Source organism: Aquarana catesbeiana, linkage group LG07, assembly GCF_042186555.1.
Source record: "Aquarana catesbeiana isolate 2022-GZ linkage group LG07, ASM4218655v1, whole genome shotgun sequence".
In the NCBI taxonomy this organism is placed as follows: domain Eukaryota; kingdom Metazoa; phylum Chordata; class Amphibia; order Anura; family Ranidae; genus Aquarana; species Aquarana catesbeiana.
This window is the reverse complement of record NC_133330.1, coordinates 4277359-4349447: the sequence shown is the minus strand read 5'-3', so window position 1 is coordinate 4349447 and position 72089 is coordinate 4277359. Positions and strand designations below refer to the sequence as shown.

Sequence of the window (72089 nt, the reverse complement as noted above, 5' to 3'; positions counted from 1 at the left end):
AAGTGCTAATTTTAAAGGCTAATATGCAAGTTATTGTCATAAAAAGTGTTTGGGGACCTGGGTCCTGCCCCAGGGGACATGGGTCACTGCAAAAAAAAGTTTTAAAAACGGCCGTTTTTTCAGGAGCAGTGATTTTAATAATGCTTAAAGTCAAACAATAAAAGTGTAATATCCCTTTAAATTTCGTACCTGGGGGGGTGTCTATAGTATGCCTGTAAAGGGGCGCATGTTTCCCGTGTTTAGAACAGTCTGACAGCAAAATGACATTTCAAAGGAAAAAGCTCATTTAAAACTACCCGCGGCTATTGCATTGCCGACAATACACATTTCAGTTCATTGATAAAAACGGCATGGGAATTCCCCAAAGGGGGACCCCGAACCAAAATTAAAAAAAAAAAATGACGTAGGAGTCCCCCTAAATTCCATACCAGGCCCTTCAGGTCTGATATGGATATTAAGGGGAACCCCCGGCCAAAATTAAAAAAAAAAAATGACGCGTGGGGTTCCCCCTAAATTCCATACCAGACCCTTTAGGTCTGGTATGGTTTTTAAGGGGAACCCCGCGCCAAAAAAAAAAAAAAAAAAACGGCGTGGGGTCCCCCCAAAAATCCATACCAGACCCTTATCCGAGCACGCAACCTGGCAGGCCGCAGGAAAAGAGGGGGGGACGAGAGTGCGGCCCCCCCTCCTGAACCATACCAGGCCACATGCCCTCAACATTGGGAGGGTGCTTTGGGGTAGCCCCCCAAAACACCTTGTCCTCATGTTGATGAGGACAAGGGCCTCATCCCCACAACCCTGGCCGGTGGTTGTGGGGGTCTGCGGGCGGGGGGCTTATCGGAATCTGGAAGCCCCCTTTAACAAGGGGACCCCCAGATCCCGGCCCCACCCCCTGTGTGAAATGGTAAGGGGGTACTTACACCTACCATTTCACTAAAAAACTGTCAAAAATGTTAAAAATGACAAGAGACAGTTTTTGACAATTCCTTTATTTAAATGCTTCTTCTTTCTTCTATCTTCCTTCATCTTCTGGTTCTTCTGGTTCTTCTGGCTCTTCTGGTTCTTCCTCCGGTGTTCTCGTCCAGCATCTCCTCCGCGGCGTCTTCTATCTTCTTCTCCTCGGGCGCTCCGCACCCATGGCATGGGGGGAGGCTCCCGCTCTTCTCTTCTTCTTTTCTTCTCTTCTTCTCTTCTTCATTTTCTTCTCCGGGCCGCTCCGCATCCATGCTGGCATGGAGGGAGGCTCCCGCTGTGTGACGGCGCTCCTCGTCTGACAGTTCTTAAATAACGGGGGGCAGGGCCACCCGGTGACCCCGCCCCTCTCTGACGCACGGGACATGACGGGACTTCCCTGTGGCATTCCCCGTGATGTCACAGGGAAGTCCCGTCAAGTCACCGTGCGTCAGAGGGGGGCGGGGTCACCAGGTGGCCCCGCCCCCCGTTATTTAAGAACTGTCAGACGAGGAGCGCCGTCACACAGCGGGAGCCTCCCTCCATGCCAGCATGGATGCGGAGCGGCCCGGAGAAGAAAATGAAGAAGAGAAGAAGAGAAGAAAAGAAGAAGAGAAGAGCGGGAGCCTCCCCCCATGCCATGGGTGCGGAGCGGCCCGAGGAGAAGAAGATAGAAGACGCCGCGGAGGAGATGCTGGACGAGAACGCCGGAGGAAGAACCAGAAGAGCCAGAAGAACCAGAAGAACCAGAAGATGAAGGAAGATAGAAGAAAGAAGAAGCATTTAAATAAAGGAATTGTCAAAAACTGTCTCTTGTCATTTTTAACATTTTTGACAGTTTTTTAGTGAAATGGTAGGTGTAAGTACCCCCTTACCATTTCACACAGGGGGGGGGCCGGGATCTGGGGGTCCCCTTGTTAAAGGGGGCTTCCAGATTCCGATAAGCCCCCAGCCCACAGACCCCCACAACCACCGGCCAGGGTTGTGGGGATGAGGCCCTTGTCCTCATCAACATGAGGACAAGGTGTTTTGGGGGGCTACCCCAAAGCACCCTCCCAATGTTGAGGGCATGTGGCCTGGTACGGTTTAGGAGGGGGGGCCGCACTCTCGTCCCCCCCTCTTTTCCTGTGGCCTGCCAGGTTGCGTGCTCGGATAAGGGTCTGGTATGGAATTTAGGGGGAACCCTACGTCATTTTTTTTTTTTTATTTTGGCCGGGGTTCCCCTTAAAATCCATATCAGACCTGAAGGGCCTGGTATGGAATTTAGGGGGACTCCTACGTCATTTTTTTTTTAAATTTTGGTTCGGTGTTCCCCTTTGGGGAATTCCCATGCCGTTTTTATCAATGAACTGAAATGTGTATTGTCGGCAATGCAATAGCCGCGGGTAGTTTTAAATGAGTTTTTTCCTTCAAAATGTCATTTTGCTGTCAGACTGTTCTAAACACGGGAAACATGCGCCCCTTTACAGGCATACTATAGACACCCCCCAGGTACGAAATTTAAAGGGATATTACACTTTTATTGTTTGACTTTAAGCATTATTAAAATCACTGCTCCTGGAAAAACGTCCGTTTTTAAAACTTTTTTTTGCATTGATCCATGTCCCCTGGGGCAGGACCCGGGTCCCCAAACACTTTTTATGACAATAACTTGCATATAAGCCTTTAAAATTAGCACTTTTGATTATTCATGTTCGTGTCCCATAGACTTTAACAGTGTTCGCGTGTTCGAACAAACTTTTTTCCTGTTCACATGTTCTGGTGCGAACCGAACAGGGGGGTGTTCGGCTCATCCCTATTCTATTCTATTATATGCTATTCTATTCTTTTTGAATTTCAGAATACAGTTATAATCTAGTTAATTATTTTCTTTTTTTGTTCTATTCTACTTCTTTCTCTTCCATTCTATTCTCTTCTTTTTTTTCTATCCTATTTTGTTCTGTTTTACTCCATTATATTCTATTCTTTTATTTTCTGTTCTATTCTTTCTATTCAGTTCTATTTTTTTTCTATTCTATTCCTTTATTTTCTGTTCTATTTTATTCTCTTTGGAAATTGGAAAACTACTCAATTCGAAAACTATTCTAAATTGATTTGAAAACCTTTTGAATCAAGTCGAATTTGAAAATTCGAATCGATTTGAATACGAATAAATGATACTAATCCTGAATTAAACGGATTAAACTAATTTATGTAAATGATGAATTGAAAATAAACAAAATGAAACAATTTCTTCGTTCTGCACATGTCTAGTCACCTCTGAGACATTGTACACAAAACTGCAGTGTTAGCAAGATCACTCCTGGTCTCTGTTGCCGGCCAGGAGCTTTCTTTCCCCCCATAGTCACACTAGGTACCTGTAAATTTGGTGCCCAAAATGTCCCCAAAAAAGGTACAGTAGTGAAGAAACCTACAGGATCCTGAGTATGTCAGCTGAGAGTGAAGGAAAAGCCTCGCTGTCAGAATACATGGCAATGGCAAAATACGAACCTGTAAAAAGCAGCGGCACCCTGACAGGTATCTCAGACGATGGAGAAGAGGTCCCTGCTAAGGTCAGGCATACAGTACCTCACCCCCCCAGGTTGGTGAAGTGCTAGAAATGCATAATTATGCTCATATGCAGTTGGGCGCAGGTACTAGCGCTGCTCTACTTTTTGGTGATCTGGCAAGCACTAGTGGCCTAGTACATCCTGGTCTTTTAGACACCAGTGCTGTACTATTTGATGGTGAAGTGGCGAGCACTAGACGTGCAGCACAAGCTGGTGAGGCAGCTAGCACCAGGGCCACCACTAGGCGAACTAGGCAGCTGTCATCTCCAGCCAGCATGGAGCTTGGGGTGGAGATGTCAGTGTGGCCGGTCTGCAGGAGTGTAATGGAGGAGAAGAGAGAATGTCCGCTATGGGGGACCATACACAGGCTGCAAGCTGAGACAAAGGAGTTCTTAGGCGCAGGGTGGAGAGGCAGCTGGAGGACGTGCCGCACCTGGAGGAACCCCTCTCCCATCACGACCTGCAGTGTGAGAACCGGAGCAGGAGCAGGAGCAGGTTGGAGAACTCTGCTGTCAGGTGGAACCGTGGAAACACTGAGCCGGGTGGCGGGACTGAGCGGGGACTGACAGACCAGGTACTCCAACCATGTACTGATCGCTTGTCAAGCAAGGCAGCTCAGGTCAGTTCATTAAGGGGGCAACACACATCACAGGGGGGTATAGTCTATACAGGGCAGCGTGTGCTGGAAGGGGGGCAGTGTGTATAGGAAGGGGGTGTAGGGTTAAAGAGGGCAGTGTATACAGGAAAGGTGGTATAGGGTTAGAGGGGGGCAGTGTGTATAGGAAGGGGGTGTAGGATTAAAGTGGGTGTAAAATTAAAGGAGGCAGTGGGTGCATAAAAGAGGGGCGGTGTGTACAGGAAGGGGAGTATAGAGTTAAAGGGGGGCAGTGTGTATAGGAAGGGGGGGTAGGAATAAAGGGGGTGTAGAATTAAAGGGGGGCAGTGTGGGCAGAAAAGGGGAGTAGCATTAAAGGGGGCAGTGTGTACAGGAAGGGGGGTGTAGAAATAAAGGGGGCAATGTATACAGGAAGGGAAGTCATACAGGAAGGGGGGTGTAGGGTTAAAGGGGAGAGGGCATTATGTGCAGAAAGGGGGGCAATGTGTACAGTTTTTTATTGAGGAGGGGGTGCAAGTAGTTGGTTTTGCCTAGGGCACAATATAGTCTAGCACCGCCCCTGGCTAGCACTGGTAGCGTTATGTAGGGATGAGCCGAACACCCCCCGGTTCGGTTCGCACCAGAACCCGCGAACGGACCGAAAGTTCGCACGAACGTTAGAACCCCATTGACGTCTATGGGACTCGAACGTTCGAAATCAAAAGTGCTCATTTTAAAGGCTAATTTGCATGGTATTGTCCTAAAAAGGGTTTGGGGACCCGGGTCCTACCCCAGGGGACATGTATCAATGCAAAAAAAACTTTTAAAAACGGCCGTTTTTTCGGGAGCAGTGATTTTAATGATGCTTAAAGTAAAAAAAAAAAAGTGAAATATTCCTTTAAATATCGTACCTGGGGGGTGTCTATAGTATGCCTGTAAAGTGACGCGTGTTTCCCATGTTTAGAACAGTCCCTGCACCAAATGTCATTTTTAAAGGAAAAAATCTCATTTAAAACTGCTTGCGGGTTTAATGTCATGTCGGGTCATGGCAATATGGATGAAAATCAGTGAGACAAACGGCATGGGTACCCCCCAGTCCATTACCAGTCCCTTTGGGTCTTGTATGGATATTAAGGGGAACCCCGCACCCAAATTAAAATAAGGAAAGGTGTGGGGCCACCAGGCCCTATATACTCTGAACAGCAGTATACAGGCGGTGCAAACAAGACAGGGACTGTAGGTTTGTTGTTAAGTAGAATCTGTTTGTAATTTTGAACATTTTTAACGTGTTTAGCTCCAGCCAAAAAATCTTTTCTAAGCTTTTTGGAAAACATAGGGAAGGGTTATCACCCCTGTGACATTTGTTTTGCTGTCTTTCCTCCTCTTCAGAAGATTTCACCTCACTTTTTTGTCCCAATGAAAAATGTTTTTTGAAAATTTGGGTTTTTTTGTGGAACAAGGATTGGAAAGCATCAGTGGAAAGGAGAACTTGTTTTCCCATATTAACTCTTACAGGAGAGAATTTCCCTTCCTAGGGGTAGATTTCATCTCACTTCCTGTTGTCTCCTTCCGTTTACAAGTAGGAGTCGTTTGTAAGTTAGATGTTTGAAAGTAGGGTCCTGCCCTATATACTCAGCAGAAATTTGGGCCTTAGGTGTTGCTGTGGCCACAACACTGTAAGCCCTCACAGGGCCCTGCTGTGAAATATTAGATCAAGAATTGTAATTACATGCCCCTGTTGAACAGGAGCTGAAAAATTAGGCCTTAGGCACTGGTGCTGGTGCCACAACACTGCAACCCCTCACAGACACTCTAGTTGGAACGCAGGAACGAGCCCTGCTGCAAATTATTGCTTCAAAAATTGTAATTACACGCCCCTGTTAGACAGGGGCAGAAAAATTGGGCCTTAGGCACTGGTGCTGGTGCCACAACACTGCAACCCCTCACAGACACTCTAGTTGGAACGCAGGAACGAGCCCTGCTGCAAAGTATTGCATCAAAAATTGTAATTACACGCCCCTGTTAGACAGGGGCAGAAAAATTGGGCCCTAGGCACTGGTGCTGGTGCCACAACACTGCAACCCCTCACAGACACTCTAGTTGGAATGCAGGAACGAGCCCTGCTGCAAAGTATTACATCAAAAATTGTAATTACACGCCCCTGTTAAACAGGGGCTGAAAAATTGTGCCTTAGGCACTGGTGGTGGCGCCCAGAACCAAAAATGTTCTTACAAGCTATCAGCGTGATGATTGAGGAGGAAGAGGATAATTACTCAGGGATAGTCACTCAGCATCAGCATAGGCAGTCTTTGAAGGGATCTGAGATTTCAAAAAAAATTATTCGGTTACATCAGCATCAGGTGCTTGGTAGCTGGTGGTGATCCAAGACTCATTCATTTTTATGAAGGTCAGCCGATCGACCGAGTCGGTGGACAGACGCACCCTGTGATCGGTTACCACGCCTCCAGCAGCACTGAATGTGCGTTCCGAAAGAACGCTGGATGCAGGACAGGCCAGTAGCTCAATTGCATACTGTGCAAGCTCTGGCCAGTGATCCATCCTCAAGACCCAGTAACCCAGAGGATTTTCGGTGGGAAAGGTGTCCAAGTCTGATCTTGCCCCTAGGTATTCCTGCACCATGTAAAACAGACGCTGGCGATGGTTGCTGGAACCGATCATACCTTGGGGCTGCGGACCAAAAAATTGTCTGAACGCATCGGTCAGACGGCCACCTTCTCCACCGCTCCTTCTTTGACTGACCGAAGCCTCAGCAACACGTTGTCCAGAAACAGGAGTTTGTAACCTCCCAGTCTCTGGGAACGCGTTGCACAGACCTTTCTGCAAGGCCTCCCGAAGATGTTTCATCCTCTGCTCCCTCTGCGATGGCAAGATAAGGTCCGCAACCTTACCCTTGTAACGTGGATCAAGGAGGGTTGCCAGCCAGTATTGGTCCTTCTCCTTGATACCACGAATACGAGGATCCTTACGCAGGCTTTGCAGGATCAGGGAGGCCATGCAGCGTAGGTTTGCTGAGGCATTCGGTCCGGAGTCCTCTGGGTCACTAAGAACGACATGGTCCGCAGCCACCTCCTCCCAGCCACGTACAAGTCCATGTGTTTCTTGGGACTGATCCCTTAAAGACTGCTGCTGATGCTGAGTGCCAGGCTCCACCTCCATACTGACACAATCTTCCTCCTCCTCCTCTTCCTCCTCCTCCTCTTCCTGTGTGATTGGCGGGCACGCAGGAACACTGTCTGGATAAAGGGGGCCTTGAGAGCTAAGGAAGTCCTCCTCTTCCTGCCTCTGTTCTGCCTCAAGTGCCCTGTCCATTATTCCACGCAGCGTGTGCTCCAACAGGTGGACAAGGGGGACAGTGTCACTGATGCATGCACTGTCACTGCTCACCATCCTCGTGGCCTCCTCGAATGGTGACAGGACAGTGCATGCATCCCTGATCATGGCCCACTGGCGTGGGGAAAAAAAACCAAGCTCCCCTGACCCTGTCCTGGTGCCATAGTCGCACAGGTACTCATTGATGGCCCTCTGCTGCGTGTGCAGCCGCTGCAGCATGGCCAACGTTGAGTTCCACCTGGTGGGCATGTCACAGATTAGGCGGTTCTTGGGCAGGTTAAACTCCTTTTGGAGGTCCGTCAGCCGAGCACTGGCATTATATGACCGGCGGAAATGCACACAGACTTTCCTGGCCTGCCTCAGGACATCCTGTAAGCCCGGGTACCTGCCCAAGAACCGCTGCACCACCAAGTTAAGGACGTGAGCCAAACAGGGCACATGGGTCATTTGTCCCTGTCGGAGGGCAGAGAGGAGGTTGGTGCCATTGTCGCAAACCACCATTCCTGCCTTAAGTTGGCGTGGCGTCAACCACCTCTGAACCTGCCCCTGCAGAGCTGACAGAACCTCTGCCCCAGTGTGGCTCCTGTCCCCCAAGCACACCAGCTCAAGCACCGCATGGCATCTTTTGGCCTGCGTACTTGCGTAGCCCCTTGAACGCCTACGGAGCACCGCTGGTTCCGAGGAAGAGGCCATGGAGGAAGAAGAAGAGGAGGGGGTGGAGGAGAGAGGTGTGTCACAATCAGCATTTTGGAGGCGTGGTGGCGGAACAACCTCCAACACTACTGCACCTTGTCCTGCATCCTTCCCAGCTGCCAGCAGAGTCACCCAATGCGCCGTGAAACTTAGGTAACGTCCCTGTCCATGCCTGCTGGACCATGAGTCAGCGGTAATATGCACCTTACCGCTGACCGCCCTGTCCAGCGAGGCATGGACATTGCCTTCCACATGCCGGTAGAGAGCCGGAATCGCCTTCCGTGAGAAAAAGTGGCGTTTGGGTACCTGCCACTGAGGAACCGCACATTCCACAAACTCACGGAAGGGGGCAGAGTCTACCAACTGAAAAGGCAGCAGTTGAAGTGCTAGCAATTTTGCCAAGCTAGCATTCAACCGCTGGGCATGTGGATGGCTGGGAGCAAACTTCTTTCGGCGGTGCAGCAGCTGGGGCAGGGAAATTTGCCTGGTACAATCTGACGTCGGTGTACCAAAAGCAGATTGCCCACAAGTACTTGGTTGTGACACACCTAATTCTACACCTTCATTCCTCTCACTGCAGGTCTCAGAGAGGACTGAAGGTCTAGTGGGGTTGGAAATCTCAGCTGATGAGGAGCAAGGAGAGATCCTCTTTGTTCTTTGGTGTGGGTCTTTTAGATACGCTTGCCAACGAACTGCATGGCAGGTCAACATATGTCTGGTCAAGCATGTGGTACCCAAGCGGGAGATATTTTGGCCACGCGAGATACGCTTGAGACATATGTTGCAAATAGCAGCGGTGCGATCTGATGCACTCGTCTCAAAAAAGGCCCACACCAAAGAACTTTTTGAATAACGCGCAGAGACTGCAGCGCCCTGCACATGTGGAGCTTTGGGGTGTGATGCAGTCAATGTGCTGCCCTTAGGCTGGCCCCTGGAGGGCATCCTGCCTCGTTGGTGATGTGCTGCCGCCTCCTCCTCCTCCTCCTCCTCCTCCTCCTCTCTCCTATCAGGCACCCACGTTGAGTCAGTGACCTCATCATCCCCTCCCTCCTCATCACTGGAGCAAACCTGGCAGTATGCTGCAGCAGGGGGAGCATGACTGCCAGATTGCTGTCCTTCTTGGGCACCCCCTCTGTCCGCGCTCATGTTACTGCCTTCATCGAGCTCAGTATCGTCATCAGAGCCTTCCAAACGCTGGGCATCCTCCTGGAGCATGTACCCAACACTGTGGTCAAACAGTTCGAGGGAATCCTCATGAGGACATGGTGGAGCTAGGGAAGGAGTCACTGATGACATTGAGCTGAGGGAAGAGGCCGCTGCTTTGCCAGACAAAGCACCCTGGGCATGGGTGAGAGAGGATGAGGAGGATGAGGACGGCTTGGTCATCCACTCGACCAAGTCTTCCGCATGTTGCGGCTCAACATGGCCAGCTGCCGAAAAAAAGGCCAAGCGTGTCCCATGGCCACGTGCTGATGAGGATGCACCGTCTCCACGACCAGCACTAGACACAGAGCCTGCTTGCCCTCTCTTATTGGCTTGTGACTGTCTGCCTCTCCTTCTTGGCCTTCCAGACATACTAATGGCCTGTAGCTGCACTAAGCTGGGATAGAACACCTGTAATTTTCTTCAAGTAGCTTTATATACTGTAACCAGACAAGCCTGCCTGTCAGTAGGAAGATAACAGGAACGGATCTAGCTGAACACTGTGAGCAGGACGCACTGTACTAAATGTAAATAGTCTAGCTGCCTGACCGTGGTACTAATAGGATCAAATAGAACACCTGTAATTTTCTTCAGGTAGCTTTATATACTGTAACCAGACAAGCCTGCCTGTCAGTAGGAAGATAACAGGAACGGATCTAGCTGAACACTGTGAGCAGGACGCACTGCACTAAATGTAAATAGTCTAGAAGATAACAGGAACGGATCTAGCTGAACACTGTGAGCAGGACGCACTGCACTAAATGTAAATAGCAGGAACGGATCTAGCTGAACACTGTGAGCAGGACGCACTGCACTAAATGTAAATAGCAGGAACGGATCTAGCTGAACACTGTGAGCAGGACGCACTGCACTAAATGTAAATAGCAGGAACGGATCTAGCTGAACACTGTGAGCAGGACGCACTGCACTAAATGTAAATAGTCTAGAAGATAACAGGAACGGATCTAGCTGAACACTGTGAGCAGGACGCACTGCACTAAATGTAAATAGCAGGAACGGATCTAGCTGAACACTGTGAGCAGGACGCACTGCACTAAATGTAAATAGCAGGAACGGATCTAGCTGAACACTGTGAGCAGGACGCACTGCACTAAATGTAAATAGCAGGAACGGATCTAGCTGAACACTGTGAGCAGGACGCACTGCACTAAATGTAAATTGCAGGAACGGATCTAGCTGAACACTGTGAGCAGGACGCACTGCACTAAATGTAAATAGTCTAGAAGATAACAGGAACGGATCTAGCTGAACACTGTGAGCAGGACGCACTGCACTAAATGTAAATAGCAGGAACGGATCTAGCTGAACACTGTGAGCAGGACGCACTGCATTAAATGTAAATAGTCTAGATAGAAGATAACAGGAACGGATCTAGCTAAACTGAATACAGTGTATATATATATATATGCAACACCTGGGATGCATATATATACACAATACACTGTAAGTGCAGCTAACTGACTGACTGTTCTGCCTAATCTATCTAACTCAAATCAAATGACACTGTCTCTCTCTCTCTCTATCTCTCAGCACACCGGAACACACACTACACAGGGCCGCCGTGCAGGCGGCCTTATATAGTGTGGGGTGTGTACTAAATCCCCTGAGCCATAATTGGCCAAAGCCACCCTGGCTTTGGCCAATTACAGCTCTCTCTACTGACAGCGCTGTGATTGGCCAAGCATGCGGGTCATAGTGCATGCTTGGCCAATCATCAGCCAGCAATGCACTGCGATGCCGCAGTGAATTATGGGCCGTGACGCGCCACACGAATTTAGCGCGAACGGCCCATAACGTTCGCAATTCGGCGAACGATCGAACAGCCGATGTTCGAGTCGAACATGGGTTCGACTCGAACACGAAGCTCATCCCTAGCGTTATGCAACCACAGCCTCCAAGATTACAAGCACTGGCCTGTAGAGCCTCTGATACCATCCTGGCATTTCAGGTCCTCAAAAACTGTGATAGGTAGTCAGGAAGTGAAATTTGGAAATTATGCTCTTTGAAAGTCTGATTTTGGGCCCCCGTACACAGCTAGGCTCCCAAAAGTTCTTGCAGATGTGGTATTCTTATAATCGGGAGAAGAAGCAGAATGTATATATATGCCACATATACCTGTGGCATGTGTGAGAAATCATCTCATTACAGTGACAACTTTGTGTCATTTTCCAAAAACTTGTGGCATAACATAAAATCTCCCATGCACTCAACATGCCTTTCAGCAAATACCTTGGGGTGTCTACTAAAAAGGCAATGGCGGCTGGTGGTTTTTTGTTTGGGGGCGGCAAACAAACGAACCCCCCCGCTGTCTGCCCGTTGGTCCAACAGCACTTACCCCATCTAGGCGGCGGGCATTCGAGGAGCAGCGGCAGGGCAGCGGCAGGGATCGGGCATCCAGGCATCGGCCAGCGGCTCTTCTCCTCCTCACTTACGCTGTGCATCTCCTCCCCTCCTCCTAGGCGTCCAAAAGGATCATCTGTCATTTCAGCCAACCGGGTGATGGGAATCAGACCCGCTTCCCAATTGGCCGGGAGGAGGATCAGTGTTGCAACAGTGAATATGCATTCACTGTTGCAATACACCTGGGTGCGCTCTAGACGCATCCTCTGCAACCCGAGCCCACCCTATTTTGAAGCCTATTAGAGCCTATGGCTCTAATCAGGCGCTTCAAAAAAACAACCCCGCCTCTGTAATTCTTGCTCCCGATGTCCTGAAAGGGGCCGGATGCATGAATAGGGGGTGGCCGCGGCAGGCCTTGGATAGATTCATGCAATGCATGAATCTATCCATTGCATATAGGGGGTGGCGTGGAGAGAGGGGGCAGAACCCGGGCGCCCCTCTAATTGTCGGGCCGCCCCTGCAAATAGGGATCATTTAGGGAGGGGTTTGTATGTGATAGGCCTTCGGAAAGTTATAGGCTGAGTAAATTCCAGTATATATCCCATAGTTTGTAGACGATATAACTTTCACACAAACCAATGAATATACACTTATTAGCATTTTTTTTTTACTGAAAACTAGGGAAGAACTACAAGTTCGAGCTGAACCCATGTTCGACTCGAACATCGCATGTTCAACCATTCGTCGAATTGCGAACGTTATGGGCCGTTCGCGCCAAATTCGAGTGACGTGTCACGACCCATAATTCACTGCGGCATCACAGTGCATTACTGGCTGATGATTGGCCAAGCATGCACTATGACCCACATGCTTGGTCAATCACAGCGCCATCTGTTCAGAGAGCCGTAATTGGCCAAAGCCAGGGTGGCTTTGTCCAATTATGGCTCAGGGGGTTTAGTACACGCCCCACACTATATAAGGCCACCTGCGGTGCATCCTCATCAGCACGTGGCCGTGGGACACGCTTGTCCTTTTTTTCGGCAGCTGGCCGTGTTGAGCCGCAACATGCCGAAGACTTGGTAGAGCGGATGACCAAACCGTCCTCATCCTCCTCATCCTCTCTCACCCAGGTTCAGGGTACTTTGTCTGGCAAAGCAGCTGCCAATGCAGCCTCTTCCCTCGGCTCAATGGCATCATTGACTCCTTCCCTAGACCCACCATGTCCTCCTGAGGAGTCCCCCGAACTGTTTGACCACAGTGTTGGGTACATGCTCCAGGAGGATGCCCAGCGTTTTGAAGGCTCCGATGATGGTACCCAGCTAGAGGAAGGCAGTAACATGAGCCCAGAGAGATGGGTGCCCAAGAAGGACAGCAATCTGGCAGTCATGTTCCCCCAGCTGCAGCATACTGCCAGGTTTTGCTCCAGTGATGAGGAGGGAGGGGATGATGAGGTCACTGACTCCACGTGGGTGCCTGATAGGAGAGAGGAGGAGGAGGAGGCACATCACCAATGAGGCAGGATGCCCTCCAGTAGCCAGCTTAAGGGCAGCACATCGACTGCATCACACCGCAGAGCTCCGCATGTGCAAGGCGCTGCTGTCTCTGCGCGTTATTCCAAAAGTTCTTTGGTGTGGGCCTTTTTTGAGAGGAGTGCATCAGATCCCACCACTGCTATTTGCAACATATGTCTCAAGCGTATCTCATGTGCCCAAAATATCACCCGCTTGGGCACCACATGCTTGAACAGACATATGTCGACCTGCCATGCAGTTCGTTGGCAAGCGTACCTAAAAGACCCACACCAAAGAACAATGCGGACCTCTCCTTGCTCCTCATCAGCTGAGATCTCCAACCCCACTATACCTTCAGTCCTCTCTGAAACCTGCACTGAGAGGAATGAAGGTGTAGAATTAGGTGTGTCACAGCCAAGTACTTGCGGGCAATCTGCTATCGGTACACCGACGTCAGATTGTACCAGGCAAATTTCCCTGCCCCAGCTGCTGCACCGCCGAAATAAGTTATCTTCCAGCCATCCACATGCCCAGCGGTTGAATGCTAGCTTGGCTAAATTGTTAGCACTTTAACTGCTGCCTTTTCAGTTGGTAGACTCTGCCCCCTTCCGTGAGTTTGTGGAATGTGTAGTTCCTCAGTGTCAGGTATCCAAACACCACTTTTTCTCATGGAAGGCGTGTGTAAGGCAATGTCTTGGCCTCGCTGGACAGAGAGGTCATCGGTAAGGTGCATATTACCGCTAACTCATGGTCCAGCAGGCATGGACAGGGACTTTACCTATCTTTTTTTGATTCTTCTGGCAGCCGGGAAGGATGCAGGAGAGGGTGCAGTAGTGTTGGAGGTTGTTCCACCACCATGCCTCACATTAAACAAAGAAGCTTTTATTTTCAGCAGGGAAAACAAAGCAAGGCTTCCAGCAGCACACAAGCTTATAAATACAAAAGAAAGTCCGCTTATCTTCAGCACAAAGAAAAAGTAAAAAGACACCTACAGTTCATGGTTGGGTCTTCATCCCAAGGTACTAGCAGTCCTTGTTGACTAGATTAGAAACCTCCAGCACGCTCACAGCTCTCCAAAACAGGTATCTCAACACAACTCCTCACCACACCTAATACTACTTCCTGTCTTTAAGAGCTGTTTCCTGGAGGCTCTGAACCCCGTGTGTGCTGGAATCCCTGTAGACCCTTTCCCACCCGAATATCACTTCAGGGCTTCCAAAATTCCAGGTCCCAAATATCTTTCTATTAACCCAGAGAGAACTGCCAGTCAGTCCTCTCCTGATTATGGCTATTCCCGGAAATTTCTCACCCATCCTGGGTGACCCTCTGAATACTTCCACACTACCCTTAAAAGGACCATAACCCAAATATCGGTGCTATATAGCACCCATCCAGGACCCAACCTTGGCGTCCTGTACACTACATAGTTAGTCAGATTGAAAAAAGTCACAAGTCCATCTAGTTCAGGGGTAGGCAACCTGAGGCCCTCCAGCTGTTGCAGAACTACAAGCCCCATCATTCCTCTGGGAGTAATTGTTACCACCAGCCTTGCAATGCCTCATAGGCATTAGCTGGAGGGCCCCAGGTTGCCTACCCCGATCTAGTTCGACCAATAAAAGGGAGGAAAAAAAATCATATAATCCTATATACACAATCTTATACCTGCAGTTGATCTAAAGCAGTGGTCTCCAAACTGCAGCCTGGGGGCCAGATGTGGCCCTTTGCTTGCTTTTATCCGGCCCCTGGGGCATTATTTCATCCACACCAACAATGGGGCATAATTCTCCCCATTGACACCAATAAAGTGGTACAATTCCTCCCAATAACACCAACAATGGGACACAATTCCTCCCACTGACACCAACAATGGGACCCAATGACATCAATGATGGGGCACAGTTCCTCCCACTTACACCAATAATGGGGTGCAATTATTCTCACTGAAACAAACAATGGGGCATTGTTTTTTTTCCCACTGATGTTGAGACCTTCATTACACCTACTGACTCTTAAAGTCTGAAGGACAGTAAGCTGGCCCTTTGTTTAGAAAGTTTAGAGACCCCTAATCTAGAGGAAGGCAAAAAAACAGAAATGCATGATCCAATTCGCTACAGCTGGGGAAAATATTCCTTTCTGATCCCCCGAGAGGCAATCAGAAATTCCCCGGATCAACTTTATCTATAAATGTCAGTACCCAGTTCTAGTATGTACATTTAGGAAAGAATCCAGGCCTTTTCAAAAAACAGCTTTTGACGGAATCTATTCCACATTTTCACAGCTCTTACTGTGAAGAAGCCTTTCCATATTTGCAGATTAAGTCTCTTTTCATCTAGACGTAAAGAGTCTTTGTCCTCTGTGATGACCTTAAACTGAATAACTCAACAACAAGTTAACTATACGGACCACTTATGTATTTATACATGGAGATCATATCCCCCTTATGTATTTATACATGGAGATCATATCCCCCCCTTATGTATTTATACATGGAGATCATATCCCCCTTATGTATTTATACATGGAGATCATATCCCCCCTTATGTATGTATACATGGAGATCATATCCCCCCTTATGTATTTATACATGGTGATCATATCCCCCCTTATGTATTTATACATGGAGATCATATCCCCCCTTATGTATTTATACATGGAGATCATATCCCCCCTTATGTATTTATACATGGAGATCATATCCCCCCTTATGTATTTATACATGGTGATCATATCCCCCCTTATGTATTTATACATGGTGATCATATCCCCCTTATGTATTTATACATGGAGATCATATCCCCCCTTATGTATTTATACATGGAGATCATATCCCCCTTATGTATTTATACATGGAGATCATATCCCCCTTATGTATTTATACATGGTGATCATATCCACCTTATATATTTATACATGGAGATCATATCCCCCCTTAATCTCCTCTTCTCAAGAGAGAATAAATTCAGTTCCTCTAATCTTTCCTCATAGCTCAGCTCCTCCAGGCCTCTTATCAGTTTGGTTGGACTTCTCTGCACTTTCTCCAGTTCCCCGATATCCTTTTTGAGAACTGGAGCCCAAAACTGAACTGCATATTCCAGATGAGGTCTTACTAATGATTTGTACAGATGATGTCTCTCTCTCTGGAGTCCATTCCTCTCTTATAGAAGAAAGGACTTTGCTCGCTTTGGAAATTGCAGCTTGGCATTGCATGTTATTATTGAGCTTATGATCCAACAAAACACCCAGATCCTTCTCCACCATTGACTCCCCCAGTTGTACTCCCCCTAGTATGTATGATGCATATGCTTAGCCCTCAAGTGCAGAACTTTACATTTATAAACATTAAATCTCATTTGCCACATAGTCACCCAATTAAACAGTGCATTGAGGTTGGCTTGTAAGTTGGAGACATCCAACTGCATTGCATGAAAGTTATTTCTATCTAAATCTAGTTCTGGATTGGCTTATTATTCAGGGATTTAAAGTCCTCCTGAATGCTGCCTTAAGGTCGGTGTTCCTCAGGCTGTAGATCAGAGGATTAAGCAAAGGGTTAATGAGGGCAGATATGACTGAAAACAGCTTGTTTATGCCAAACATATTAGTGGAAGTGGGAACCAAGTAAATAAAAATGATGGAGCCATAGTAGATGAAGACCACCAAGAGATGCGATGTGCAGGTAGAGAATGCTTTCAGCTTTCCAGTTTTGCCACGAATGTGGAGAATTGTACTGATAATTCTAACATATGGAAGAAATGTGAAAAGAAAGGCAGTTAATGCCACACTGCCACTCAATGCAAAAACGAGCACTATGTTTATTGTTGGGTCTGTACATGAAATCTGGAACAAGTGTGGAAGGTCACAGAAGAAGCTGTTGATGGAATTTGGACCACAGAAGGACAACCTGAGCAAACAAAGTGTATGAACCAAGGAAAAAATAAACCCAAAGACCCAAATTATAACAGCTAAATGATCGCACATCCTCCAGGACATAATTTGTGTGTAATGTAGGGGGTGGCAGATGGCGATGTACCGGTCATAGGACATAGCCGAGAGCAAGACAAGTTCTGAGCAAGCAAAATAGACAAAGAAGAAGATTTGGGCTGTACAGGCAGGGAGGGTTATTGATCGTTTTTTGGTGACCAAGTCAAAGAGCATCTTTGGTGCGGTCACTGATGAATAGCACATGTCCAGAAATGCCAAATTGCTGAGAAAAAAATACATTGGGTTGTGTAGATGATAGTCAGTGATGACCAAGAAAAATATAATGAGGTTTGTGATAAGAGTCATCAGATAGACCAGAAGGAAGAGCACAAAAAGTCCATTCATGGTTGGTGGATGGTCTGATAGACCCACAAGAATAAGAGTGATAATCTTTGTGAGATTTCTCATATTCACTTACAGTGTAAATGTATCAACAAAACACAGAAAGAAAATTATTATTCTGAGAAATGATTAATAGGAAAACGTGTGTGCCCACACCTTATGCTCAGACTTCCATATAAACATTTGATTCAGTTCTTGACTTATATAGATATAAAATCCTGACATTCCCCCAGGACAGTCTGATGTGTTGTAAGACAACAAAGCTTTAAGTCTCATTAAATGTCTCTTAAGATGTCATTTAAAACACCTTTGTCACCCGAGAGCCTTTCTTTTTATAAAAAAATAAGTTTAAAGTTATCTTTAAATAAATACAATAAAATGTAATAAATTAATTTCTGACTAAAACTCTACTGTAATTCCATTCTTCTTCATTTCCATTTTATTGGCTATTGGACAAGTACAAAACACTTTAAAGGGTAACTCCAAAAAAAAAAATAGCAAATAAAGAAAAAATAATATGACATATACAATTACAAATCAAGTGAAATTATAATTGAATGTTATTAAAAATGACCTTTTCTTTTCAAACTGCAGCCGCTGTAATTTTCTGTAAAATGTAATGTAATATGGCCACCTGGAGGCGCTGTGTACAGAATGCCCCCCAGAAACATAATTTCCTGCTTGTGTGATTGGCTCACTGATTTTCCCAGAAGTCTGCACTAAGATACAAGTCAGGTTTTTGGCATCCCCTGCAACAAAAATGTCATTTTTTGTTAAGATACTCCCAATAGGAAATCATGTCTAAAGGGATGTAGACCCTGCAAGTTTCCTCATTAGGGCCCTGTAGGTGCAGCAGCTGGTTGATTATTATTATTATACAGGATTTATAAAGTGCCAACAGATTGTGCAGGGATGACCAAAATGATAATTAAGAAACTACTTCCATTAGACTCACTTACCACATGGACACAGACAAACACACAGACATTTCTTCAGAATGACAAAAGGTAGGAGTCTGCAACAAAGTATGTTAAAGTAGATGTAAACCCGATTCATGAAATTTGAGCTGGGCACATCTATCTGCAGTATTTTCTTATCTTTCTTCAAAGCCCTAAGGCTTTCTCCTGCTCCATTCTTTTGTTATCATCATAATAACGTCTGACAAGTTCCTCAACATCTGTGATAAAACCGGGCTGAATTTTGTGTCCTGGTGGGTGCTATAAATAGATTAGCAGAGAGCTGGTCTATTCACAGCACATCTCTGCAAGTCTCTGCCTATGTGGAGAGGGGGTGTGTGCCTTTCCTCCAATCAGCTGCCTCACAATGTATGGCAAGAATCCACTCCCACAGGTGAATCAAGAGGAGAATATTCTATCAGGACGAGCTCTTTCTAAGCAGTATATAAAGCTGAAGACAGCAGATTGTCAGAAACCATGAAATTAGACCAAGACAGAAGTACAGTTAAATCACACTTGTTTAATAATAAAAGTAAAAAGAACAAACATAGTCAAAACATAGCCAAAATTCAGAAACCGGAATGGATAGTCAGCCAAGCCAGAAGTCAGGGATCAATGTAGTGGAACGGCAAGCAGGATCTGGAGCCAAAAGGGATGTCAGCAAAGCAAGTCTTTAAACAGGAGTATGTCTCTGATGTTGACCAAGGCGAAGGCAGAGATCCTCTGGACTGGACGGCTTAAGTAGGCAGGACTGACGAGCAGGAAATCATCAACAGCTGAGTAACTGTGGAGAGAGATAGGAGCTGACAATTAGCTGACAGCTGAGCGGCCAACTCAGAGAAGGAAGGGCTGAGCCCAGCCCTGACACAGATATACCTGTACAACTTATTCAGGGAGATTTGTGTATCATCTGAGGCTGTTCACTTCACTGGGTATATATATGAGGGTTTACATCCACTTCCAATGTAGATTGATCGCCCAGCGAGGAATTTTTTTTCTCAAAAGTGAACAGTTACTGTAAATGTTTTTCTGTTTACTGTTTTCACTTAGCTTCAAAAATATTTTCATAACATTTATTAATGATAATTAAAAAAAAAAGCCAGTTCATGAAAATGATTAAATAAATCAGTGGAAAACAAAAAAGTTGATTGTTGGTCTTTGGGCAGCATGTTGGGCAAATCTAGAGATCTGCAAGACTTCGGGCACAACTCGGAGGAGGAAATTCTGAAAGCCAACATTTGGATAGAAATCTTTGGAGGCTTGAGGTCTGCTTGAGGACACCGTCCATGAGAGAAACACCAACTTGTACCTCAAGTGTTCAATTTCTTAAAAGGGGGGGGGTGAAAAAACCCTTAGGTATGGTGGGATTTAAAGGGCACAGAAATATGTAGAATTAACCACTTACCCACCGGGCACTCCCCTCCCCCTTCCTGCCCAGGCCAATTTACAGCTTTCAGCGCTGTCGCACTTTGGACGACAATTGCGCGGTCATGCAGCACTGTATCCATATGACATTTATATCATTTTTTTCACACAAATAGAGCTTTATTTTGGTGATATGTAATCACTGCTGGGATTTTTATTTTTTGCTAAAAAAAAAATAAATGAAAAAATAACTTTATTTTAAAGTTTTTCTTAGTTTCTGTCAATACATTTTGTAAATAAGTCATTTTTGTCCTTCACTGATGTGCGCTGATGAGGCGGCACTTATAGGAACTGATGAGGCGGCACTGAAGGGCACTGATTAGGTGGCACTGATGTGGAGGCACTAATGAGCACTGATAGGCGCACTGATGGGCACTGATGCACACTTATAGGTAGTGCTGGTGGGCACTGATAGGTGTCACTAATGGGCACTGATGGGCACTAAAGGGATGGCACTTATGGGCACTGATTAGGTGGCACTGATGAGGAGGCACTAATATGCCGCACAAATGCGCACTGATAGGCACTTATAGATAGCACTGGTGGGCACTGATAGGTGGCACTAATGAACACTGATGGGCACTTATAGGTAGCACTGGTAGGCACTAATATGCTACACTAATGAGCACTAATAGGCGCACTGATAGGCACTTATAGGTAGCACTGGTGGGCACTGATAGGTGGCACTGATGGGCAGCACTGAAAGGCAGCAGTGACTGGCATTACTAATGGACACTGATTGGTGTCACTGATGGGCACCTATAGATAGTACTGGTGGGCATTGATAGGTGGCACTGATGGGGTGGCACTTATGGGCACTGATTAGGTGGCACTGATGAGGAGGCACTAATATGCCACACTAATGAGCACTGATAGGTGCACTGATAGGCACTTATAGGCAGCACTGGTGGGCACTGATAGGTGGCACTGATAGGTGGCACTGATGTGCACTGATAGGTGGCACTGATGGGCAGCACTGAAAGGCAGCAGTGACTGGCATCACTAATGGACAATGATTGGTGTCACTGATGGGCACTGCTGGGGCTGTACTGTAATCAGGGCATCGATGATCAATGTCTTGATTACCTTTACAGGTTTCCCCTGCGAGGAGATGCCGCTGATCGGCTCTCCTCACCACAAACACTGGCAGTGTTAGCTGAGGAGAGCCGATAAATGGCACTACCTTGTTTACATGTGATCGGCTGTGGTTGGACTCAGCCGATCACATGGGTATAGAACCGCGTCATTGGCTCTTTACCGAGATCGGGGTCGCGGTGTGTCCTAGGAACGCGGCTCGGCCACAATCTTCGTTCTGCACACCCCCGCGTGGGCGTGCGAGAGCAGCGGTTCTGGGGTGTCGTCATATGACATCATCCCAGAACGAGAGCGCATCCCGCCTGCCGTCATTTTACTATACGGCGGGCGGGAAGTAGTTTAAAATACAAACTTTATTACAAAATCACACTTTTAAAACCAAAACAGACATTTATATTTAAAATTCGTGTTCATGATACATAAACCTTTTCCACAGACAGCCCTAGAGGTATATAAACTTATATCCAATGATATGCCTGAGCAGTGTCATCCTTATATTGTATTTCTCTGCAAAATGCAACACGTTTCTTGGACTTTGGTCCACTTCATCAGAAGCTTATTAGAGGAATTTATATGAGCTTCACTGGGAAGGGCCAAAAGAGACCAGAAAGGGAAAGAGGACAATTAAACACCAGAAGATAGAAGCACAGAAGGGTCCACACAGGGATATATAGTATGTGTGCAGAAATGTGTGATTTACTTCCATTATTAGCTGCTGGGAAGTCCACACAGGTTCCACCTCTATTCTGGGAACACTCGTCTTTTGTTTGAAATTTATCGAGCCCTTTCCTGACACTTTAAGTGGATTAATGCAAAAACGTCATTGATACTAGCCACAAGGCATCAGATATTATATCAGTAAATTATAGATCATTAATAATGGAAGGAAATCACACATTTCTGCAGGCATATGTAGCGGTACTCCTGAAGGGGCTGCTGAAAGTTGTGGCCCACCTATCACCCTGCCCAGCCCAGCATTCAATTCCCAAATCACCTTGTTTGTTTTTGTTGTTTTTATTGAGGGAATAGAACTTGGAGGGGTAAAGGAATTTATGGGATGCCCAATAGAACAAACGATTGGATGATTGTATAGCAATCAATTATTGGACTGTATAGCAATCAATTTGGCACAGCTATATAGACTCTGTTACTCTAGTCTCCTCCAGCACAACTCTTACTTGCAGACTGTTACTCTCTCTCTCTCTCCAGCACATCTCTTACTTTCTCAGGCACAGCTAGCACATGTTTTAGGCCTGACACTGGCTCAGCCAGGCCTTAGGAATTGCCTTTTGCAGGGAGGGACCTCAGGCCCCTTTAATGTAGCAAAAATAGAAAAGAAAGTCTCTAGTTATAGCTGTCCTACAGGTGGACTACTGCTCCTAGTAAGCCCTCTTCAGACCCTTCAGCCCTCCTGGCTGCAGCTGCCTTACTTTACTGCCCATGAGATCACAGTCCTTAGTGCTGGCTCTGCACCCATCCCAGAATGCACTCTCCCAGTCCTCTCAGGCGTGCTGCCCCAGTCCTCCTGATAGCACATGTCACTCACTGGCCCTCCTTGCTGCAACTGGTGGTTCCCTCCTGAAGACTTACCCAGCAGTACTAGCTCTTGCTGTCCTCTCTGACTCCTCCTGTGCCTCCTGCTCAGATCCTTCATGAGTTCTTGAAGGGCTCCATTCTGCACCCGTTTCCAAGGACCAAGGTCACCCCCCCAAACTGGGGAGCTTCCTCAACGGCCCGGCAGCCTAGTACATCATCCTTGGTTCTTCCACCCGACAACTCCTCCCCAGCTGGGCTGACTCAGGGTATTTCAAAGAGGCCTGCCCCCTGCCAATTCTAGTTGGGGATTGGGATGAATCCTCTAGAAGAAAGAGGGAGGTGACAATGAAGTGAGGCTGTCTGTTAGTCATCAGCTGCTACTCGGAGCCACTCCCAGCCCACATAAACCAAAACAAACAGGCCTTGCTTTCAGCTAGGTCTAACCAAATTTGCCTGCACTCACAAAAATCTCACCTCTAGCACCTACCTATGTAGAGGGTTCTACACATATATATTACTATATCCCTGTGTAGACCCTCCTGTATCCTGGTTAGGGATGAGCTTCGAGTTCGAGTCTTCTTCCCTTCTTCATGCTCGGGCCGCTCTGCATTCATGATGGGAGGCTCCCGCTGTGTGACGCTTCTCGTCTTCTGATGGTTCATAAATAATGTTGGGCGGGGTCACCGGGTGGCCCCGCCCTCCGTTATTTAAGAACCGTCAGAAGACTGGACTTGACGGGGGCTTCCTCGAGGCTCTCCCCGTGATGTCAGAGGGGATCACCCACCCCGCCCCCCCTCTGACGTCACGGGGAAAGCCACAGGGAAGTCCCCGTCAAGTCCCTGTGCGTCAGAGGGGGGTGGGGTCACCGGGTGGCCCTGCCCTCCGTTATTTAAGAACCGTCAGAAGACGAGAAGCGTCACACAGCGGGAGCCTCCCATCATGGATGCGGAGCGACCCGAGCATGAAGAAGGGAAGAAGATGCCGGACGAGAACACTGGAGCAAGAAGCAGGGGATCAGAGGAAGAAGAAGAAGATGGAGGAAGAAACCAAAGGAAGATAGAAGAAAGAAGAAAGAAGATAGAAGATAAAAGAAAGAAGAAGGAAAAAAAAGCATTTAAATAAAGGAATTGTCAATAACTGTCTCTTGTCATTTTTAACATTTTTGACACTTTTTTTGTGAAATGGTAGGGGTAAAGTACCCCTTTACCATTTCACATGGGGGAGGCCGGGATCTGGGGGTCCCCTTGTTAAATCACAAGACCCCCACAACCACCAGGCAAGGGTTGTGGGGATGAGGCCCTTGTCCTCATCAACATTGGGCAAGGTGCTTTGGGGGAACCCCAAAGCACCCTCCCAATGTTGAGGGCATGTGGTCTGGTACGGTTCAGGAGGGGGGCCGCTCTCTCCTCCCCCCTCTTTTCCTGGGGCCTGCCAGGTTGCGTGCTCAGATAAGGGTCTGGTATGAATTTTTGGGGGGACCCCATGCCATTTTTTTTTTATTTCGGCGTGGGGTTCCCCTTAAAATCCATACCAGACCTGAAGGGTCTGGTATGGATTTTGAGGGGGACCCCCACGCCTTTTTTTTATTTTGGTGCGGGGTTCCCCTTAATATCCATACCAGACCTAAAGGGCCTGGTATGGAATTTAGGGGGACCCCCACGCCGATAAGGTCGATAAGGATGCAACTTTTACAAAAGGTTTGAAACGGATAGCTTCATTCAGGACTGGGAATTGGGTAGCTTGAAGGTTGTGGATCCAAGTCGTTTCGGCTTAGCACTTTAACCCCTCCAGTCACGCTGGCTGGATGTGTTCCAAAGCAAAAAAAAAATCATGCTGGATAGTGCCAAAATTGTGGTATAGCCCAATGTGTCTACTCATGGGGGTCTCTAACTTACCATTAGAAATTAAATGTGAGGAAATGTTTGAAAAAAGGACTTTGGTTTTTCCAATGTAGGAAGCGCCACAGAAGCAGTTAATAATATACACGAAACCAGCAGTTTGACAATTGACCTAATGTTTGGGTTTGTCCATTTGGGAGGGTGACATTGTGGTTGTTTAGGATCCAGGGGCAATACCTAAGCTTCCTACGGGGGGGAGTGCCAACTTCAGAACGTGTTGATCTACCAACACCCACATAAGGGCTATGAACCGATCGGTCCCTATTTGATTGTGATCTTTTGAATTAAGTATTTCAAGATATGGCTTAATATATTTTCTGGCTGCATCATCTGCTTATGTTGTGCGGTATTCCTAGTAATCAAACGTGTAGTCTGAGAGGATGTTTTGGTCTTTGTATGAAAAATCTGTGAGCATCTGTCGCGATCTTTGGCTTTATTATAGGCCTTTTTAAGGATCGGCATGGATGTTTGTATATATTCGTAGCTCAGTGGTAGAATTCTCACTTGCCATGCGGGTTGTCTGGGTCCAATTCCTGGCCAATGCCTTGTAATCAAATGTATATTGTGAGAGGGTGTTTTGGTCTTCGTATGAAGGATTCATTTTGGGCTTGGCTCTATTGTAGGCCTTCTTAGAAATCTATATATACAGTATCTCACAAAAGTGAGTACATCCTTCACATTTTTGTAAATCTTTTATTCTACCTTTTTATGTGACAACACTGAAGAAATAATGGTGGCCACACAAAATATTGACACTTTGGGCCCAATTTGGAGATTTTCACTTAGGGGTGTACTGACTTTTGTTGCCAGCGGTTTAGACATTAATGGCTGTGTGTTGAGTTATTTTGAGGGGACAGCAAATTTACACTGTTATACAAGCTGTACACTCACTACTTTACATTGTAGACAAGTGTCATTTCTTCAGTGTTGTCACATGAAAAATGTGAGGGGTGTAATCACTTTTGTGAGATACTGTATGTATAGATAGATAGATAGATAGATAGATAGATAGATAGATAGATAGATAGATAGATAGATAGATAGATAGATAGATAGATAGACAGATAGACAGATAGACAGATAGACAGATAGACAGATAGACAGATAGACAGATAGACAGATAGACAGATAGACAGATAGACAGATAGATAGATAGATAGATAGATAGATAGATAGATAGATAGATAGATAGATAGATAGATAGATAGATAGATAGATAGATAGATCTATCTATCTATCTATCTATATACTATATATCTATCTATGGTTCAGTTGTAGAATTCTCAGGGATGCAAAAAATATTTATATTATATTTAAATACATTTAACTTCTAAATTGTTATTCTCTGTAATTTATTTTACTAGAAATTGTATAGGATTGTTTTCTATTTATTGTACATATTTTACATGTTATCTGTTTTTATCGGTACAGTTTGTGTCGGGTCATTTATTTCATGTATATTTTTAATTCATTTTGTTCTTTATATTTATTTCATTTTAAAAATACAGTTTCTTATAGCTTTTAGATCTTTTGTGGCTGCCTGATAACCCCATCAGACAATTCATGCCTTTTACCACGGATTTAAAAAATCAGGTGCCACATCTACTACTAAAAGAGCGATTTTTTTATGTTTATAATATAATAAATCAGATTGGGGTGCTGCTGCCGATGTTATATTAAAACCAAGCAATAATGTAAATGTATAAAAAAAAAGTACATGTAAAATCCCTAACAATGGCCAGATAAACCAAAACCATTAAATTAAATCACATTTTTATTTAAACACACCTCTGCTTAGCAGCTGCTCGTTATAACACAAACACATATCTTGGCAAATGTCTAATAAAAAAAAAATACGGGATCTAAAATACATTTGCCAGCAAAGGAGAGAAATGAGAAAACTCGGGCTAGTCATTGACAAAAAAAAAAAATAATGATACATTATTTTTTATTTATTTATTTTTGTCAACGACCGGCCCAAGTTTTCTTACGTCTCTCCTCATTTCTCTCCTCTTCATTTAGACAATGAAGACCAAAAAAAAAAAACGATAGTGTATGATATGTCATCAGAAGAGGACAAAAAAATGCATTCATGAACCCCGTGTGTGCTGGAATCCCTGTAGTCAGGGGTGGAGGCCCTTTCCCACCCGAATATCACTTCAGGGCTTCCGAAATTCCAGATCCCAAATATCTCTCTATTAACCCAGAGAGAACTGCGAGTCAGTCTTCTACTGATTATGGCTTTTACTGGGAATTCCTCACCCATCCTGGGTGACCCCCTGAATACTTCCACACTACCCTTAAAGGGACCCTCAAAGGGACCATAACCCAAATATCGGTGCTATATAGCACCCGTCCAGGACCCAACCTTGGCGTCCTGTACACTACATACATAGTCAGGTTGAAAAAAGATACGAGTCCATCTAGTTCAGGGGTAGGTAACCTGGGGCCCTCCAGCTGTTGCAGAACTACAAGCCCCATCATGCCTCTGGGAGTAATTGTAACCGCCAGCCTTGCAATGGCTCATGGGAAATGTAGTTCCACAGCAGCTGGAGGGCCCCAGGTTGCCTCCCCCTGATCTAGTTCGACCAATAAAAGGGAGGAAAAAAAATCATACAATCCTATATACGCAATCTTATACCCGCAGTTGATCTAGAGCAGTGTTCTCCAAACTGCGGCCCGGGGGCCATATGTGGCCCTTTGCTTTAATTTAACCAGTCCCTTGGGACATTATTTCATCCACACCAACAATGGGGCATAATTCTTCCCAATGACACCAATGAAGTGGCATAATTCCTCCCAATAATACCAACAATGGCACACAATTCCTCCCACTGACACCAACAATGGGGCCCAATGACATCAATGATGGGGCACAATTCCTCCCACTTACACCTATAATGGGCACAATTATTATCACTGAAACAAACAATGGGGTGTAATTTTTTCCCACTGATGTTGAGACCTTCATTACTCCCACCGACTCCTAAAGTCTGAAGGACAGTAAGCTGGCCCTTTGTTTAGAAAGTTTGGAGACCTCTGATCGAGAGGAAGGCAAAAAAAACAGCAAAGCATGATCCAATTTGCTACAGCAGGGAATTTTAAGGCCTTTTTAAAAACCAGCTCTTGAGGGAGTCTATTCCACATTTTCACAGCTCTTACTGCGAAGAAGCCTTTCTGTATTTGCAGATTAAGTCTCTTTTCCTCTAGACTTAAAGAGTCCTTGTCCTCTGTGATGGCCTTAAAGTGAATAACTCAACACCAAGTTCACTATACGGACCACATATGTATTTGTATATGGAGATCATATCCCCCCTTATGTATTTATACATGGAGATCAAATCCCCCCTTATGTATTTATACATGGAGATCAAATCCCCCTTATGTAATTATACATGGAGATCATATCCCCCTAATCTCCTCTTCTCAAGAGAGAATAATTCCAGTTCCTCTAATCTTTCCTCATAGCTGAGCTCCTCCATGCCTCTTATGAGTTTGGTTGGACTTCTCTGCACTTTCTCCAGTTCCCCGATATCCTTTTTGAGAACTGGAGCCCGAAACTGAACTGCGTATTCCAGATGAGGTCTTACTAATGATGTGTACAGATGATATCTCTCTCTCTTATACAAGAAAGGACTTTGCTGCTCACTTTGGAAATTGCAGCTTGGCATTGCATGATATTATTGAGCTTATGATCTACCAAAACACCCAGATCCTTCTCCACCATTGATTCCCCAGTTGTAGTCCCCCTAGTATGTATGATGCATAATCTTAGCCCTCGAGTGCAGAACTTTACATTTATCAACATTAAATCTCATTTGCCACATAGTCACCCAATTAAACAGTGCATTGAGGTTGGCTTGTAAGTTGGAGACATCGAGCTGCATTGCATGAAAGTTATTTCTATCTAAATCTAGTTCTGGATTGGCTTATTATTCAGGGATTTAAAGTCCTCCTGAATGCTGCCTTAAGGTCGTTGTTCCTCAGGCTGTAGATGAGAGGATTGAGCAAAGGGTTAATGAGGGCAGATATGACTGAAAACAGCTTGTTTATGCCAAACATATTAGTGGAAGTGGGAACGAAGTAAATAAAAATGATGGAGCCATAGTAGATGAAGACCACCAAGAGGTGCGATGTGCAGGTAGAGAATGCTTTCAGCTTTCCAGTTTTGCCACGAATGTGGAGAATTGTACTGATAATTCTAACATATGGAAGAAATGTGAAAAGAAAGGCAGTTAATGACACACTGCTGCTCAATGCAAAAATGAGCACTATGTTTATTGTTGGGTCTGTACATGTGATCTGGAACAAGTGTGGAAGGTCACAGAAGAAGCTGTGGATGGAATTTGGACCACAGAAGGACAACCTGAGTGAACAAAGTGTATGAACCAAGGAAAAAATAAACCCAAAGACCCAAATTATAACAGCTAAATGACTGCACATCCTCCAGGACATAATTTGTGTGTAATGTAGGGGGTGGCAGATGGCGATGTACCGGTCATAGGACATAGCCGAGAGCAAGACAAGTTCTGAGCAAGCAAAATAGACAAAGAAGAAGATTTGGGCTGTACAGGCAGGGAGGGATATTGATCGGTTTTTGGTGATCAAGTCAAAGAGCATCCTTGGTGCAGTTACTGATGAATAGGACATGTCCAGAAATGCCAAATTGCTGAGAAAAAAATACATTGGGTTGTGTAGATGGTAGTCAGTGATGACCAAGAAAAATATAATGAGGTTTGTGATAAGAGTCATCAGATAGATCAGAAGGAAGAGCACAAAAAGTCCATTCATGGTTGGTGGATGGTCTGATAGACCCACAAGAATAAGAGTGGTAATCTTTGTGAGATTTCTCATATTCACTTAAAGTGTAAATGTATCAACAAAGCACAGAAAGAAAATTATTATTCTGAGAAATGATTAATAGGAAAACCTGTGTGCCGACACCTTATGCTCAGACTTCCATATAAACATTTGATTCAGTTCTTGACTTATATAGATATAAAATCCTGACATTCCCACAGGACAGTCTGATGTGTTGTAAGACAACAAAGCTTTAAGTCTCGTTAAATGTCTCTTAAGATGTCATTTAAAACACCTTTGTCACCCGAGAGCCTTTCTTTTTATAAAACTATGTTTAAAGTTATCTTTAAATAAATACATTAAAATGTAATAAATTAATTTCTGACTAAAACTCTACTGTAATTCCATTCTTCTTCATTTCCATTTTATTGGCTATTGGACAAGTACAAAACGCTTTAAAGGGTAACTAAAAAAAAAAAAAAAAATAGCAAATAAATAAAAAATAATATGACATATACAATTACGTTTCAAGTAAAATTGTAATTGAATGTTATTAAAAATCACCTTTTCTTTTCAAACTGCAGCCGCTGTAATTTTCTGTAAAATGTAATGTAATATGGCCACCTGGAGGCGCTGTTTACAGAAAGCCCACCAGAAGCATAATTTCCTGCTTGTGTGATTGGCTCACTGATTTTCCCAGAAGTCTGCAAGATACAAGTCAGGTTTTTGGCATCCCCTGCAACAAAAATTTCATTTTTTGTTAAGATACTCCCAATAGGAAATCATGTCTAAAGGGATGTAGACCCTGCAAGTTTCCTCATTAGGGCCCTGTAGGTGCAGCAGCTGGTTGATTATTATTATTATACAGGATTTATAAAGTGCCAACAGATTGAGCAGGGCTAACCAAAATAATAATTAAGAAACTACTTCCATTAGACTCACTTACCACATGGACACAGACAAACACACAGGCATTTCTTCAGAATTACAAAAGGTAGGAATCTGCAACAAAGATGGTTAAAGTAGATGTAAACCCGATTCATGAAATCTGAGCTGGGCACATCTATCTGCTGTATTTTCTTATCTTTCTTCAAAGCCCTAAGGCTTTCTCCTGCTCCGTTTTTCTGTTATCAGCTTGATAATGTCTGACAAGTTCTCTGACATCTGTGATAAAACCAGGCTGAATTTTGTGTCCTGGTGGGTGCTATAAATAGATTAGCAGAGAGCTGGTCTATTCACAGTACAGCTCTGCAAGTCTCTGCCTATGTGGAGAGGGGGTGTGTGCCTTTCCTCCAATCAGCTACCTCACAGTGTATTGCAAAAATCCACTCCCACAGGTGAATCAAGAAGAGAATATTCTATCAGGACGAGCTCTTTCTAAACAGTATATAAATCTGAAGACAGCAGATATACCTGTACAACTTATTCAGGTTTGTTTCATCTCTGTGTTATCATCTGAGGCTGTTCACTTCACTGGGTATATGTGAGGGTTTACATCCACTTTAAAATCCTTCCAATGTAGATTGATCGCCCAGCGGGGAATGTCTTTTTCTCAAAAAAAAAAAGTGGAGTTACTCTTTGAAAAGTGAACAGTTACTGTAAATGTTTTTCTGATTACTGTTTTCATTTAGCTTCAAAATATTGTCATAACCTTTATTAATGATTATTGAAAAAAAAGAAAGTTTATGAAAATGATTGAATAAATCAGTGGAAAACAAAAAGGTTGATTGTTGGTCTTTGGGCAGCATGTTGGGCAAAGCTAGAGATCTGCAAGACTTCGGGCACAACTCGGAGGAGGAAATTCTGAAAGCCAACATTTGGATAGAAATCTTTGGAGGCTCGAGGTCTGCTAGAGGACACCGTCCATGAGAGAAAAACACCAACTTGTACCTCAAGTGTTTAATTTCTTAAAATGGGGTTGAAAAGCCCCTTAGGTATGGTAGGATTTTAAGGGCACAGAAATATGTAGAATTAATGACTTGCCTACCGGGCACTCCACCCCCCCCCCCCCCCTTCCTGCCCAGGCCAATTTTCAGCTTTCAGAGCTGTCCCACTTTGCATGACAATTGCACGGTCATGCGGCACTGTATCCATATGACATTTATATCATTCTTTTCACACAAATAGAGCTGAAACGCATAGACATCACCAGACGCTGGGTTTCATCCCTGGTGATGCTCTGCCAGGCCTCTACTGCAACTGTCTTCAGTTCCTGCTTGTTCTTGGGGCATTTTCCCTTCAGTTTTGTCTTCAGCAAGTGAAATGTATGCTCAATCGGATTCAGGTCAGGTGATTGACTTGGCCATTGCATAACATTCCACTTCTTTCCCTTAAAAAACTCTTTGGTTGCTTTCGCAGTATGCTTCGAGTCATTGGCCATCTGCACCGTGAAGCGCCGTCCGATGAGTTCTGAAGCATTTTGCTGAATATGAGCAGAAAATATCGTCCGAAACACTTCAGAATTCATCCTGCTGCTTTTGTCAGCAGTCACATCATCAATAAATACAAGAGAACCAGTTCCATTGGCAGCCATACATGCCCACGCCATGACACTACCACCGCCATGCTTCACTGATGAGGTGGTATGCTTTGGATCATGAGCAGTTCCTTTCCTTCTCCATACTCTTCTCTTCCCATCACTCTGGTACAAGTTGATCTTGGTCTCATCTGTCCATAGGATGTTGTTCCAGAACTGTGAAGGCTTTTTTAGATGTTGTTTGGCAAACTCTAATCTGGCCTTCCTGTTTTTGAGGCTCACCAATGGTTTACATCTTGTGGTGAACCCTCTGTATTCACTCTGGTGAAGTCTTCTCTTGATTGTTGACTTTGACACACATACAACTACCTCCTGGAAGGTGTTCTTGATCTGGCCAACTGTTGTGAAGGGTGTTTTCTTCACCAGGGAAAGAATTCTTCGGTCATCCACCACAGTGGTTTTCCGTGGTCTTCCAGGTCTTTTGGTGTTGCTGAGCTCACCGGTGCGTTCTTTCTTTTTAAGGATGTTCCAAACAGTTGATTTGGCCACTCCTAATGTTTTTTCTATCTCTCTGATGGGTTTGTTTTGTTTTTTCAGCCTAATGATGGCTTGCTTCACTGATAGTGACAGCTCTTTGGATCTCATATTGAGAGTTGACAGCAACAGGTTCCAAATGCAAATAGCACACTTGAAATGAACTCTGGACCTTTTATCTGCTCCTTGTAAATTGGATAATGAGGGAATAACAAATAACTGGCCATGGAACTGCTGAGCAGCCAATTGTCCCATTACTTTTGGTCCCTTAAAAAGCGGGAGGCACATATATACAAACTGTTGTAATTCCTACTCCGTTCACCTGATTTGGATGTAAATACCCTCAAATTAAAGCTGAAAGTCTGCAGTTAAAGCACATCTTGTTCATTTCAAATCCATTGTGGTGGTGTATAGAGCCAAAAAGATTAGAATTGTGTCCATGTCCCAATACTTATGGACCTGACTGTATATAATCACTGCTGGGATTTTTATTTTTTGCTAAAAAAAACGAAAAAATAACTTTTTTTAAGTTTTTCTTAGTTTCTGTCAGTACATTTTGTAGATAAGTCATTTTTGTCCTTCACTGTGTGCGCTGATGAGGCGGCACTTAAAGGAACTGATGAGGCAGCCCTGAAGGGCACTGATTAGGTGGCACTGATGAGGAGGCACTAATGAGCACTGATAGGCGCACTAATGGGCACTTATAGGTAGCGCTGGTGGGCACAGATAGGTGGCACTAATGGGCACTGATGGGCACTGAAGGGGTGGCACTTATGGGCACTGATTAGGTGGCACTGATGAGGAGGCACTAATATGCCGCACAAATGCGCACTGATAGGCACTTATAAGTAGCACTGGTGGGCACTGATAGGTGGCACTGATAGGTGGCACTAATGAACACTGATGGGCACTTATAGGTAGCACTGGTGGGCACTAATATGCAACACTAATGGACACTGATAGGCGCACTGATAGGCACTTATAGGTAGCACTGCTGGGCACTGATAGGTGGCACTGATGGGCAGCACTGAAAGGCAGCAGTGACTGGCATCACTAATGGACACTGATTGGTGTCACTGATGGGCACTGCTGGGGCTGTACTATAATCAGGGCATCGATGATCAATGTCTTGATTACCTTTACAGGTTTCCCCTGCGAGGAGATGCCGCTGATCTGCTCTCCTCACCACACACACTGTAAGTGTTAGCTGAGGAGAGCCAATACATGGCACTACCTTGTTTACATGTGATCGGCTGAGGTTGGACTCAGCCGATCACATCATGGGTATATCTTCGGCTCTTTACCGAGATCGGGGTCGCAGCAAGTCCTAGGAATGTGGCTCGGCCACAATCTTCGTTCCCGCGTGGGCGTACGAGAGCAGCGGTTCTGGGGCGTCGTCATATGACATCATCCCAGAACGAGAGCGCATCCCGCCCGCCGTCATTTTACTATACGGCGGGCGGGAAGTAGTTTAAAATACAAACTTTATTACAAAATCACACTTTTAAAACCAAAACAGACATTTATATTTAAAATTCATGTTCATGATACATAAACCTTTTCCATAGTCAGCCCTGTAGAGGTATATAAACTTATATCCAATGATATGCCTGAGCAGTGTCATCCTTATATTGTATTTCTCTGCAAAATGCAACACGTTTCTTGGACTTTGGTTCACTTCATCAGGAGCTTATTAGAGGAATTTATATGATCTTCACTGGGAAGGGCCAAAAGAGACCAAAAAGGGAAAGAGGACAATTAAACACCAGAAGATAGAAGCATAGAAGGGTCCACACAGGGATATATAGTATGTGTGCAGAAATGTGTGATTTACTTCCATTATTAGCTGCTGGGAAGTCCACACAGGTTCCACCTCTATTCTGGGAACACTCGTCTTTTGTTTGAAATTTATGGAGCCCTTTCCTGACACTCTAAGTGGATTAATGCAAAAACGTTATTGATACAGGCCACAAGGCATCAGATATTATATCAGTAAATTATAGATCATTAATAATGGAAGGAAATCAAACATTTCTGCAGGCATATGTAGCGGTACCCCTGAAGGGGCTGCTGAAAGTTGTGGCCCACCCATCACCCTGCCCAGCCCGGCATTCAATTTCCAAATCACCTTGTTTGTTTTTGTTGTTTTTATTGAGGGAATAGAACTTGGATGGGTAAAGGAATTTCTGGGATGCCCAATAGAACAAACGATTGCATGATTGTATAGCAATCAATTATTGGATTGTATAGCAATCAATTTGGGACAGCTATATACACTCTGTTACTCTAGTCTCCTCCAGCACAACTCTTACTTGCAGACTGTTACTCTCTCTCTCTCTCTCTCCAGCACATCTCTTACTTTCTCAGGCACAGCTAGCACATGTTTTAGGCCTGACACTGGCTCAGCCAGGCCTTAGGAATTGCCTTTTGCAGGCAGGGACCGCGGGCCCCTTTAATGTAGCAAAAATAGAAAAGAAAGTCTCTAGTTATAGCTGTCCTATAGGTGGACTACTGCTCCTAGTAAGCCCTCTTCAGACCCTGGCAGCCCTCCTGGCTGCAGCTGCCTTACTTTACTGCCCATGAGATCACAGTCCTTACTGCTGGCTCTGCACCCATCCCAGAATGCACTCTCCCAGTCCTCCCAGGCATGCTACCCCAGTCCTCTTGATAGCACATGTCACTCACTGGCTGTCCTTGCTGCAACCGGTGGTTCCCTCCTGAAGACTTGCCCGGCAGTACTAGCTCCTGCTGTCCTCTCTGACTCCTCCTGTGCCTCCTGCTCAGATCCTTCATGAGTTCTTGAAGGGCTCCATTCTGCACCCGTTTCCCAGGCCCAAGGTCACCCCCCAGACTGGGGAGCTCCTTCAACGGCCCCGGCAGCCTAGTATTTCATCCTTGGTTCTTCCACCCGACAACTCCTTCCTGGCTGGGCTGACTCAGGGTATTTCAAAGAGGCCTGCCCCCTGCCAATTCTAGTTGGGGATTGGGATGAATCCTCTAGAAGAAAGAGGGAGGTGACAATGAAGTGAGGCTGTCTGTTAGTCATCAGCTGCTACTCGGAGCCACTCTCAGCCCACACAAACCAAAACAAACAGGCCTAGCTTCCAGCTAGGCCTAACCAAATTTGCCTGCACTCACAAAAATCTCACCTCTAGCACCTACCTATGTAGAGGGTTCTACACATATACATTGCTATATCCCTGTGTAGACCCTCCTGTATCCTGGTTAGGGATGAGCTTTGAGTTTGAGTCTTCTTCCCTTCTTCATGCTCGGGACACTCCGCATCCATGATGGGAGGCTCCCGCTGTGCGACGCTTCTCGTCTTCTGACGGTTCTTAAATAATGTGGGGCGGGGTCACCGGGTGGCCCCGCCCTCCGTTATTTAAGAACCGTCAGAAGACTGGACTTGACGGGGGCTTCCTCGAGGCTCTCCCCGTAATGTCAGAGGGGATCACCCACCCCGCCCCCCTCTGATGTCACGGGGAAAGCCACAGGGAAGTCCCCGTCAAGTCCCCGTGCGTCAGAGGGGGGCGGGGTCACCGGGTGGCCCTGCCCTCTGTTATTTAAGAACCGTCAGAAGACGAGAAGCGTCATTCAGCGGGAGCCTCCCATCATGGATGCGGAGCGACCCGAGCATGAAGAAGGGAAGAAGACACCACGGAGGAAGATGCCGGACGAGAACACCGGAGCAAGAAGCAGAGAATCGGAGGAAGAAGAAGAAGAATATGGAGGAAGAAATCGAAGGAAGATAGAAGATAGAAGAAAGAAGATAGAAGATAGAAGAAAGAAGATGGAAAAAAAAGCATTTAAAAAAAGGAATTGTCAAAAACTGTCTCTTGTCATTTTTAACATTTTTGACACTTTTTTTGTGAAATGGTAGGGGTAAAGTACCCCCTTACCATTTCACACGGGGGAGGCCGGGATCTGGGGGTCCCCTTGTTAAATCACAAGACCCCCACAACCACCAGGCAAGGGTTGTGGGGATGAGGCCCTTGTCCTCATCAACATGGGGCAAGGTGCTTTGGGGGGACCCCAAAGCACCCTCCCAATGTTGAGGGCATGTGGTCTGGTACGGTTCAGGAGGGGGGCCGCTCTCTCTTCCCCCCTCTGTTCCTGGGGTCTGCCAGGTTGCGTGCTCAGATAAGGGTCTGGTATGGATTTTTGCGGGGACCCCATGCCATTTTTTTTTATTTTGGTGCGGGGTTCCCCTTAATATCCATACCAGACCTAAAGGGCCTGGTATGGAATTTAGGGGGACCCCCACGCCGATAAGGTCGATAAGGATGCAACTTTTACAAAAGGTTTGAAATGGATAGCTTCATTCTGAACTGGGAATTGGGTAGCTTGAAGGTTGTGGATCCAAGTCGTTTCGGCTTAGCACTTTAACCCCTCCAGTCACGCTGGCGGGATGTGTTCCAAAGCAAAAAAAAATCATGGTGGATAGTGCCAAAACTGTGGTATAGCCCAATGTGTCTACTCATGGGGGTCTCTAACTTACTATTAGAAATTAAATGTGAGGAAATATTTGAAAAAAGGACTTTGGTTTTTCCAATGTAGGAAGCGCCACAGAAGCAGTTAATAATATACACGAAACCAGCAGTTTGACAATTGACCTAATGTTTGGGTTTGTCCATTTGGGAGGATGACATTGTGGTCGTTTAGGATCCAGGGGCAATACCTAAGCTTCCTAGGGGGGGGAGTGCCAACTTCAGAACGTGTTGGTCTACCAACACCCACATAAGGGCTATGAACCGATCAGTCCCTATTTGATTGTGATCTTTTGAATTAAGTATTTCAAGATATGGCTTAATATATTTTCTGGCTGCATCATCTGCTTATGTTGTGCGGTATATTTAGTAATCAAACGTGTAGTCTGAGAGGATGTTTTGGTATTTGTATGAGAAATCTGTGAGCATCTGTCGCGATCTTTGGCTTTATTATAGGCCTTTTTAAGGATCAGCATGGATGTTTGTATATATTCGTAGCTCAGTGGTAGAATTCTCACTTGCCATGCGGGTTGTCTGGGTCCAATTCCTGGCCAATGCCTTGTAATCAAATGTATATTGTGAGAGGGTGTTTTGGTCTTCGTATGAAGGATTCATTTTGGGCTTGGCTCTATTGTAGGCCTTCTTAGAGATCTATATATACAGTATCTCCCAAAAGTGAGTACATCCTTCACATTTTTGTAAATCTTTTATTCTACCTTTTTATGCGACAACACTGAAGAAATAATGGTGGCCACACAAAATATTGACACTTTGGGCCCAATTTGGAGATTTTCACTTAGGGGTGTACTGACTTTTGTTGCCAGCGGTTTAGACATTAATGGCTGTGTGTTGAGTTATTTTGAGGGGACAGCAAATTTACACTGTTATACAAGCTGTACACTCACTACTTTACATTGTAGACAAGTGTCATTTCTTCAGTGTTGTCACATGAAAAATGTGAGGGGTGTAATCACTTTTGTGAGATACTGTATGTATAGATAGATAGATAGATAGATAGATAGATAGATAGATAGATAGATAGATAGATAGATAGATAGATAGATAGATAGATAGATAGATAGATAGATAGACAGATAGACAGATAGACAGATAGACAGATAGACAGATAGACAGATAGACAGATAGACAGATAGACAGATAGACAGATAGATAGATAGATAGATAGATAGATAGATAGATAGATAGATAGATAGATAGATAGATAGATAGATAGATAGATAGATAGATAGATAGATAGATAGATAGATAGATAGATAGATAGATAGATAGATAGATCTATCTATCTATCTATCTATATACTATATATCTATCTATGGTTCAGTTGTAGAATTCTCAGGGATGCAAAAAATATTTATATTATATTTAAATACATTTAACTTCTAAATTGTTATTCTCTGTAATTTATTTTACTAGAAATTGTATAGGATTGTTTTCTATTTATTGTACATATTTTACATGTTATCTGTTTTTATCGGTACAGTTTGTGTCGGGTCATTTATTTCATGTATATTTTTAATTCATTTTGTTCTTTATATTTATTTCATTTTAAAAATACAGTTTCTTATAGCTTTTAGATCTTTTGTGGCTGCCTGATAACCCCATCAGACAATTCATGCCTTTTACCACGGATTTAAAAAATCAGGTGCCACATCTACTACTAAAAGAGCGATTTTTTTATGTTTATAATATAATAAATCAGATTGGGGTGCTGCTGCCGATGTTATATTAAAACCAAGCAATAATGTAAATGTATAAAAAAAAAGTACATGTAAAATCCCTAACAATGGCCAGATAAACCAAAACCATTAAAGTAAATCACATTTTTATTTAAACACACCTCTGCTTAGCAGCTGCTCGTTATAACACAAACACATATCTTGGTAAATGTCTAATAAAAAAAAAATACGGGATCTAAAATACATTTGCCAGCAAAGGAGAGAAATGAGAAAACTCGGGCTAGTCATTGACAAAAAAAAAAAATAATGATACATTATTTTTTATTTATTTATTTTTGTCAACGACCGGCCCAAGTTTTCTTACGTCTCTCCTCATTTCTCTCCTCTTCATTTAGACAATGAAGACCAAAAAAAAAAAACGATAGTGTATGATATGTCATCAGAAGAGGACAAAAAAATGCATTCATGAACCCCGTGTGTGCTGGAATCCCTGTAGTCAGGGGTGGAGGCCCTTTCCCACCCGAATATCACTTCAGGGCTTCCGAAATTCCAGATCCCAAATATCTCTCTATTAACCCAGAGAGAACTGCGAGTCAGTCTTCTACTGATTATGGCTTTTACTGGGAATTCCTCACCCATCCTGGGTGACCCCCTGAATACTTCCACACTACCCTTAAAGGGACCCTCAAAGGGACCATAACCCAAATATCGGTGCTATATAGCACCCGTCCAGGACCCAACCTTGGCGTCCTGTACACTACATACATAGTCAGGTTGAAAAAAGATACGAGTCCATCTAGTTCAGGGGTAGGTAACCTGGGGCCCTCCAGCTGTTGCAGAACTACAAGCCCCATCATGCCTCTGGGAGTAATTGTAACCGCCAGCCTTGCAATGGCTCATGGGAAATGTAGTTCCACAGCAGCTGGAGGGCCCCAGGTTGCCTCCCCCTGATCTAGTTCGACCAATAAAAGGGAGGAAAAAAAATCATACAATCCTATATACGCAATCTTATACCCGCAGTTGATCTAGAGCAGTGTTCTCCAAACTGCGGCCCGGGGGCCATATGTGGCCCTTTGCTTTAATTTAACCAGTCCCTTGGGACATTATTTCATCCACACCAACAATGGGGCATAATTCTTCCCAATGACACCAATGAAGTGGCATAATTCCTCCCAATAATACCAACAATGGCACACAATTCCTCCCACTGACACCAACAATGGGGCCCAATGACATCAATGATGGGGCACAATTCCTCCCACTTACACCTATAATGGGCACAATTATTATCACTGAAACAAACAATGGGGTGTAATTTTTTCCCACTGATGTTGAGACCTTCATTACTCCCACCGACTCCTAAAGTCTGAAGGACAGTAAGCTGGCCCTTTGTTTAGAAAGTTTGGAGACCTCTGATCGAGAGGAAGGTAAAAAAAACAGCAAAGCATGATCCAATTTGCTACAGCAGGGAATTTTAAGGCCTTTTTAAAAACCAGCTCTTGAGGGAGTCTATTCCACATTTTCACAGCTCTTACTGCGAAGAAGCCTTTCTGTATTTGCAGATTAAGTCTCTTTTCCTCTAGACTTAAAGAGTCCTTGTCCTCTGTGATGGCCTTAAAGTGAATAACTCAACACCAAGTTCACTATACGGACCACATATGTATTTGTATATGGAGATCATATCCCCCCTTATGTATTTATACATGGAGATCAAATCCCCCCTTATGTATTTATACATGGAGATCAAATCCCCCTTATGTAATTATACATGGAGATCATATCCCCCTAATCTCCTCTTCTCAAGAGAGAATAATTCCAGTTCCTCTAATCTTTCCTCATAGCTGAGCTCCTCCATGCCTCTTATGAGTTTGGTTGGACTTCTCTGCACTTTCTCCAGTTCCCCGATATCCTTTTTGAGAACTGGAGCCCGAAACTGAACTGCGTATTCCAGATGAGGTCTTACTAATGATGTGTACAGATGATATCTCTCTCTCTTATACAAGAAAGGACTTTGCTGCTCACTTTGGAAATTGCAGCTTGGCATTGCATGATATTATTGAGCTTATGATCTACCAAAACACCCAGATCCTTCTCCACCATTGATTCCCCAGTTGTAGTCCCCCTAGTATGTATGATGCATAATCTTAGCCCTCGAGTGCAGAACTTTACATTTATCAACATTAAATCTCATTTGCCACATAGTCACCCAATTAAACAGTGCATTGAGGTTGGCTTGTAAGTTGGAGACATCGAGCTGCATTGCATGAAAGTTATTTCTATCTAAATCTAGTTCTGGATTGGCTTATTATTCAGGGATTTAAAGTCCTCCTGAATGCTGCCTTAAGGTCGTTGTTCCTCAGGCTGTAGATGAGAGGATTGAGCAAAGGGTTAATGAGGGCAGATATGACTGAAAACAGCTTGTTTATGCCAAACATATTAGTGGAAGTGGGAACGAAGTAAATAAAAATGATGGAGCCATAGTAGATGAAGACCACCAAGAGGTGCGATGTGCAGGTAGAGAATGCTTTCAGCTTTCCAGTTTTGCCACGAATGTGGAGAATTGTACTGATAATTCTAACATATGGAAGAAATGTGAAAAGAAAGGCAGTTAATGACACACTGCTGCTCAATGCAAAAATGAGCACTATGTTTATTGTTGGGTCTGTACATGTGATCTGGAACAAGTGTGGAAGGTCACAGAAGAAGCTGTGGATGGAATTTGGACCACAGAAGGACAACCTGAGTGAACAAAGTGTATGAACCAAGGAAAAAATAAACCCAAAGACCCAAATTATAACAGCTAAATGACTGCACATCCTCCAGGACATAATTTGTGTGTAATGTAGGGGGTGGCAGATGGCGATGTACCGGTCATAGGACATAGCCGAGAGCAAGACAAGTTCTGAGCAAGCAAAATAGACAAAGAAGAAGATTTGGGCTGTACAGGCAGGGAGGGATATTGATCGGTTTTTGGTGATCAAGTCAAAGAGCATCCTTGGTGCAGTTACTGATGAATAGGACATGTCCAGAAATGCCAAATTGCTGAGAAAAAAATACATTGGGTTGTGTAGATGGTAGTCAGTGATGACCAAGAAAAATATAATGAGGTTTGTGATAAGAGTCATCAGATAGATCAGAAGGAAGAGCACAAAAAGTCCATTCATGGTTGGTGGATGGTCTGATAGACCCACAAGAATAAGAGTGGTAATCTTTGTGAGATTTCTCATATTCACTTAAAGTGTAAATGTATCAACAAAGCACAGAAAGAAAATTATTATTCTGAGAAATGATTAATAGGAAAACCTGTGTGCCGACACCTTATGCTCAGACTTCCATATAAACATTTGATTCAGTTCTTGACTTATATAGATATAAAATCCTGACATTCCCACAGGACAGTCTGATGTGTTGTAAGACAACAAAGCTTTAAGTCTCGTTAAATGTCTCTTAAGATGTCATTTAAAACACCTTTGTCACCCGAGAGCCTTTCTTTTTATAAAACTATGTTTAAAGTTATCTTTAAATAAATACATTAAAATGTAATAAATTAATTTCTGACTAAAACTCTACTGTAATTCCATTCTTCTTCATTTCCATTTTATTGGCTATTGGACAAGTACAAAACGCTTTAAAGGGTAACTAAAAAAAAAAAAAAAAATAGCAAATAAATAAAAAATAATATGACATATACAATTACGTTTCAAGTAAAATTGTAATTGAATGTTATTAAAAATCACCTTTTCTTTTCAAACTGCAGCCGCTGTAATTTTCTGTAAAATGTAATGTAATATGGCCACCTGGAGGCGCTGTTTACAGAAAGCCCACCAGAAGCATAATTTCCTGCTTGTGTGATTGGCTCACTGATTTTCCCAGAAGTCTGCAAGATACAAGTCAGGTTTTTGGCATCCCCTGCAACAAAAATTTCATTTTTTGTTAAGATACTCCCAATAGGAAATCATGTCTAAAGGGATGTAGACCCTGCAAGTTTCCTCATTAGGGCCCTGTAGGTGCAGCAGCTGGTTGATTATTATTATTATACAGGATTTATAAAGTGCCAACAGATTGAGCAGGGCTAACCAAAATAATAATTAAGAAACTACTTCCATTAGACTCACTTACCACATGGACACAGACAAACACACAGGCATTTCTTCAGAATTACAAAAGGTAGGAATCTGCAACAAAGATGGTTAAAGTAGATGTAAACCCGATTCATGAAATCTGAGCTGGGCACATCTATCTGCTGTATTTTCTTATCTTTCTTCAAAGCCCTAAGGCTTTCTCCTGCTCCGTTTTTCTGTTATCAGCTTGATAATGTCTGACAAGTTCTCTGACATCTGTGATAAAACCAGGCTGAATTTTGTGTCCTGGTGGGTGCTATAAATAGATTAGCAGAGAGCTGGTCTATTCACAGTACAGCTCTGCAAGTCTCTGCCTATGTGGAGAGGGGGTGTGTGCCTTTCCTCCAATCAGCTACCTCACAGTGTATTGCAAAAATCCACTCCCACAGGTGAATCAAGAAGAGAATATTCTATCAGGACGAGCTCTTTCTAAACAGTATATAAATCTGAAGACAGCAGATATACCTGTACAACTTATTCAGGTTTGTTTCATCTCTGTGTTATCATCTGAGGCTGTTCACTTCACTGGGTATATGTGAGGGTTTACATCCACTTTAAAATCCTTCCAATGTAGATTGATCGCCCAGCGGGGAATGTCTTTTTCTCAAAAAAAAAAAGTGGAGTTACTCTTTGAAAAGTGAACAGTTACTGTAAATGTTTTTCTGATTACTGTTTTCATTTAGCTTCAAAATATTGTCATAACCTTTATTAATGATTATTGAAAAAAAAGAAAGTTTATGAAAATGATTGAATAAATCAGTGGAAAACAAAAAGGTTGATTGTTGGTCTTTGGGCAGCATGTTGGGCAAAGCTAGAGATCTGCAAGACTTCGGGCACAACTCGGAGGAGGAAATTCTGAAAGCCAACATTTGGATAGAAATCTTTGGAGGCTCGAGGTCTGCTAGAGGACACCGTCCATGAGAGAAAAACACCAACTTGTACCTCAAGTGTTTAATTTCTTAAAATGGGGTTGAAAAGCCCCTTAGGTATGGTAGGATTTTAAGGGCACAGAAATATGTAGAATTAATGACTTGCCTACCGGGCACTCCACCCCCCCCCCCTTCCTGCCCAGGCCAATTTTCAGCTTTCAGAGCTGTCCCACTTTGCATGACAATTGCACGGTCATGCGGCACTGTATCCATATGACATTTATATCATTCTTTTCACACAAATAGAGCTGAAACGCATAGACATCACCAGACGCTGGGTTTCATCCCTGGTGATGCTCTGCCAGGCCTCTACTGCAACTGTCTTCAGTTCCTGCTTGTTCTTGGGGCATTTTCCCTTCAGTTTTGTCTTCAGCAAGTGAAATGTATGCTCAATCGGATTCAGGTCAGGTGATTGACTTGGCCATTGCATAACATTCCACTTCTTTCCCTTAAAAAACTCTTTGGTTGCTTTCGCAGTATGCTTCGAGTCATTGGCCATCTGCACCGTGAAGCGCCGTCCGATGAGTTCTGAAGCATTTTGCTGAATATGAGCAGAAAATATCGTCCGAAACACTTCAGAATTCATCCTGCTGCTTTTGTCAGCAGTCACATCATCAATAAATACAAGAGAACCAGTTCCATTGGCAGCCATACATGCCCACGCCATGACACTACCACCGCCATGCTTCACTGATGAGGTGGTATGCTTTGGATCATGAGCAGTTCCTTTCCTTCTCCATACTCTTCTCTTCCCATCACTCTGGTACAAGTTGATCTTGGTCTCATCTGTCCATAGGATGTTGTTCCAGAACTGTGAAGGCTTTTTTAGATGTTGTTTGGCAAACTCTAATCTGGCCTTCCTGTTTTTGAGGCTCACCAATGGTTTACATCTTGTGGTGAACCCTCTGTATTCACTCTGGTGAAGTCTTCTCTTGATTGTTGACTTTGACACACATACAACTACCTCCTGGAAGGTGTTCTTGATCTGGCCAACTGTTGTGAAGGGTGTTTTCTTCACCAGGGAAAGAATTCTTCGGTCATCCACCACAGTGGTTTTCCGTGGTCTTCCAGGTCTTTTGGTGTTGCTGAGCTCACCGGTGCGTTCTTTCTTTTTAAGGATGTTCCAAACAGTTGATTTGGCCACTCCTAATGTTTTTTCTATCTCTCTGATGGGTTTGTTTTGTTTTTTCAGCCTAATGATGGCTTGCTTCACTGATAGTGACAGCTCTTTGGATCTCATATTGAGAGTTGACAGCAACAGGTTCCAAATGCAAATAGCACACTTGAAATGAACTCTGGACCTTTTATCTGCTCCTTGTAAATTGGATAATGAGGGAATAACAAATAACTGGCCATGGAACTGCTGAGCAGCCAATTGTCCCATTACTTTTGGTCCCTTAAAAAGCGGGAGGCACATATATACAAACTGTTGTAATTCCTACTCCGTTCACCTGATTTGGATGTAAATACCCTCAAATTAAAGCTGAAAGTCTGCAGTTAAAGCACATCTTGTTCATTTCAAATCCATTGTGGTGGTGTATAGAGCCAAAAAGATTAGAATTGTGTCCATGTCCCAATACTTATGGACCTGACTGTATATAATCACTGCTGGGATTTTTATTTTTTGCTAAAAAAAACGAAAAAATAACTTTTTTTAAGTTTTTCTTAGTTTCTGTCAGTACATTTTGTAGATAAGTCATTTTTGTCCTTCACTGTGTGCGCTGATGAGGCGGCACTTAAAGGAACTGATGAGGCAGCCCTGAAGGGCACTGATTAGGTGGCACTGATGAGGAGGCACTAATGAGCACTGATAGGCGCACTAATGGGCACTTATAGGTAGCGCTGGTGGGCACAGATAGGTGGCACTAATGGGCACTGATGGGCACTGAAGGGGTGGCACTTATGGGCACTGATTAGGTGGCACTGATGAGGAGGCACTAATATGCCGCACAAATGCGCACTGATAGGCACTTATAAGTAGCACTGGTGGGCACTGATAGGTGGCACTGATAGGTGGCACTAATGAACACTGATGGGCACTTATAGGTAGCACTGGTGGGCACTAATATGCAACACTAATGGACACTGATAGGCGCACTGATAGGCACTTATAGGTAGCACTGCTGGGCACTGATAGGTGGCACTGATGGGCAGCACTGAAAGGCAGCAGTGACTGGCATCACTAATGGACACTGATTGGTGTCACTGATGGGCACTGCTGGGGCTGTACTATAATCAGGGCATCGATGATCAATGTCTTGATTACCTTTACAGGTTTCCCCTGCGAGGAGATGCCGCTGATCTGCTCTCCTCACCACACACACTGTAAGTGTTAGCTGAGGAGAGCCAATACATGGCACTACCTTGTTTACATGTGATCGGCTGAGGTTGGACTCAGCCGATCACATGGGTATATCTTCGGCTCTTTACCGAGATCGGGGTCGCGGCACGTCCTAAGAATGCGGCTCGGCCACAATCTTCGTTCCCGCGTGGGGGTGCGAGAGCAGCGGTTCTGGGGCGTCGTCATATGACATCATCCCAGAACGAGAGCGCATCCCGCCTGACGTCATTTTACTATACGGCGGGCGGGAAGTAGTTTAAAATACAAACTTTATTACAAAATCACACTTTTAAAACCAAAACAGACATTTATATTTAAAATTCGTGTTCATGATACATAAACCTTTTCCATAGTCAGCCCTGTAGAGGTATATAAACTTATATCTAATGATATGCCTGAGCAGTGTATTTCTTATATTGTATTTCTCTGCAAAATGCAACACGTTTCTTGGACTTTGGTCCACTTCATCAGGAGCTTATTAGAGGAATTTATATGAGCTTCACTGGGAAGGGCCAAAAGAGACCAAAAAGGGAAAGAGGACAATTAAACACCAGAAGATAGAAGCACAGAAGGGTCCACACAGGGATATATAGTATGTGTGCAGAAATGTGTGATTTACTTCCATTATTAGCTGCTGGGAAGTCCACACAGGTTCCACCTCTATTCTGGGAACACTCGTCTTTTGTTTGAAATTTATGGAGCCCTTTCCTGACACTTTAAGTGGATTAATGCAAAAACGTTATTGATACACGCCACAAGGCATCAGATATTATATCAGTAAATTATAGATCATTAATAATGGAAGGAAATCACACATTTCTGCAGGCATATGTAGCGGTACCCCTGAAGGGGCTGCTGAAAGTTGTGGCCCACCCATCACCCTGCCCAGCCCGGCATTCAATTCCCAAATCACCTTGTTTGTTTTTGTTGTTTTTATTGAGGGAATAGAACTTGGATGGGTAAAGGAATTTCTGGGATGCCCAATAGAACAAACGATTGGATGATTGTATAGCAATCAATTATTGGATTGTATAGCAATCAATTTGGGACAGCTATATACACTCTGTTACTCTAGTCTCCTCCAGCACAACTCTTACTTGCAGACTGTTACTCTCTCTCTCTCCAGCACATCTCTTACTTTCTCAGGCACAGCTAGCACATGTTTTAGGCCTGACACTGGCTCAGCCAGGCCTTAGGAATTGCCTTTTGCAGGCAGGGACCGCGGGCCCCTTTAATGTAGCAAAAATAGAATAGAAAGTCCCTAGTTATAGCTGTCCTATAGGTGGACTACTGCTCCTAGTAAGCCCTCTTCAGGCCCTGGTAGCCCACCTGGCTGCAGCTGCCTTACTTTACTGCCCATGAGATCACAGTCCTTACTGCTGGCTCTGCACCCATCCCAGAATGCACTCTCCCAGTCCTCCCAGGCGTGCTGCCCCAGTACTCCTGATAGCACATGTCACTCACTGGCCCTCCTTGCTGCAACTGGTGGTTCCCTCCTGAAGACTTGCCAGGCAGTACTAGCTCCTGCTGTCCTCTCTGACTCCTCCTGTGCCTCCTGCTCAGATCCTTCATGAGTTCTTGAAGGGCTCCATTCTGCACCCGATTCCCAGGCCCAAGGTCACCCCCCAGACTGGGGAGCTCCCTCAATGGGCCCGGCAGCCTAGTACATCATCCTTGGTTCTTTCACCCGACAACTCCTCCCCAGCTGGGCTGACTCAGGGTATTTCAAAGAGGCCTGCCCCCTGCCAATTCTAGTTGGGGATGGGGGTGAATCCTCTAGAGGCTGTCTGTTAGTCATCAGCTGCTACTCGGAGCCACGCTCAGCCCACACAAACCAAAACAAACAGGCCTAGCTTCCAGCTAGGCCTGACCAAATTTTCCTGCACTCACAAAAATCTCACCTCTAGCACCTACCTATGTAGAGGGTTCTACACATATATATTACTATATGCCTGTGTAGACCCTCCTGTATCCTGGTTAGGGATGAGCTTCGAGTTCAAGTCTTCTTCCCTTCTTCATGCTCGGGCCGCTCCGCATCCATGATGGGAGGCTCCCGCTGTGTGATGCTTCTCGTCTTCTGACGGTTCTTAAATAATGTGGGGCGGGGTCACTGGGTGGCCCCGCCCTCCGTTATTTAAGAACTGTCAGAAGACGGAACTTGACGGGGGCTTCCTCGAGGCTCTCCCCGTGACATCAGATGGGATCACCCACCCCGCCCCCCTCTGACGTCACGGGGACAGCCAAAGGGAAGTCCCTGTCAAGTCCCCGTGCCTCAGAGGGGGGCGGGGTCACCGGGTGGCCCTGCCCTCCATTATTTAAGAACCGTCAGAAGACGAGAAGCGTCACACAGTGGGAGCCTCCCATCATGGATGCGGAGCGACCCGAGCGCAAAGAAGGGAAGAAGACGCCACGGAGGAAGATGCCGGACGAGAACACCGGAGCAAGAAGCAGAGGATCAGAGGAAGAAGAAGATGGAGAAAGAAACCAAAGGAAGATAGAAGAAAGAAGAAAGAAGATAGAAGAAAGAAGATGGAAAAAAGCATTTAAATAAAGGAATTGTCAAAAACTGTCTCTTGTCATTTTTAACATTTTTGACACTTTTTTTGTGAAATGGTAGGGGTAAAGTACCATAAGTTCCGCCAAGTGACATATAAAACAATTAGTGACAAAATATATTGCGAATACAAGTAAAAAGCAAAACTAAAAATCACAAGTGTATGTGAGAAAAAATCCAAAAGTTCTTAGTAAGTCCACAAATATATAAATAAATAAAGGACACCCATCCAAGAGAGGTTGTGACAAAAGGTGCCTAGATGTGATCCACCAATACGTGTATGAGTAGAGTCTGCTTACCAGACGGCGATGACTGCTATTATGGCAGTCTCGCCCAGCATAGGGATTATGGTCTCCCAAAACCCAAGGTACAATGCAGGATCAGTAGTTCTAATACTCCATCAAACCGGAAATACAAAAGAGAACACCTCCATAGTGCAACATTGTCTGATATAAAATTTAATAGTATATAAAGAATCGCACTTACAATATTGTAGAAAATATACAGCATGTGAAAATTCAAACGGAGCGGCGGCGTCTCTGTGTGCCGCGATTCACTTCCTGTGTTCAAGCCCTTCCGAGAACGTGATGACGTCACCGTCGTAGGCTCCTCCCTACGCGTTTCGTCACGATAGGACGTCGTCTGGGGATTGGCCGAATGCAAAAATGTCAACAATTCTGTGTTTTTCTGTCAATATGGGGTGCCAGCGATGCTGTGTTGTTAGTGTGATCACACTAACAACACAGCATCGCTGGCACCCCATATTGACCCCATATTGACAGAAAAACACAGAATTGTTGACATTTTTGCATTTGGCCAATCCCCAGACGACGTCCTATCGTGACGAAACGCGTAGGGAGGAGCCTACGACGGTGACGTCATCACGTTCTCGGAAGGGCTTGAACACAGGAAGTGAATCGCGGCACACAGAGACGCCGCCGCTCCGTTTGAATTTTCACATGCTGTATATTTTCTACAATATTGTAAGTGCGATTCTTTATATACTATTAAATTTTATATCAGACAATGTTGCACTATGGAGGTGTTCTCTTTTGTATTTCCGGTTTGATGGAGTATTAGAACTACTGATCCTGCATTGTACCTTGGGTTTTGGGAGACCATAATCCCTATGCTGGGCGAGACTGCCATAATAGCAGTCATCGCCGTCTGGTAAGCAGACTCTACTCATACACGTATTGGTGGATCACATCTAGGCACCTTTTGTCACAACCTCTCTTGGATGGGTGTCCTTTATTTATTTATATATTTGTGGACTTACTAAGAACTTTTGGATTTTTTCTCACATACACTTGTGATTTTTAGTTTTGCTTTTTACTTGTATTCGCAATATATTTTGTCACTAATTGTTTTATATGTCACTTGGCGGAACTTAATTGTATCTTTTCACATATCATATTAGCGCTGCACTTTATTGTTTATTATACTTTTGAAAGTCAGATACAGGATTTTTTGAGGGTGCTGGCAGCTTTTTTCTTCTTTTTATTAATCTAAGCGCAGCTTTTACCCAATTTGGGTCTCTTTTCTTACACAGGGGTAAAGTTATCATTTCACATGGGGGAGGTCGGGATCTGGGGGTCCCCTTGTTAAATCACAAGACTCCCACAACCACCGGGCAAGGGTTGTGGGGATGAGACCCTTGTCCTCATCAACATGGGGCAAGATGCTTTGGGGGGACCCCAAAGCACCCTCTCAAAGTTGAGGGCATGTGGTCTGGTACGGTTCAGAAGGGGGGGCCGCTCCCCCCTCCCCCCTCTTTTCCTGGGGCCTGCCAGGTTGCGTGCTCAGATAAGGGTCTGGTATGGATTTTTGGGGGGACCCCATGCCATTTTTTTTAAATTTTGGCATGGGCTTCCCCTTAAACCCCCCTTCAGATCTGGTATGGATTTTGAGGGGGACCCCCATGCCTTTTTTTTATTTTGGTGCGGGGTTCCCCTTAATATCTTTTAATTTAGGGGGACCCCCACGCCGATAAGGTCGATAAGGATGCAACTTTTACAAAAGGTTTGAAACGGATAGCTTCATTCAGGACTGGGAAATGGGTAGCCTGAAGGTTGTGGATCCAAGTCGTTTCGGCTTAGCACTTTAACCCCTCCAGTCACGCTGGCTGGATGTGTTCCAAAGCAGAAAAAAATCATGCTGGATAGTGCCAAAATTGTGGTATAGCCCAATGTGTCTACTCATGGGGGTCTCTAACTTACTATTAGAAATTAAATGTGAGGAAATATTTGAAAAAAGGACTTTGGTTTTTCCAATGTAGGAAGCGCCACAGAAGCAGTTAATAATATACACGAAACCAGCAGTTTGACAATTGACCTAATGTTTGGATTTGTCCATTTGGGAGGGTGACATTGTGGTCATTTAGGATCCAGGGGCAATACCTAAGCTTCCTAGGGGGGGGGAAGTGCCAACTTCAGAACGTGTTGATCTACCAACACCCACATAAGGGCTATGAACCGATCGGTCTCTATTTGATTGTGATCTTTTGAATTAAGTATTTCAAGATATGGCTTAATACATTTTCTGGCTGCATCATCTGCTTATGTTGTGCGGTATTCCTAGTAATCAAACGTGTAGTCTGAGAGGATGTTTTGGTATTTGTAAGAAAAATCTGTGAGCATCTGTCGCGATCTTTGGCTTTATTATAGGCCTTTTTAAGGATCAGCATGGATGTTTGTATACATTCGTAGCTCAGTGGTAGAATTCTCACTTGCCATGCGGGTTGTCTGGGTCCAATTCCTGGCCAATGCCTTGTAATCAAATGTATATTGTGAGAGGGTGTTTTGGTCTTCGTATGAAGGATTCATTTTGGGCTTGGCTCTATTGTAGGCCTTCTTAGAGATCTATATATACAGTATCTCACAAAAGTGAGTACATCCTTCACATTTTTGTAAATCTTTTATTCTACCTTTTTATGTGACAACACTGAAGAAATAATGGTTGCCACACAAAATATTGACACTTTGGGCCCAATTTGGACATTTTCACTTAGGGGTGTACTGACTTTTATTGCCAGCGGTTTAGACATTAATGGCTGTGTGTTGAGTTATTTTGAGGGGACAGCAAATTTACACTGTTATACAAGCTGTACACTCACTACTTTACATTGTAGCAAAGTGCCATTTCTTCAGTGTTGGCACATGAAAAATGTGAGGGGTGTACTCACTTTTGTGAGATACTGTATGTATATATATATATATCTATATATCTATATAGATATATAGATATATAGATATATATCTATATATCTATATAGATATATATCTATCTATATATAGATATATATAGATAGATATATATCTATATATAGATATATATATGGATATACATATCTATCTATCTATCTATCTATCTATCTATCTATCTATCTATCTATCTATCTATCTATCTATCTATCTATCTATCTATATATCTATATATACACTGTATATCTATCTATGGTTCAGTTGTAGAATTCTCAGGGATGCAAAAAATATTTATATTATATTTAAATACATTTAACTTCTAAATTGTCATTCTCTGTAATTTATTTTATTAGAAATTGTATAGGATTGTTTTCTATTTATTGTACATATTTTACATGTTATCTGTTTTTATCGGTACAGTTTGTGTTGGGTCATTTATTTCATGTATATTTTTAATTCATTTTGTTCTTTATTTTTATTTCATTTTAAGAATACAGTTTCTTATAGCTTTTAGATCTTTTGTGGCTGCCTGATAACCCCATCAGTCAATTCATGCCTTTTACCACAGATTTAAAAAATCAGGTGCCACATCTACTACTAATAGAGCAATTTTTTCATGTTTATAATATAATAAATCAGATTGGTGTGCTGCTGCCGATGTTATATTAAAACCAAGCAATAATGTAAATGTTTAAAAAAAAAGTACATGTAAAATCCCTAACAGTGGCCAAATAAACCAAAACCATTAAATTAAATCGCATTTTTATTTTAAACACACCTCTGCTTAGCAGCTGTTCGTTATAACACAAACACATATCTTGGTAAATGTCTAATAAAAAAAAAATATGGAATCTAAAATACATTTGCCAGCAAAGGAGAGAAATGAGAAAACTCGGGCTAGTCATTGACAAAAAAAAAAATAATGATACATTATTTTTTATTTATTTATTTTTGTCAACGACCGGCCCAAGTTTTCTTACGTCTCTCCTCATTTCTCTCCTCTTCATTTAGACAATGAAGACCAAGAAAAAAACGATGGTGTATGATATGTCATCAGAAGAGGACAATACATGGTTGGTGGATGGTCTAATAGACTCAAATAAATAAAACAGCAATCTTTGTGTGATTCTTCATATTATTCACTTTTTATTTCATGTGTATTTTTTGTTTTTTTTGACAAGAACAATAATAAAATGATCAATCTAAAGAAATAATAAAAGGAATGCAGATCTCATGTGGCCACACATTCAGGAACATTTTCTCCAGCTGCCAACATCGAAATATAAAATCTTTACCGTCCCAAAGGACATTCTCCTCTGATAGAAGAACACAAAAACCTGAATATCTTAACAAATGTCTTAGGAGTAGGACCTTTCATTTAAAGCACATTAATCACTTGAGAGTTGAGAGCCACTTATTTTGTAACAAACAAATCTGCAGTCTTTTCCATTTTCTAAATGTGATTACAGATTTACGGAGTTTTCTTATATTGCCATCTGCTTTATTTCTTGTGAAAATTATGTTTTGAACAATTGGCGCCGTTTTGAAAGCAAAGCACCCACTTTTTGTTTTAACCTTGACAACTTAAATATATTTATTAGATATATTTACTATATTTATTATTATTTATTTATTTAATCATTTTAAATCAAAATTTACACTTTTTTTTCCTGTATTGTGAGACATATGGCAAAAGAAATAACATGGCGTTACAATGAAGGGTAACAGGTAAGCCACTCTCGTGGTCTCTCGGATACCATCAAGGATGAGATAGCAGCCCAAGATATACCCACTGAGCTGGAGAAGTTGATCACGTTTGCCATTCTCTTATGCCGCGTACACACGATCAGAATTTCAGGCCGCAAAAGACCAATGAGAGTTTTTCATCGGAAAATGCGACCGTGTGTGCTCTCCATCGGACTTTTGCTGGCCGAATTCCAGCCAGCAAAAGATTGGGAGCATGTTCTTAATTTTTCGGTCGGGAAAAGTTCCTATCCGAAAATGCGATCGTCTGTGGCAATTCCGACACGCAAAATTCCTACACATGCTCGGAAACAATTCGACGCATGCTCAGAGGCATTGAACTTCATTTTCTCGGCCCGTCGTAGTGTTGTACATCACCGCGTTCTTGACGGCCGTAAGTTCAGCGACCATGTGTATGCAAGGCAAACTTGAGCGGAATCCCGTCGGAAAAGCCGTCATATCTTTTTCCGACGAGAAGTCCGATCGTGTGTACGCGGCAATTGACTTCAGACTCTGACTTCAGAGAGACCTTCCTTTAAGGAGTACTTGCGGAAGCCTCCTATACGTTTGGCTCTGAGCTTTGCAGTCCCACCTGTGCCTCCCTCACCCCTCAAATGTTCTATATTATAGAACATTTACGATTGCTCCAAATGATAATAAGCCTCTGAGGAAGGACGACATGGTTCGAAACATGTTAGGCGTCATTTCACAGCTTGTATTCTCGCGAGCCCATTCATCTATTCAGGGCAGATAAGTTTCATGACTTTCTTCTGCATTGAGCTTATTCGTTAATATTTGTACTTTTATGTGATACCTTTTTTGCTACTGCAATTTTATTGTATGTTTTCAATAAATACATTTTTCACTTTATACCTTGTCTGCCTTCTAAAAATCCAGAGGGGTTATACCGTGCCTTGAGCACTCGGTTCTTTTTCCTGTTTACCTATTGGATTAGTCAGTCCAGGTCATTACACACACTGCCAATCCCTACCTTATTAAATTTCACCAGCCTCAGGTTTCCCATGGATAAGTAACATTTATGTTTTTTTTATATTTTAGACTGGGGAGCTCTGAGGTTTTGCATAGATTTACAATATAGCCCCATTTGTCTGTAAACTAACCAAATTGGGAGGACAGGTGTGTCACCTAAGGTTACATTCAGATCTTCTGTAGAAGGAACAAGCGCCCCTGCTCATGCTTCTGTAAGCACAATTCACACGTTTTTTCCATTTGACACACATTAGTGGGGAGGGGATAGAAGTTGACGAGGTTCTGTGTCAATGAAACGCATTGGGTGGGGCTTAATCAATGACGTCATCACACCCGCTGACTGCCAGTAGTGCGGTGTTTCATACTTGTCTCTCAGCAGAAACTGTCCGGGAGGTGGAAAGTCTGACCTGCTGTTTGTCCAGCCAAAGATGACTACTAACTAGACATGTGCAATTCGTTTAATTCTGAATTCGTTTTGTAACAAATTTTAACAAATTTGTTGATTTGGAAACATCCGAATTAACAAAACATTCGTAAATTCGAATAGTCAAAAATTTGTAAATTAAAAAAATTGTGAAATCGTAAATTTGAAATTCGAAAGCCCGAAAATTTGAAAATTTGAAAATCTGAAATAATAACTAAGTATTAAATTATAAGTATTGGAATTTCCTTTCAAATTTGGCTGTTAGTGAATGTAACAAATACAAATTTATTCAAAGTTATGAATTATCCGAAATAACAAATGCCGTATCTAAACGAATAGAACGTAACAAATTATTAATAATAAATAACATTAATATCATTAAAAAAAACTTTTTGTTATTATTATTATTTTTTATTAATTCGTTCCATTCTATTTGTTTAGATACGGCATTCGTTATTTCGCATAATTCGTAACTTCAGATAAATTCGTATTAGTTAAGTTCACTAACAGCCAAATTTGAAAGGAAATTCCAATACCTATAATTTAATAGATAGTGATATTATTAGTTAGTTATTTATTATTTAGAATTTTCAGATTTTATTTTTTATTTTCAGATTTTCAGATTTTCGAATTTACGAATTTCAGAATTTCTAAATTTTAAAAGTATACTCATTTTCAAATTTACAAATTTTTGAATTTACGAATTGCGATCATAACAAATGACCCGAAAAACGAAAAAAACAAAAACGAATGAAACAAAAACATTTTTTGGCAGTACGCATGTCTACTACTAAACGGTGGGGTCTCTGATGGGTATAGACTGAATTATCTCTGTCTATCATCAGATTTGTTTGCCTATCTTATCCATTCCATCTAATTAAGACCCTGAATTATAACTGCACACCGGCTCACTTGTCATTATCTATCCATCTATGATAAGGCTTGGACTTTTGGACTATTGTTTTGTGCATACACTATATACCCGAGGGATATCCTCTCATGGGCCAGCAGGCATGGAAAGCTATTGACTCCACCCGTATACCTATGTATCATGCCCTTATACTTTTTAGGGTTTGTTTTTATGATTGTGAACAAGCTCTCTGAACATTCAACAACCTCTGAAGAAGCGGTATATCCATGAAACGCGTAGACCTCATTTGAAGGGCACAGATTGCTTGCCTTTGTCAGGTATCTAATGTCTATATGGTTTTAAACTGTATTTAATAAAATTGTGTCTTTTATTAAATGATATGTTGTGTTGAATCATACATAAATGACACTAGGGGTATATTTAAAGTCCCAAAACCTCCCTTACCTTCCTTTTACTATACATATCGGGATGATACCCTGACTCACTCCACCAGTGTATGCGTAAAATTTATACCCCATTCCACACTTACTTTTCTGCTTAGACTAATGTACCTAGTTGATCGATCGGTCAACTTGGGTACAACCAGCCTGCCAGATTCGCTTGCAATTATTGGTAGTGGCTGCCATAGCTGCTAGCGATAATCGTTGTCTTCTCCTGCTTGCCCCCCGCTACCCCCTCCAAAAGAAGACAATGGCCCAGCAGGAGGGATTCCCACATCAATACTGTCTGAGTTGATAGGGCAATCGAGCAAATTTCCTTCCTGCAATCTGTAGTTGCAGGAAAGAGATTCGCTCCATATATGGCCAGCCCTTACATAGCAATTTTACACTATGTGGGCTCCTGATCTTCTTTGATGTATTGGAGGAATATTGGAATCAGTATTTATTGTTTTGGTTGCCTCCCGCCAGACGCAATCTACCACCTGGAAGTTTGATGTGCTGATCGGGGCTGCCAATCCAGTGATCTATTACATACGTGTTCCGTGATCTCTGTTCACCTGGAGATCATGAGGGATCTGGTAGGAGGCTTTGTGAATGGTGGTGGAGAACTCCCAATCAGATTACTCACCTGCTGGTTTCTTTGTAATTGTATATTTTTTTAAGTTTTTTACAGAACAAAAAGAAACAATATGACACATGTCATTTAAAGAAAAATTGCTGAAAAACAGTCTTTCAGAAGGAAAACAACGCGTACGTAAAACAAAACACAGATCATGATTAAAACTGCACAGCCCCCCCGCTCCGAAGCACCCACCCCCCCATGGTGAGCTCATGTGGCCTGATATGGTTAAGGAGGGGCGGCACTCACTTGTTCCCCCCCATCCAAACCTCCAGGCTGCATGCTCGGATAAAGGTCTGGTATGGATTTTAGGGGGGACCCCACACCAATTTTTTTTATTTTGGCGTGGAGTTCCCCTTAAAATCTATGCCAGACCCAAAGGGCCTGTTAAGGATTTTGGGGGTGACCCCACGCTGTTTTTTTTTTAAATTTTGGCGTGGAGTTCTACTTAAAATCTATACCATACTCAAAGGGTCTGCAATGTATTGATAGGTTGGACTTGATGGACTTGTGTCTTTTTTTCAACCTCACCTACTATGTAACTATGTATTATATATACTAGGGGTGCAACAGATCGTCATCGATCCGTGATCCGATCCGCGGAGGTTGATCCGTACGGGACACCCACGATCCGCGGAGTGCTCTGTGGCCTCTGCCATAGGAAAGGTCACGGCTTTGGCCTAGCTCCGGAGCGGCGGCCATCTTGGTACACCCGGCGGCCGTTTAGCATGTGATCTCTCCCCTCTGTGTACTGATCTGTACAGTGGAGGGGAGAGATCGGATGGCAGCAGTGCCAATACTCTGCAATGCCCTGCCAATACTCTGCAATGCCCTGCCAATACTCTACAATGCCCTACCAATACTCTGAAATGCCCTGCCAATACTCTGCAATGCCCTGCCAATACTCTGCAATGCCCTACCAATACTCTGAAATGCCCTGCCAATACTCTGACATGCCCTGCCAATACTCTGAAATGCCCTGCCAATACTCTGCAATACCCTGCTGCAATGCCCTGCCAATACTCTGCAATGCCCTGACAATACCCTGCCAATAGTCTGCCAATATACCCAATACTCTGCCAATACTCTGCCAATACTCTGCCAATAGGGAGATTGTGGATTTTACAGTGGGGGAGATTTTTTTTTGTTGATCCGAAAATGATCCGAACCACGACTCCTGATCCGAGGAACGATCCGAACCGTGAGTTTTTTGATCCGTTGCACCCCTAATATATACACTGCACTGACTGCACTATATGCTCTGAACTGTATTATATACACTACACTGACTGCACTATATACTCTGAACTGTATTATTTATATACGACACAGACTGCAATATATACTCTGAACTGTATTATATATATAGCGGTACCCCGTAGGGGCTCCTAAGTGTTGTGGCCCACCTGTCACATTGCCCAGCCTGGCATTCAAGTCCTCAGTCACTCCAAGGCAATACACAGTCCATTAGCTTTGTTTTTTTTTTGTTTTATTGAGGGAATTGAACTTGGATAGGGTATTAGGAAGTATGAGATGCCCAGTGAATTTTAGAACAAGCAATTGGGAAAACTTTTAGAATAAAGAATTGGAACAACTTATATACACTCCGGTATATACAGATCTCTCTTCCTCCAGCACAACTCTTACTGCAGACCATTACTCCTCAGCTCCTCCAGCACTCTACTTGCTTGAGCTCCCAGGCACAGCTAGCACCGCATGCAGTGTTAATTTTAGTCTTAGGACTAAAATGGCATTTTAGATTTAGTCCCATTTTAGTCTTCTGCAATTGTTTTAGTTTTAGTCGTATTTAGTCGACTAAATCTCCAGTACATTTTAGTCGACTAAAATGTTCTATGTTTTAGTCGACTAAAATCTCTGGTACATTTCAGCAATTGCAATTTAGTTTTAGTCATAGTCTTTTGACTAAAATGGCATTTTAGTTTTAGTCTCATTTTAGTCTTTTGACTAAAATGGCTTTTAGCTTTAGTCGTATTTTAGTCATCTCAATTGTTTTAGTTTTAGTTTTTATGGACTAAAATAGTATTCATTTAGTCGACTAAAATGTTTTAGCCATTTTAGTCGACCAAAATGTTTTAGTTGTTTTAGTCGACTAAATTAACACTGACCGTATGGTTAGGCCTGACACTGGCTCAGCCAGGCCTTAGCAACTGCCTTTTGCAGGCAGGGTCCGCGGGCCCTTTTTAGTGTAGTAATGAACTGTATTAGATACACTCTATGGACTTCACTATATACTATGAACTGTATTATATATGCTATTCCAACTGCACTATATACACTGAACTGTATTATATATGCTACATGGACTGCGCTATATACTCTGAACTGTATTATATATATACTACACTAACTGCACCATATACTCTTAACTGTATTATGTATATATATATATACTACACTGACTGACTGCACACTACACTACACTACTTGCCTAATCTCCATTAATTCACTGTATATGATGGCTGTGTAAGCAGCAGCCTTATATAGAGCGGGGACTTTGGCCAATCGTGGCTCTCACAGCATATCACACTGTGATTGGCCAAAGCATGCAGGTCAGGGGCATGCTTTGGCCAATCAGCAGCCATCAATGCACTGCAATATTGCAGTGCATTATGAGGCACTCTGTGACAGGCAAACTTGTCGTGAGGCCCCATATGTTTGTTTGTTCAACGAACAAACACCCGATGTTCAGGACCATTCCTACTGAAGAAGAACAATTTTCACTTAGCTCAGTCAAGCCGTATTTATTTCACCCATCCAATCTTGTGAAATTTTAAAATTCATCTGCAAGTGTTTCAAGTAAACAAATTCTTCTAGAGTCTGGGCAAAGATACTTTTTTTAAATTTAACATGAACCCCCAGACAAAGGGGAACAGGAAGGAGGAAAGGTGGGATTTTATGATACGGACATCAATGGCATAAACATACAAAATTGATCAAAAATATGACATTTCATTGGAACAACATTAAAAAAAAAACTGAAATGTGTGGGGACAATGTAACTCATGTGAAATTGAAAAAAGGTTAAAAACACTAAGCCATGTATAGTGAGAATATCTTGAAACAACGTAGATGGTATTCTCAGATGCACAGGGAAACAGAGCACCAACGCGTTTCAACTACTTTAGTATTTAGTCTTCCTCTGGGGGATGACATCTCTTGTTAATTTCAAAGGATTTATTTCAGAATACATAACACGAGTTACCGCAGGGGCATCGGGAAGGGGGGCTAAGGGGGCTGGAGTCCCGAATGGGTCCGAGCAGGGACCGATCTGATCCGCCAAGTGCGGCCAAATGACATAGCATGTCCTGCCTTCTGGAGCTATGATGGACGTCCCACTGGTCCAATGCCGGGACTGCAGGACGTGTGACATCCATCATAGGCGCTGCAGGCTCCAGAAGTTGAGAATTACAATGCCGCAGTGCCACATCACTGAGATCCCTGCTCCCCGCTTGGCGCTCAGAGAGATCAAGGCAGCGGAGGAGCGATCAGGCAAGATCTGCCAGTGACTGCACCGATGATTGTAGAGGAGGGGATGAGGATAACTGGAAGAGGAGCCCGCTGGGGTAGAGTGAAGAGCTCCGGATCTCGGTGTGTCCAATCATGGGCACCGGAGTGTGCAGCAGGAGGCAGAAGAGTCTTCTCCATACTGCCTTGTGCCTGCTGGCCGTGCTGGGACTGGGCAGCGGGCTCTACTTTGTATAACTACATGCAGGATAAAGCCGGGAGCTCCAAGGTCCAGGCGATGAAATTCAAGCAGTCTCCTCTCCTCCTCTGGCTGCCTGCTGTGGCATATGATGGGCACTGCACACCGCACACTATGGCTGAGGCTGAACTGAACTGCAGAACACCTGGACACATGAAGTCTGTCTCCTGGTCAGGTAGTTGAGGTCGGTGTATGTATGTCAGGTAGATCAGTGTATGTTAGGTAGGTGTATGTATGTCAGGTAGGTCAGTGTATGTCTGTCAGGTAGGTCAGTGTATGTAAAGTAGGTGTATGTATGTCAGGTAGGTCAGTGTATGTTAGGTAGGTGTATGTATGTCAGGTAGGTCAGTGTATGTTAGGTAGGTGTTTGTATGTCAGGTAGGTCAGTGTATGTTAGGTAGGTGTATGTATGTCAGGTAGGTCAGTGTATGTATGTCAGGTAGGTGAGGTCAGCGTATGTATGTTAGGTGGGTGTATGTATGTCAGGTAGGTCAGTGTATGTATGTCAGGTAGGTCAGTATATGTAGTTCAGGTAGGTGAGGTCAGTGTATGTATGTTAGGTAGGTGTATGTATGTCAGGTAGGTCAGTGTATGTTAGGTAGGTGCATGTATGTCAGGTAGGTCAGCGTATGTAGGTCAGGTAGGTGAGGTCAGTGTATGTATGTCAGGTAGGTCAGTGTATGTATGTCAGGTAGGTCAGTATATGTAGTTCAGGTAGGTGAGGTCAGTGTATGTATGTTAGGTGGGTGTATGTATGTCAGGTAGGTGTATGTATGTCAGGTAGGTGCTTAAAAAAGGGAAAATGCCCTTCGGGTCTGGGGTGAATTTTAAGGGGAGCACCACACCAAACTGGAAAACAAAAATATACGGCGTGGACCCCCTCAAAATCCATACCAGACTCTTATCTGAGAATGTAGTCTGGCAGGCCAGAAAATGGGGGAGAGGAACGAGCCCTCCTTCTGAATCATTCCAGGCCACATGCCCTCAACACGGGGGAGTGCTTTGGGGCAGGGGTACTTCCCAAAGCCCATTGTCCCCATGTAAATACCATATAACATCATTTATTTTGTACTGTTTTGGATGAGGAAAAATTTCATCAAAATAGGGAAAATGCATCTACACATTTCACACTTCAAGGAAATGAGAGGGGGGTAGTTATTATCTTTTAAATGTATAGTTGACTAATTAAGAACAATACATTTATAAATATTGGTGTTTTTAAAGTTCAGCTATAAGTTTCCTTACAAAAACAAAATAATCTTGTATTTTTCCAGAAACTTAAAAATTTATATTTTCTTTGGTCCCATCAGACAGGAGAAGTGAAATTCGATAATTCCAACATCTGGGGGTGACTAATTTAGCAGTTACAATAAAAAAAAAGGAGGGGATGTATAAGAACGTTGTTGTTTTTTTAAGTGAAGGCTAATTTGTTTCCAGATATAGTTCTGGATTTATTAATTTATTAATGTATTAATTTTTTTGGTGACTGAAAGTCCTCCTGAATGATGCCTTAAGGTCTGTATTCCTCAGGCTGTAGATCAGGGGATTAAGCAAAGGGTTAATTACGGCATACTGGACTGAAAACAGTTTGTTCACACTAAGCATATTGCTGGAGGTGGGAATCAAGTAAATAAAAATAATTGAGCTGTAGAAGATGAAGACCACCGAGAGGTGTGATATGCAGGTGGAGAAAGCTTTTAACTTCCCAGTTTTGCCAGGAATGTGGAGAATCGTGCTGAGAATACGGACATATGGAAGGAATGTTAAAAGAAGGGCAGATAATGCCACACTGCCGCCCACTGCGAAAACAAGCACTATGTTTATTGTTGGGTCTGTACATGAAATCTGGAACAAGTGTGGAAGGTCACAGAAGAAGTTGTGGATGGAATTTGGGCCACAGTAGGACAACCTGAGCAAAAAAAGAGTATGGAACAAGGAATGAAAAATCCCAAAGACCCAAATTACAACAGCTAAATGAGTGCACAACTTCCAGGACATAATTTGTGTGTAATGTAGAGGTTTGCAGATGGCGACGTACCGGTCATAGGACATAGCCGAGAGCAAAAAGATCTCAGAGCAAGCAAGATAGAGAAAGAAAAAGACTTGGGCTGTACAGGCAGGGAGGGTTATAGATTGGTTTTTGGTGACCAAGTTGAAGAGCATCCTTGGTCCACTAACTGAGGAATAAGACATGTCCAGAAAAGCCAAATTGCTGAGAAAAAAATACATTGGGTTGTGCAGATGGTAGTCAGTGAGGACCAAGAAAAATATAATGAGGTTTGTGATAAGAGTCATCAGATAGATGAGAAGGAAGAGCACAAAAAGTACATTCATGGTTGGTGGATGGTCTGATAGACCCACAAGAATAAGAGTGATGATCTTTGTGAGATTCGTCATATTATTTATTCCCTCTCTGTGTAAATGTATCACCAATAAACAGTAAGGAAAAAATATAAATCTCAGAAATTATTAATAAGAAAACATGTAAGGTGTGCCCACATGGTATATTCGGGATTCTATGCAGACATTTGATTCAATGAATATCTTATATAGATACAGTATAAAATGCTGGCATTCCCCCAGGACAGTCTGATATGTTGTAAGAATACAAAGCTTTAAGTCTTGTTAAATGTCTCTAAAGATCTCATTTAAAACACCTTCGTCACTTGAGAGTTCTTTGTGTTTCTTTTATAAAAATAAGTTTACAGTTCACAAAATAATTTCTGAATAAAACTCGACTGAAGTTCTATTCTTTGTTAGCGCGGTTTTTATTAATTGGTTATAGGACAAAGTAATGAGTACAAAACACTTTAAAAAAGAAAACAATACCTGCTTCTGTTTTTTCTCTTATAACTTTGTCATAATCATAAAATAATAATGTTAAATAATAATAATAATAGTAATAATAATAATAATAACAACAATAATAACATCAGAGGACAATTTGTTATAATAATAAAATATGTTGTAATAACAATTTTACAATAATAATAATATTAATAATAATTATAATAATAATAATAATAATAATAATAATAATAATATCAGAGGACAACTTGTTATAATAATAAAATATGGTGTAATACCAATTTTACGATAATATCAAAATAAAATAATCAAATAAGGTGTAATAACAATTCTACAATAATATCAAAATAATAATAATAATAATAATACATCTCAGAGGACAACTTGTTATAATAATAAAATATGTTGTAATAACTACAATAATATTAAAATACTAATAATATTAATAATAATAATAAAATCAGAGGACCACAAAAAGTTGGCTGTTGGTCTATGGGGAACAATACTGTTCTGGAAGACCTCAGGCACCACCAGGATAGGGAAATGCTAAAAGTCAGCATTTTGATGGGATTTTTTAGAAAGTTAGCGTCTGCTATGAAGACTATGAAGTGCCAATTTGTACCTTAAAGTAAAACTGAAGGCACAACTTTTTTTCCCCATATTGTATAGAGTAGGGAAGGGTTTTAAGCCTTGTCAGTTTTTTCATGTGTGTCCTATTGGGGAGATTTTCCTTCACTTCCTGTCCTGTAGTGACAACAGGAAATGAGAGGAAATTCCTCAAAAGTGAGGGAAACCTCTGGTATTCACTTGAATTAGTGTCCCCCACTGGAAGATTTACCATAAATTTCAGTGCTGCAATTTTCTTTTATGTTTACTTGGGAGGATAATTGTCACCAGGAAAAAATAGAGGGTAAATCTCCCCAGTGGGGGCACAGACAGGAATAAAACCTGACAGGGGCTCTAATTCCACTTCACTCTATCCAAAACTAAAAGAGAAAGTTTTTGATTTCTGTTTTACTTTTAGTGGTCTTCAATCCAGCAGGCCACCTAGACATAGTAGTTTTATTTATGATACAGACTTACACCAAAGCCAAGAGTCTCGGAGTCATTTTTGACTCAGAAATGTCAATGGATGCACAAATAGGATCAGTAGTCAGCCAATCTCACCATCTCCTCCGCCTGCTACGTAGACTCATCTCCTTCATCCCAGAAGAGGACAAAGCAGCAGTAGTTGGAACAATCATCAATTCCAGACTCGACTACGCAAACTCCCTCTACAAAGGACTACCCCAATATCAGCTTGCGCGCTTGCAACTCATCCAAAACACGGCGGCAAGACTGTTAACAGGAAAAAACCCTGGGAATCTCCCCTTCCCTGAGGAGCCTACATTGGCTATCCGTAAAGAATCAGATCACATTCAAGACCCTCTGCCTCACCCACAAATGTATACAAGGAAACGCTCCTCAATACCTATGCGAGAAAATAAAACGCTACACACCCAATCGCAGTCTTCGATCTTCTAACCATAACCTCCTCCTTATTCCAAAAACCCGCTACAAAACAAAAGGAGAACGAAGATTCGCAGTCCAAGGACCACGGCTATGGAACGCTCTACCTACCCACATCCGCATGGAAGAAAACCATCAGGCCTTCAGGAAGAAAGTCAAGACCTACCTCTTCTAAGGAGCTGGACAACACAGGAGAGATCTAGCGCCTTGAGGCGATTCAGTTCGCATGTGCAGCGCTATACAAATCATTCATTCATTCATTCATTCATTCATTCACACTTTATTGAATTAAAGGATAAATCTACACTACCCCTTTTTCCTTACTTTACATGAGGCAGTGTCCTTCTCCACTGGCAATGACCAACATTTAAGTGGGCCGGCCCATTCTTTATCACTGAGCCAGTGTGCTTTGATGGTTCTGTACATTGTACCAGCCTCTTATTGAAATGCCTCTATACTAAGACACAACTGGTCAGATGCTCTACCCCCACTACAACTGAATTAGAAACAATTGAAAGCCTCACAGAACTATTAGAGGAAAATGAACCCAAGGATCTTATAGATTCCCTCGACCTCGAGACCATCTTAGTGGAGGTTGATGGTATGATCTCTACATCCACATCATCCATGCCCAATACTATTTCTCTGAAAAATAAATCAAGCCTTTATCCTACACCCAGTACACACCCAAATGCTGCTGCATTTTTATAACTGGTTTTGAGGGATATACGGGGCCTCAAATACTCCTCCCATGGACATGGTAATCTTACACATGATGAACTGCTTGCACTACAGTCACTTAAAGAGAATCCAGCTGTAACAATTAAACCAGGCGATAAAGGCGGAAATATTGTAATACAAAATAATGCTGACTATGTCAATATGTGTCATGATATCTTAGACAACTCACAATGGTATAGATGTATACCCAAATCTATGATTGATGATTTTGTGAGAGATTTCTATGTGTTAGTCGACCAGGCCTTCTACCATAACATTATTGACAAAAATACTTGGGAATACATTAGGACGGCCTTCCTACGTGAAGCGACGTTCTATGCACTTCCAAAAGTCCATAAGAACATTCAAAAGCCACCTGGCAGACCAATTGTGTCGGGCAGTGGTAGTCTCACGGATAACCTTAGCAAATTTGTTGATAGATTGCTCCAACCATTGGTGGAAGCTTTTCCATCATACACTAAAGATACTATCCACCTTCTTCAGATTTTGGATGGCCTCCATGTCAATGGCGACAACTTACTGGTCGTCAATAGGGATGAGCCAGATGTTCGAGTTGAATGTAAGATTGACTCAAACATTGGGTGTTCGCCTGTTCGCCGAACAGCAAACAATATGCGGTGTTCGCGGCAAATTCGAAAGCCGCCGGAACACCATTAAAGTCTATAGGACACGAACATGAAAAATCAAAAGTGCTCATTTTAAAGGCTTATATGCAAGTTATTGTCATAAAAAGTGTTTGGGGACCCGGGTCCTGCCCCAGGGGACATGTATTAATGCTAATTTTTTTTTTTAAAACTGCCATTTTTTCTGGATCAGTGATTTTTTTTAATGCTTAAAGTGAAACAATAAAAATTAAATATTCCTTTGAAAATCGTGCTTGGGGGGTGTCTATAGTATGCCTGTAAAGTGGCGCATTTTTCCCGTGTTTAGAACAATACCACAGCAATATGACATTTCTAAAGGTAAAATTGTCATTTAAAACTGATCGAGGCTGTAATGAATTGTCGGGTCTCGGCAATATAGATAAAACTCATTGTAAAAAAGAGCATGGGTTCCCCCCTCAGTCCATTACCAGGCCCTTCGGGTCTGGTATGAATATTAAGGGGAACCTCAAACCAAAATTTAAAAAAAAAACGGCATAGGGGCCCCCCAAAATCCATACCAGACACTTATCTGAGCACACAAACTGGCAGGCTGCAGGAAAAGAGGGGCACCAAGGGCCTCATTCCCACAACCCTTGCCTGGTGGTTGTGGAGGTATGCGGGCGGGGGGGCTTATCAGAATCTGGAAGCCCCCTTTAACAAGGGGACCCCCAGATCCCGGCCTCCCCCCATGTGAATTGGTAATGGTGAAATGGCACCATTTCACAAAAAAGTGTCAAAAATGGTAAAAAACACAAGAGACAGCTTGGGACAAGTCCTTTATTAAAGAATAAAAATGTTCCACAATGTAAATTCATGCCGTCCGATAGACCGAAAAAGAAAAAAATAGCCGCAACCGTTCCGCCTCCATGGGAGGCTCCTGCCGGCTGACGCTTCTTCTGGGTGACAGTTCTTATATAGCTGAGGGCGTGGCCACCTGGTGACGTAAACGGATGACCCCGCCTCCCTCTGACACCACGGCGTTACCGTGGTGTCAGAGGGGGATGGGGTCACCCGTTTACATCACCAGGTGGCCACACCCTCAGCTATATAAGAACTGTCACCAAGAAGCGTCAGCCGGCAGGAGCCTTCCATGAGGCGGAATGGTTGCGGCTTTTTTTTTCTGTCCATCGGGTTGGGTGAATTTACATTGCAGAACATTTTTATTTTTTTATTTTTTAATAAAAGACGTGTCCCAAGCTGTCTCTTGTCTTTTTTACCATTTTTGAAATTTTTTTTGTGAAATGGTAGGGGTACAATGGGGGGAGGCCAGAATCTGAGGGTCCCCTTGTTAAAGGGGCTTCCAGATTCCAATAAGCCCCCGGCCCGCATACCCCCACAACCACTGAGCAAGGGTTGTGGGGATGAGGTCCTTGTCAGACCTGACCTGGTCAAACCCCAAAGCACCCTCCCCATTTTGAGGGCATGTGGCCTGGTACGGTTCAGGAGGGGGGGCACTCTCTCATCCCCCCTCTTTTCCTGCAGCTTGCCAGGTTGCGTGCTCAGATAAGGGTGTGGTATGGATTTTAGGGGGGCCCTACGTCATTTTTTTTGGTGCAGGGTTCCCCTAAGTTTCCATATCAGGCCTGAAGGGCCTGGTATGGATTTTAGGGGGACCCCCACACAATTTTTTTTTATTTTGGTTCGGGGTTCCTCTTAATATTCATACCAGGCCCAAAGGGTCTGGTAATGGACTGGGGTGGGATCCCATGGTCTTTTTTTCAATGAGTTTTATCTATATTGCCAGTTTTAAATGACAATTTTTCCTTTAGTAATGTCATTTTGCTCTCAGACTGTTCTAAACATGAGAAAAATGCGCCACTTCACAGGCATGATATTTAACCACTTGCCACCCGCCCTATTACAAAATGACGGCGGCAAAGTGGTTTGATATTCCTGACCGGACGTCATATGAAGTGATCAGGATATCGAGCCGCTGCACGCCCCCGGGGGCGCGCATCGCGGCGATCGTTGTTGCGGGGTGTCAGTCTGATGCCCTGCAACACCGATCTAGGTAAAGAGTCTCTGACAGAGACTCTTTACCAGGTGATCAGCCATGTCCAATCACAGCTGATCACGATGTAAATAGGAAGAGCCGGTGATTGGCTTTTCCTCACTCGCGTCTGACAGACGTGAGTAGAGGAGAGCCGAACAGCTGCTCTCCTGACAGGGGGGGTCTGTGCTGATTGTTCATCAGCACAGCCCCCCCTCGGATCCTACCCAGGACCACCAGGGAAGCCACCCAGGACCACCAGGATGGCCACCACACTGGATCACCAGGTATGCCCCCTAGACCCCCAGGGAAATACCAATCAGTGCCCAGGCAGCTGCCAATCAGTGCCCACTCCACTGCCTACCACTGCCAGTGCCACCAGGGATGCTCCATTTTTAAAAACATTTTTTGCATTGATACATGTCCCCTGGGGCAGGACCCAGGTCCCCAAACACTTTTTATGACAATAACTTGCATATAAGCCTTTAAAATTAGCACTTTTGATTTTTCACGTTCGTGTCCCATAGACTTTAACGGTGTTCGTGTGTTCTCCTGAATTTTTTGCCTGTTTGCATGTTTTGGTGCGAACTGAACCAGGGGGGTGTTTGGCTCATCCCTAGTCGCTATTGACGAGGAGGTCTTGTATAGTTCGATCCCCCATGACTTAGACCTTTTGGTCATAAGACACACACTGCTACGCTCAGGCAGATACACTGGTCCATTGGTTGAATTCATTGTGTCATCTATTGAATTTATTTTAAAAATACTTTTCCTTTGATGGCTCCAACTACCTCCAGGTGCAGGGCGTGGCTATAGGCACTTGTTGTGCCCCGGCATACGCTAACCTGTACCTGGGGGAGTGGGGGAGATTGATGTTTTCTGATGAAGTTACATGCAGATATTCCAGGCATGCTACAGCCTGGTATCGCTACATCGACGACATTGTCATGCTATGGGACGACTCTGCTGCACCCTTTTCTGAAGTTCTTAAATATACCAACTTAAGCAATACATTCAATCTTCACTTTACCATGATTTATAATGTATCTAAAAATTCATTTCTGGATTTGACAATCATTAAAGATTCTGATGGCTCCCTTCAGAGTGAGATTTACAGAAAGCCCACAGCAGGGAATACCATCCTTGAAGCCTCTAGTTTTCACCCTGAACCCCTGTTAGCATCCATCCCTTTTGGACAATACATCAGGGCTAGACGCAATTGCTCTAGCGATGTCCTGTTCGAGAGGGAGGCACTTGTATTGAGGACAAGATTGCATGCTAGAGGATACTCTAATGGCATCCTAAAAAAGGCATATAAAAAGTCCAAAAACAAAGTCCGAAAGGAGCTCCTCTTTTCCAAAAAAAAATGAATACAGAATCCACAACTACACGAGTAATTACTAGGTTCTGTCAACAACACAGACAGATCAAGGATGTATTATAAAAATACTGACACTTACTTAGTATGGATACTATCGGGATGATACCCTGTATGTATTTATACATGATGACCGTATCCCCCCCTTATGTATTTATACATGGAGATCATATCCCCCCCTTATGTATTTATATATGGAGATCATATCCCTCTTATGTATTTATACATGGAGATCATATCCCCCCCTTATGTATTTATATATGGAGATCATATCCCTCTTATGTATTTATACATGGAGATCATATCCCCCCTTATGTATTTATACATGGAGATCATATCCCCCCTTATGTATTTATACATGGTAATCATATCCCCCCCTTATATGTAAAAAGTGTGCAGCGCTAAAAATAAAAAGATATACAGTGGGGACGGAAAATATTCAGACAAAATTACATTTTTCACTCTTTGTTATATTGCAGCCATTTGCTAAAATCATTTAAGTTTATTTTTTCCCTCATTAATGTTCACACAGCACCCCATATTGACTGAAAAACACAGAATTTTTGACATTTTGCAGATGAATTAAATAAGAAAAACTGAAATATCACATGGTCCTAAGTATTCAGACCCTTTGCTGTGACACTCATATATATATATCAGGTGCTGTCCATTTCTTCTGATCATCCTTGAGATGGTTCTACACCTTCATTTGAGTCCAGCTGTTTTTGATTATACTGATTGGACTTGATTAGGAAAGCCACAAAACTGTCTATATAAGACCTTACAGCTCACAGTGCATGTCAGAGCAAATGAGAATCATGAGGTCAAAGGAATGCCTGAAGAGCTCAGAGACAGAATTGTGGCAAGGCACAGATCTGGCCAAGGTTACAAAAAAATTCTGCTGCACTTAAGGTTCCTAAGAGCACAGTGGCCTCCATAATCCTTAAATGGAAGACGTTTGGGAGGACCGGAACCCTTCCTAGAGCTGGCCGTCCGGCCAAACTGAGCTATCAGGGGAAAAGAGACATGGTAAGAGAGGTAAAGAAGAACCCAAAGATCAGTGTGGCTGTGCTCCAGAGATGCAGTCGGGAGATGGGAGAAAGTTGTAGAAAGTCAACCATCACTGCAGCCCTCCACCAGTCGGGGCTTTATGGCAGAGTGGCCCAACGGAAGTCTCTCCTCAGTGCAAGACACATGAAAGCCGCATGGAGTTTGCTAAAAAAACACCTGAAGGACTCCAAGATGGTGAGAAATAAGATTCTCTGGTCTGATGAGACCAAGATAGAACTTTTTGGCCTTAATTCTAGGCGGTATAAGTGTGGAGAAAAACAGGCACTGCTCATCACCTGTTCAATACAGTCCCAACAGTGAAGCATGGTGATGGCAGCATCATACTGTGGAGGTGTTTTTCAGCTGCAGGGATAGGTTGACTGGTTGCAATCGAGGGAAAGATGAATGCGGCCAAGTACAGGGATATCCTGGACGAAAACCTTCTCCAGAGTGCTCAGGACCTCAGACTGGGCTGAAGGTTTACCTTCCAACAAGACAATGACCCTAAGCACACAGCTAAAATAACGAAGGAGTGGCTTCACAACAACTCTGTGACTGTTCTTGAATGGCCCAGCCAGAGCCCTGACTTAAACCCAATTGAGCATCTCTGGAGAGACCTAAAAATGGCCGTCCATCAACGTTTACTATTCAACCTGACAGAACTGGAGAGGATCTGCAAGGAGGAATGGCAGAGGATCCCCAAATCCAGGTGTGAAAAACTTGTATCTTTCCCAAAAAGACTCATGCCTGTATTAGATCAAAAGGGGCTTCTACTAAATACTGAGAAAAGGGTCTGAATACTTAGGACCATGTGATATTTCAGTTTTTCTTTTTTAATAAATCTGCAAACATGTCAACAATTCTGTGTTTTTCTGTCAATATGGGGTGCTGTGTGTACAATATGGGGCGCTGTGTGTACAATATGGGGGGCTGTGTGTACAGTATGGGGTGCTGTGTGTACAATATGGGGTGCTGTGTGTACAATATGGGAGCTGTGTGTACAATATGGGGTGCTGTGTGTACAATATGAGGTGCTGTGTGTACAATATGAGGTGCTGTGTGTACAATATGGGGTGCTGTGTGTACAATATGGGGGGCTGTGTGTACAATATGGGGTGCTGTGTGTACAATATGGGGTGCTGTGTATACAATATGGGGTGCTGTGTGTACAATATGGGGTGCTGTGTGTACATTAATGAGGAAAAAAATTAACTTAAATGATTTTAGCAAATGGCTGCAATATAACAAAGAGTGAAAAATTTAAGGGGGTCTGAATACTTTCCGTCCCCACTGTATATAAAAGTACATTTGTGCAAATGCAAACAAATATACTAATATGGAGACAATCAATTATAGATAATAATAATAACTGTGAATAAAGTCTGAAGACAGATATGCAAAATTACATCTCATGTGAATAAAGTGCAAACAAAAAATTCATATAGAGCTGGATTTCATCAAAGAAAGTCCCATGGGAAAAAAAAGAGTGTTTGGAAATGATGATCATACACCTGACGGCCTGACACCCATCACCATTGTTTTGGATCAGAACATAAGTCTGATATTATTATA

At 43.3% G+C, this 72089-nt stretch overlaps 4 protein-coding genes across 4 annotated transcripts; all 4 read right to left on the bottom strand.

Annotated features, from left to right (window-relative positions):
* Positions 1–16682: 16682 nt before the first annotated feature.
* Positions 16683–17600, bottom strand: LOC141102443 (olfactory receptor 5V1-like). Its single transcript, XM_073591394.1, has one exon. The coding sequence runs from the start codon at positions 17598–17600 to the stop codon at positions 16683–16685; it is 918 nt and encodes a 305-aa protein (XP_073447495.1).
* Positions 17601–28380: 10780 nt separating this feature from the next.
* On the bottom strand, positions 28381–29298 carry LOC141102442 (olfactory receptor 1J21-like). The gene has a single exon (XM_073591393.1). The coding sequence runs from the start codon at positions 29296–29298 to the stop codon at positions 28381–28383; it is 918 nt and encodes a 305-aa protein (XP_073447494.1).
* Positions 29299–40747: 11449 nt separating this feature from the next.
* LOC141102441 (olfactory receptor 1J21-like) lies at positions 40748–41665 on the bottom strand. The gene has a single exon (XM_073591392.1). The coding sequence runs from the start codon at positions 41663–41665 to the stop codon at positions 40748–40750; it is 918 nt and encodes a 305-aa protein (XP_073447493.1).
* A 20202-nt stretch (positions 41666–61867) lies between these two features.
* Positions 61868–62794, bottom strand: LOC141102400 (olfactory receptor 1E16-like). The gene has a single exon (XM_073591360.1). The coding sequence runs from the start codon at positions 62792–62794 to the stop codon at positions 61868–61870; it is 927 nt and encodes a 308-aa protein (XP_073447461.1).
* Between the last annotated feature and the right edge of the window lie 9295 nt (positions 62795–72089).

Excerpts from the sequence above, each read along its gene's own strand:
- LOC141102441 (XM_073591392.1), bottom strand. The coding sequence starts at position 41,665 with ATGAGAAATCTCACAAAGATTACCACTCTTATTCTTGTGGGTCTATCA.
- LOC141102443 (XM_073591394.1), bottom strand. The coding sequence starts at position 17,600 with ATGAGAAATCTCACAAAGATTATCACTCTTATTCTTGTGGGTCTATCA.
- LOC141102442 (XM_073591393.1), bottom strand. The coding sequence starts at position 29,298 with ATGAGAAATCTCACAAAGATTACCACTCTTATTCTTGTGGGTCTATCA.
- LOC141102400 (XM_073591360.1), bottom strand. The coding sequence starts at position 62,794 with ATGACGAATCTCACAAAGATCATCACTCTTATTCTTGTGGGTCTATCA.